This window comes from Leptinotarsa decemlineata, unplaced genomic scaffold, assembly GCF_025532065.1.
Source record: "Leptinotarsa decemlineata unplaced genomic scaffold, Ldec_3_MD MMD2_tig00004433_RagTag_RagTag, whole genome shotgun sequence".
NCBI lineage: Eukaryota > Metazoa > Arthropoda > Insecta > Coleoptera > Chrysomelidae > Leptinotarsa > Leptinotarsa decemlineata.
Window position 1 is genome coordinate 110,028 of NW_027412608.1, and position 60,948 is coordinate 170,975.

Consider the following 60,948-nt stretch of genomic DNA (forward strand, 5'->3'; position numbering starts at 1 on the left):
TAAACAATAATCTGCCGAATCTTATAAATCAAAGAAGGGGTGAAACTATCAAAAGATGTTAATTTTGCCACAGAAGGATCAAATCGGCTATCTATACAACCGGTTTCGGGTTGTAACAACCACATCATCAGGTGAATTACCGTTGCACATCATCATTAATCAGTGTTGTGTAGTTTGCTGATTCGATTATTCTGTGACAAAATTTAGGTCATTTTAGCTCTCCGCATAATTTCTTCAAGTTAGAACCCTCACTTGACTCAAACAGACATTTTAATGAATCAGACTTTGTTTCCTACTTTGCAATTTCAATGAATTAGACTTTGTTTCCTACTTTGCAATTGTTATGAAAGTAATCATGTCATGTGTTAAGAATCACACGTTAAAAGGTAAGACCTCGTTAATCTTTAGCTCGCACTAGTTTCGACTTTTGAGGGTTGTGTTTGTAGGGGTGCGACAGCTGGTTAATGGAAAAACAGATTTTTTAAAACAGATGTCACCAAAATTTTTAATACAAAAATTTTTTCTGTCTCCCAAATTTTGAATTCGATTTGATCATATTTTATACTGGGTAAAAAGCATTAGCCTAGTATACTTTCGTTTTACTTATTAAAAATGTGGCATCTGTAGAAAAATTCAATTTACTACAATTTAATGCAACATTCTAAAATATGAGGGTGTTTTTTGAATAGACAAACAGCAGAAATCCTGGGTTTTTTCAATTTGAATTCAAACTTTCGACTCGACTTTCAAAGCTAGTAAAACCATTGTCAACTGAAGAGGTATTTTCTTGAATACAAGCTCAAAAACGTCTAGGTTTTTTTAACACTCTGAACATTTCTTTTTGATTGCACTCAAAAGTTTCTTATCAGTGTTAGGAATCACACGTTAAAAGGTAAGACGTCGTTAGTCCTTAGCTCGCATAAGTTTCTCAACTTCTAAGAGTTGTCGTTCGTATGGGAGCGACAGCTGATTAACGGAAAAATAGTTTTTTAAAACGGAAGTCAGTGGGCTATGCTTGAAGACTGGCAGTAAACAAATCTAAAGAAATGAACTTTGAACGTTCAAACCAGTCTCGAATATACCTACACAGTAGGTTGAATGGACTGACGCCTATCAGAAAACAACTACTCCCCTGGCTAATACCACGAAGGGCGTTGGATTATATCCGACAGGTGTCAGTGCAGGAATCTTCACAAAAAATTTCCTGCATATGCAATTGGCAATACAACTGAAAGTGTGCCCGTTCCAAAAATGAAGGTCGACTCTTTCAGTTGTATTGCCAATTGCATATGCAGAAAATGTTCTGTGAAGATTCCTGCACTGACGCCTGTCGGATATAATCCAACGACCTTCGTGGTATTAGTTAGGGAATTATTTGTTTTCTGATAGGCGTCAATCCATTCAACCTACTGTGTAGGTATGTTCGAGACTGGCTTGAACGTTTAAAGTTCATTTCTTTAGATTTTAAGTTAAAAGGTCACATATACATATGTATCTGTTTTTCCAGGAACAAGAATCGCCAAATGCATCGTTGATCTCACCTTCAAAATCTTATGTTAATTCAAGGACCGAAGATTCTATTGCTAAGTCATTTAATGGAAATGAAGCGCGCCCTTGTTCTTCCATTAATGTTTATCTTGGTATCTTGGATTCCAATGAGATTAATGCAGATATTGTAATTGCAGCAGATAATGTTGGCAAAAAGAAAAATGTTCGAAAGTTACAGCGAAAAGTTGACTTCTGTTATTACTGCGAAGAAGATGTAAAAACTTTTGGCAGGCACATTTTGAGAAATCATTCCCTAGAAACTGATGTTTTAAGGGTTACTTCACTTGCAGTCAATTCCAAAGAAAGAAAACATTAATAAGCCAAATTAGAAAAAAGGGTGATTATTTAAAAAACGTTAATGGATATTTCAAGCCGGTGAGAAGTCCGATTAAAAATAAAGACAGTCTTTTACCATGTTCTAACTGTTTTGGTTTTTATTCGTCTAAACTTTTGTATAGGCATAGAAAAAATGTCTCGAAAATTCTAACGAAAATAATGCTCAAGCTGAAGCTCAAAGTTTGCTATCTAACACTAGGAAATGGAGTATTGACAGACAACTCCAAGATCAAGTATTTCCTAGAATGAGGCCAGATAAAATCAGTTTAGAAGCAAAAATGGATAACCTCATATGTGCTTTCGGAACAAGATATCTGAAGATTCACAGAGAAAAACACTTTATTCAAGTTACGTCAAGAAAAATGAGAGAACTAGCAAAAGTTTTAATCATCATAAAACGGTTGGAACCTTCAGTCAGCAACCTGTTTGAAGCGCTTCAACCTAGGTTTTTTCATTTATTTTTTGAATCCGCTAATGAAATTGCAGGGTATGATTCTGACTAAAACCTTTATAAAGCACCGACTTTTGCTATGAATATTTCTACTTCATTAAAACAGTGTTGTGAAATAGCACTTACACTTTATTTGACCACTCAAATTCCATCAACAACAACTGCTAATAAAGAAGTTGATCTTAAAAATATGATCCACCTCTTTAACAGCAATTGGAGGTTCGAAGTCTCCAGTCAAGCAGGTAACGATCTCAACACTAAAAAATGGAATAAAGTCACCATAGTTCCACTTACAAGTGATTTTAAAAAATTTAAATTATTTCTGATCGAAAAAGCGAAGTCAGCAACGGCGACCTTAAAAACAAACCCAAATAGTAAGGAGGGGTATATGACTTTACTTGAAACAATTTATTGCACAGAAAAACAGAAAAAGGCCTGGAGAACTTCAACGAATTCCTTTACATACTTATTTAAATTTTGGTACAAATAATACAAACAACTATGCTGAGTTTGACTCTATTATATCAGATGCTGAAAAAAAATTACTGAAAAGTTTTAAAAGGGTAGTGATTAGAGGAAAAAGGGAAAGGAGAGTTGCCGTTTTATTTAGTGAAGATGTCCAAGACAACATAAAAAGCCTTCTGGAAGTGAGATGCAATTTAGTTTGCAAAAAAAATCCCTATTTGTTTGGAACACCTGGTTTATTAGGACCTATTACGGGTTACAAAGTTTTGGAAAAATATGCTCGTTTAAGTGGATAAAAAAACCCCTCTGCAATAACTTGTACCAAATTATGAAAGCATTTGGCCACATTATCCCAACTATTTTCACTGAAGGATTCTGAAGTTGACCAACTAGCAACTTTTATGGGCCATACACTTGGAGTACACAAAAATAATTATCGACTGCCAGATGATATATATCAAACGGCAGAATTGTCTAAACTGCTTTTATTAATGGAAGGGAGAAATCTTCGTGAATATAAAGGAAAAACTCTGGACGAAATTGATGTCGGACTTGAAGAGGATTTATTGAAAAACGAGGATGAGAATGATCAAATAGATGACAAAGAAGGTGAAGATAGTTATATAAACACTGACATTTCAACAAGTGAAATAATAGTCCCGGTTGATGCTGACGAAATACAAAATGGGGGCAATAAACTAGAATATAGCCAAATTGAAAAAATTGAAAAAGGGAAAAAAAGAACACTCGTACCATGGACAGCAGAACAAAAGAGCATAGTAAAAAAATTTTTTGCAGTACATATTAAAAACGAAAAACCACCAAAACAGTCAGAATGTCAATACTTGATTCAACAAAATGGCGATTTATTAGCGAACAAAGATTGGAAAAAAATCAAGGTTTTTATTCAAAATATTTATTATAAAAACAAATCTGAATAGCTCTCGCGTTTTATTTACAAAATGAATTTAAAATTGTTTATTTTGGCAATTCAAAGCAATTCCTTTCGATTAAAAGTATTTTTTAAATATTAGTAACTTTGTTATTACAGAAAAATTTTATGTCTTATATTTTATATACTGAATTTTATTCAATGTTATCTACCCTGAAGAGATATTTATTTTAATTATTACTCAAAAACCTTTTTTGTTCCTTTGTTGGAAAGGATTGGATTTTATTTTTATATGCATTATCAAATACTTTTTTCCTATATTCCGTTTAGTATTTACCATCAATCTTCAACTATCATTGTTCCTGTCGAAATAGCAGAGTAACTTTATTTTTCAAACATTTGAATGTATTTTAGTGATTGTTTGTTATGATAAATTGCTTGATTTTATTTATCTGTCACAGAATTTAATAGGAAATAAATATATATGTATATATATCTAAGTACGTCTAATATTTATTTAACGGTTCCATTTCCTACAAACCATATTCCTGAAAACCCTTCTGTTCAATAATTGTTTTCAAATGTTTTCAATATTTCAAATGATGTTTCACAAAGTAAAATAACCGACAAAAAGTCGAAAAATAACTGACAAGGTAAAAAGCTAACCGGCAACACTGTTTGACGCATCATCGTATAAATCTCAGGAAAATATACGCCCTACCCACATAGCAATAGATATTCCAGGTATATTTCATGAATATACACTTAGGGATATTGTATTATGCTATGAATATGCTATGGATATATATATCTTCTGGAGAATATTCCCTGGAAGTGCTCCTGGCGAACCTTTGATATATTTCAAAAATATTTCTTGGGAATATTCTTGGAATATCTTATAATATTCTTAGAATATCTAAGGTATATTCTATTAAGAATATTCCAGGAATAGAACCCGAAGAATATTCATAAAATATTCAGGATATTCTTAGTTTATTGTAGGAATATACAATAGAGAAACACCATAGAATATTCTTTAAATATATTTTATGAATATTCTAGGAATATTTGGAATATTCCGAAAATGTGACGAGTAACCGCTATTAGGCATGTATATATTGCATTTTGATACAAGATTCACACAAGTAATAAAACACATAATATTCATAAACAAATATATTTTAAAAACAATATACACTGAAATATTTGACGTTTCAACCAATATTAAAAATAAAAAATCTAATTCAAAATATTTATTCACCGAATAAAATATTCCTGAATACTGTCATATTACAAATATTAGAAATGTATTCAAATTAGGATGTTCCTACTCTCAAACAAATGTATACTAAAAAATATACTAAAATAACAACTCTGTGAATTCATCAGCACTAATTAAAAAATAATAAATATATCATTTCATTGAAAAAGAAAAAGTGTATTACATCAAGAAATAGGTTAGGTTAGGTTTCTCACTTAGAAAAATAAACCCACAAATGAAGTATTTAAAATGAGTGGTATGATGGGTTCTTCAATGAATTTCACTTACCTACTTAAAGTTATTTAAACTTTGCTCACCAGAATAGTTTTCCTTATATTTGTCCAACAATGCATCAAATAGATATTTTTCGCATAGGTTACTCATGAACATTTACAACATTTTATGACTTGGAGAGCAACTTGCACTGTCTTGTTGAAAAGTAATCATTACGTTTTCAGTTCCTTGGCGCACCTGCCTGTACCAGGTACCACTCTGTTTCCTTTTGGGCAAATTGATACTATCTTGAAAACGAGTGATAAAAATTATGAAAACAAATGATACAAAAGAATGTGTCATTCACTTACTTTTCTCTATTGAAGATACACAACTGAAATCACTCTAGTTCAAACATGTACTTAGGCAAACCAACAAATCCCACACACCAACTCTCCTCGAACCTAAAATGAGGTATAGTAGGTTAATCACCATGACTTCACTATCGATACTATTGCATTTTACTCACTTTTCTTGAAGACTGAATAGATGCAACTCTCCTGTTTGAAGATCCAAAATCGAACTATTCGCTGTACTGCAAATTGGACAACCCCAAATTATAAATGGTACACTGAACGTGACAGAATTATACTTTGATAATAACACCAACACATCATGCATTACACACGCGAACCTGCCACGTCAACCGCCATGTTGAATCAAATGTCGAATTTAACGCAAACGCAAATGTTCCATGCATTAAGGGACAGCCGCTTTCACAGAGCTTATTCGACTGTCGCGCGCTACATTTCAATTGACCAATGAGAAACGTTTACTCCAATTATTCACTTCCCCATTTCTCTGTTTCCAGGATTTTCCGCTTTGTAATTAAATAATTTCAAATACAAAAAGACAAATAGGATGAGAATTAACCAATTTATTGATGCAATTGGTTCATTTATTGGCCCATTCAAATTTTTTTGTCGTTTCCAACAGTTGCTGTTGGAGCAATTCATCCAGAATCTTTGCGTTGAGTTCAAAAACTGGTTAACACTATCAGGGTTATATACATTAGGTTATGCATTCGATTAAGATCTTCAAATATTTTTGTTTTTAATAATATTGAATTATTTGAATACGTTATTATAAGATATTTCAAAATTCCATTGTATAGAATATTCCAAAATATACCGTGGGGATATATTCTAAGAATATACCATATGGTATATTCGATCGACAATATTCTTAGAATATTCAAGGGAGAATAATCCATTTATAGACATTCTATGCACATTCTTTCGTGAATAATCCTGCCATATTCATTCAAGCATATTCTATGAATATTCTAAAGGCATGTATATATTCCAAGAATATTCTATGAATATTTGGAATATATACGTTCGTTTTATGATATACAGGGAATATTCCATGAATATCTAGTGCTGTGTGGGTAAGGACGCAACATTACTGCACTTTCTGAGCTAATATACGCAGTGCAAAATCGTGCTATTATTAAAAGGACGCTGTAACATGCGTATATTGTAACTTTTTCATCCAATAGAACAACTCTGATTACACCAATGGGCTTGAAATGTCATGCTGATCCAACATACTAGTTTAGATCTTCCCTAAGTAGCGTATTTCTAGGAGACGCAAAAAGGTTGTTTCTTGAAAGGATGTAGCATTGGTAGCAGGATGTATATATATATATATATATATATATATATATATATATATATATATATATATATATATATATATATATATATATAAATAGATAAGTACTCTTTGATCATTCCACATGTGGATTCGTTTTCCGATGGCATTTCAGATTAGCTTCCCAAATTTCTGCCACCGCGGTTGTCGGTTGATTGGTCAAACCACCAACACTGACAAAAAAAACTTGGCAAGTTGACTTGGGTGTCACACCAATAGGTGGTTCCACTTACGTTTCGCTTGCGTTTACGCAGCTATTTTTATCAAGTACTTTCTTGGTTTTTCTCATTTTGTCTTCAATCGAGGACCGCCTGCCCGGTACTGACGATGCCCAATAGGCTGAAACAGCTGTATACCGGTGGCTCTTAAAATGAAATCAATATGGGAATATATCCCTTTCAAATCAAATAAGATTCCTCATGGCTGGGATTAAATCAAATAGGTGAATGAATGTCATTACGATGTCATCGATGACATAAGCAGATCAAGCGTATTCCGTGACATTCAAAAATCGTAATTCATGAATGAAAAGTGTGTATTTTCTTTAATGTTATCCAATTTGGTACTGAAGAGCCTTAGGGCAAGTGTCTCAAGGCGAAACACGTGTATACCAGTTAGGGTGACAGTGTTCCATGTGAGTACAATTTATTACCATTCATTCAAAGTAGAACTCATGTGAATGATATCTGATTCTTATTCCTCAAAAAATGTTCGATATACAAACTGAATAGAGAACAGTATCTTCTGTATAATTCAGTGTTCATATAGAAGTATTTGTTTCGAAAGAATTTTTTTCTTTCGTGTAATTCAATGTTTATATGAAAGTAGCTGTTTCAGGAGGACTTTCTTTCAGTTTGTGTCTGAAAGTAACTTCTTTGCATGATCTACACATCTATGTATAGAGTTACTTATTTTCAAATTGATTACTTCCTTCCTTTCTTTGGAAGATTCTCCCATCCATTTTTTTGTATCAGATGGAGTAGTAGAAAGCCAAAAACTTTTTTTCCCAAAAATTAATCACTTCTAAAAATATATCCCTTTCAAATCATCAAAGAGTACTTATCTATTCATGTTCTGAATTTCATGGAATTATTTTCATATATATAAATATATATATATATATATATATATATATATATATATATATATATATATATATATATATATATACAAATGCACATAATGCTGCGTCATGTACGGACGCAGCATTATGTGCGGGATGCATATATATATATATATATATATATATATATATATATATATATATATATATATATATATATATATATATGAAACAATTGCGAAATTGCGAACACAAATCTTTAATTAATAACAATGTAAATAATATAACTTGATAAATCATTTCATAAGAATGGTAGGTACCTAGAAATAAGTCATAAAAATTGTTCAAAGTGATGCCCATTAGATATTATACAGGCTTCGAAACGTCGAATCACTTCTCTCGTACAAGTCGCTCTTATAATATCAGGCGTAATATCACTGCACGCTAGTCGAATTTTCATTTTCAGATCATCCACATTCAAAGGGGGAGTAGTGAAAACAATATCTTTTAAATTACCCCATAGGAAAAAATCAAGCGGTGATAAATCTGGGGAACGAGCCGGCCACCGAATTGGACCCTTATTACCAATCCATCTATTTGGGTACGTTCTATCCAGATATTCAGTAACAACCTGTGAATTGTGAGGAGAAGCACCATCTTGTTGCCACCAAATTCCTTGTCGTTCTGCTATGGGAATATCTTCCATCAACTGGATCAAATCATTTTCTAGAAAATGTAAATATCGCGATCCATTGAGATTTTCATTGAAAAAGTAAGGTCCTATGATGCGGCCATTGAACAATCCACACCATACATTAATACCCCAAGTAGTTTGAAAATTACTTTCGCGGACCCAGTGGGATTTTCTTGAGACCAATAGTGACTGTTATGTCGATTCACAACCCCATTATTGTGGAATCGCGATTCATCGCTCCACAAAATTTGACTGAATATGTTAGGACTTTCATGTAATATTACCTGAATTCAAGCAATGAATTCAAGTCGTCGTTCAAAGTCCGTAAGTTTCAAACCTTGTACCAACTGAATTTTGAATGGGTGGTATTTATTTTCTTTCAGAATTCTCTGTACATTAGATTTACTCACACCTACTTCTTCTGCAAGAGTAGGGATAGAAACATGTGGATGAATAATAATATAAGCCAACACATTGATCTCTAAATCTTCAGTTCTAACAGATCTCGTATGACGACGATGCTTTATAGTAGAAGGAAATGACCCAGTTCGCAATTTTTCTACAACTCTCGAAAAAGCCATTCGTGACGGAATGGGTCTGTCTGGAAAACGTTCTTGGTATAGACGTTGTGCTTGACGGCAGTTTTTCTGACATTCCCCAAAAATTAATAACATATCAATGCAATCACTTGGACTAAACGCGAAAGGCATACTGGAGTTTTCGCACAAAGAACACAGTTACTGTTTTGCAATGAATCACTGAATCGAACTGACAAGTAGATACAATTCAACAATATTTGTTACTATGGCATCAACAAGCATAAGCTACTTGATGAAATTGTGCAATATAAAGCAATTCACCCTCAAGTTAGTCACATTCTCAAGAATTTCAATATTATATTCAACTGATATCGATATCGTATCGTAGAGGTGAGAATAATGGTTTGTATTCAGTAGTAGTCTAGTTCAATTTAATAAAAGATATAGACTGGATTCGTGTACGAGTAAATAAGTTTTTTTGAAACTTTATATTTAAGGAAAAGTGCAATAACTCAAAAACGCCGTAACCGAATTTCAAAAACCAAACATGAAATGATATCAGAATTTAACGTAGCATCTGAATATGTAATAATATACAGGGCGTTCTATTTTAAAAAATGGAATTTTGGTCTGTAGCATCTACACCAAACACCCTGTATATTTAAACATTTTTGTGTATCTCCTTCAACAAACCAGATATATATATATATATATATATATATATATATATATATATATATATATATATATATATATATATATATATATATATATATATATATATATATATATATATATATATCGTGAGGGTATCAAGTTTTTTTAAAATCCTGGCAAATCCAGTTTTTCAGAGGTAAACTATGTGTTAGTTTACCGGAAAAAATATATTAGGAAAAGAAAAAGATGCCGCTACTATTGACTATTTATGTTTCATATAGTTTCTGTATTATGTATGATTGATTACTTGTTTATTTTGTGGTAATTCATGATCACTTTAATGAAATGAATAAAAACACTTTTGTCTAAGTACCACTAGTTGATTTTATGTATACGACCAGTTTCGGGTTTGACCCCGCATTATTAAGTATTTTTTCAATACTTCAAATCAAATAAAAAATCTTTATTTCCGTAGACCTAGGGACGGCATGGAAAAAGTCACATAACTCAGTACAATTACAATGAGGTCACAATCATAAAACAACATAATTATATGATATATTACATAACATTCAGACCATAAAAGGGGTACAAAAATTGAAATTTAAAATTCCAAATCAGACTGAAAAAATTCATCAAGCGAATAAAATACCTTTTCACATAATACTTTCCGAACTTTTTGTTTAGAGAGCTTTACACTAGTTATTTTTTAATGGATATTGGGAGCTTGTTGTACAGTTTTTTTGACATGATATGAGGTCCATAAGTCACCTTGGCTAACTTATGACTAGGAATTAAAATGTTATAGTTTTTTCTCAGGGTGAAGCCCGAAAGAAGACATGTATCATCTCTGTTCTAAAACTTGGAGCAATTTGATTTAACGTAGATTACGCAATTAAAAATATACATGCAAGTAACAGTTAATATATTCAACTTTGCAAATAGTGGTTTACAGGAATCGAGTTTTTTTTTAAAACAAATTGTTCTGATATTTTTTTTCTGGAAAATTAATAAGACACTGATTCTATTGCAGTTGCCAAAACAAATAATACAGTAATTGAGGGCAGAGTAAATATATGCATAATAGTAACTTTTAAGAATTTCAACAGACACAAAATTACGCAGATTCCATATAACGAAACAATGTGTCGCTAATTTCTTCAGTATGAAATCAACATGATGATTCCAATTGAGTTGGGAATCAATAGAAACTCCTAAAAATTTTTTATAGTTTACCTGTTCAATATTTTTAATCTCAGACCTAACCAATACACTACAATCAGTTTCCTGAATTGTAAAGAAAATGGTGTTGGTTTTAAGATTATTTAGAATCAAGCCATTCTTAGAACAATAATTTTGCATGTTGAATACAGCATCATTTGCTCTTACTGACAATGTTTCACATTCCGAACCACTGACAGTAAAAGATGTGTCATCAGCAAATTGTATAGAGCACTGTGGATGATTAATTTCTGAAAGGTCATTAACAAATAAAATAAATAGTGTAGGCCCCAAAACACTACCTTGGGGCACACCTGTAACAACGTTTCGAAATTCAGAGAAAAATGACCCAGTCTGAAGCCTAACTTTAACAACCTGTATACGACCAGTTGAATAGGTTTCAATCCATTTCAGACTTGGACCACGAACGCCCATGCCAAACAGTTCATCAAGAAGAAGACCATGATGACTGATATCAAACGCTCGTGTCAAGTCGAAAAGAACACTAAGTGATTTTTCATCGTTGTCGAAGTTTGATAATACATGATTATGTAGAGAAAGGATGGCATCCTGGGTTGACAAGCCCACTTGAAACCCATATTGATTGTCAGATACGATATTGTATTTATTTAAAAAGGACACAAGTTTTGATATGATTCTTCAAATATTTTCGAAAATGGAGATAGTAAAGCAATACCTCTGTAGTTCGACATTACATGCTTATCACTTTTTTTATAGACTGGGACGATCATTGCTTGCTTAAGTCGGGAAGGAAAAATACCTTCAGAGAAAGATAAATTGGTTAGATAAATCAGAGGTTCCATTATTTTCAAAGCAGCCTTCATTAAAACATTGCCTGGCAATTCATCAACCCCACTGGAATTTTTCGAACATGCGAATTTAATTATTTCCACGAGTTCAGTTTCATCTATTGGATAGAGGAGAAGACTCTCAGTTTTTACACAACGATTTTCAATGCCACCAGGTGCAGTATTTTTTACTAATGACTCCACTGAATCGACAAAATAACTACTAAATGCTTGAGATATACCGGGACCATCGTCAACAAGTACACCATCGCCAATGTCTTAGATGAATCGTTTATAATAGTATTTTTCCTGATGATAGACCAGGCAGCTTCAGATTTATGTTGAGCCTTGAGGAATTGATTATTAAAGTATTGACTTTTTGAGAGCACAATTTTTTGTCTATGATTTTTTAAGAGTTGCTTATATTGACCCAATAAATGTACATTGGTTTGGCTCTTGTTCAAATTATAAATATCTCTGAGTAATAACCTTCTTCAACGATATCCTTAGTAATCCATGGTTTGTGTCTACTTGAATTTTGATTTTGTTTAATTTTTTGAAACTGTTTAGGAAAGGATATATCAAAAGCTTGAAGAAAAACATCATGAAAATGGGAAAATTTAGTATCGAAGTCAAATTCAGTGAAGTATAGAAAATTGCACTTTTCATCCGATAATAAATTTATGAAATGGAGGATATTATGATCATCAAAATTTCTCTTCAAAAAATAATGATATATATCAGCGGCGACGAAATTTATAGGTAAGGTAATACTTGGTAATGGGGTCAAACCCGAAAACGGTCATATAAATAAAATCAAATATAGGTAATTAGACAAAAGTGTTTTTATTCATTTCATTAAAGTTTCAGTATTCCTACGAAATCTGCAATTGTTTGACACGCGTTAACTATTTTGGCGCGAAAATCTTTGAGAACCGTTACGATCTTTGCAATTGTCCTAATGCTATTCTGTTAATTGGCTTGCCAATATTTTGGTATACTTAGAGAATGATTAGAGAATATATAGGTATATGACGATTACAAATAAATATCATAGAATCTACTTCATTTTAAGTAATTCACTGTTTTCCAATTCCTAACTCAAATGAAATATTATTTTCCTGTGTTTTCATTTTTAGTTAGAATGGATGTTCCAAATTTGGTATATTGATTTGATGTGAATGTGTGTAGAAAGTAGCAAGTATTAGAATAAATATGATACTTCACGGAAGCTCATCAATTTTTTTTTATCAAATAGACGTTACAGTTTGTTCAGGACTGTTGTATTAAATATTCATTATGCATGTATTTCTTCAAGCATTACGATATCCATTTATCATTAGTGAATAATGAAATCATTACAGAAAAGCAAGTAGTTCGTTAAATATGTCAATTCCATCCACCCGTCAATAAAATTTACCACTGAGAGGAAGGTAAATAATTCATTAAATCACCTTGACTCAACCATTACGAAAAATAACAATGAACATGAATTTGCAATTTTCCACAAACCATCTTACACGGATATTATCATACATAATTCCTCTACGCACTCTTACCAGCATAAAGTTGCTGCATTCAATAATATTCTTCATAGACCATTGAATAATTTCCAGAGAGTTTGATCAAACAAAAACTACAAAAGCAAGCCATGGACCATATCTACCCAAATTCAAGATGCGATAACGTCAGTTATGAGACATTGTCATTTTTGGCTGAACCAACCAATAATATTTTTTTAATAAAGACTGCGTAAACTTAGCTCAAAGAAATAGTAATACTCCGAATAATAGTGTAAGTGCATTTATTAAAAACAATAAAGACAAAACTTCGGTATCGGATAGATCAGGAGTATATCAGCTGAGTTGTGGCTCTTGCCCAAAACTATATAATGGCCAAACAGGGAGATTATTTTCCAAAGAATTGAAAGCTTAGATGTAATTTTGTGAATAGAAAGACCAATTTCACATTTGCAAACCACCTTTTAGCAGAAGTATATACATGAGTTCAGTCATGAATATGACATGTTATATTTAGAAGAGAAGAGTTTGAAATTCAATCTTCTAAAATGTCAAGCAATCAATAGATTCAAGAATTCGGGTAACTAACTAAATGATCAATTAGAATTGAATAACCGTTACTGAATATTTTTCAAATGTGGCGAAGCTCAGGTCATTTAATCCATTACAAACTCAAGTACTTGAAATGTAGGTACTTTAAATTTTAAAATTAGGTATACCAAGCATTAAATTTGTAAAATTTAGTAGATAAAGATACGCCCGAAGAAGCCATTGTATGGCGAAACACGTGTCGCGTTTTTATAAAACTGTTTAGTGGAACATTTTTGGCTGTGAGTTTTAGAAAGTATTTTGAAGTGTTTTGTGTGAGAAACTTTGCCAAAAATCCGACAGATATAATTCAACGCGACAAAAGTTGTTTTCTGTTAGGAACTTGACAATAGAAATAATTATTGTATGCGTTTTTGTGAGAGATTGTATCAATTAATCTAAAAAGTCGTTCACTTATACTTCAAGGTCCTTCTTCACAGTAAATTAGAAATCAACCCTGAAAAATCATCGTTGAATTCCTGATAAAATCACTTATCCAATAGATGGCATATATGGGGTTATTTTGTTTGATATTTTGAAGAGGAGTGTGTACGCATCTTAGCGATACCTTATATTATTTCACAAAAATTAGGTGTTTCGGGAAATTTACATTACTGTCTTATATATGGAGATATTGAACGTGGCTCCTTTTGAAAAAAATTCCCTATATGCAATCAATTATTTATATTTTGAGCTGTTTTGGAATCATCCGTATCTCTGAGTATAGGTTGGAAATGAGTCAAATCACTTTTCAGTATCGTCCTTCCATTTTTTATTTTTATCATTCATTTTTGGATCCATTTTCAACCCGTTTGATATCTTGATAGAGTTTTTCAACACACTGATCTCATTTCAGATCATCAGACACGCACAGTTTTGAAAACAATAAAACCTTCTCAAAAACAAACTTGGTCTAAGGAGCAAAACGAAATATAGTCAAAAAGTTTTTCGCTCCGAAAAAAAAAAGAAGTGCTAGAATTGAATTAGTTCTTGTTTGTATCTAAAATATAAGGAAAAGAAATATTCATTATTATTAAAAAATATAAAATGGGCTGCAATCAAAGAATACGTTTACTGTTGTTATAGAAAGAAGAAATAATATTAATAATTTTCATTTGATATTTTTTTACCCATGTTGTAGTTTCATTTCATTAGAAATTATGTTATTTTTTCATACTACGTGTTTATTAGTTTACCGAACAATTTTTGTCAGCAGTTCTCAAATTGAAGAATAATACTCCATTCAAATAAATGTTTATTCAACCTGATCAAATTTTTTCTGTGCTGAAATATTCCAAGTCTTTTTTATTTTGATTGAAATGTCTGCTGCAGGTTATAATCGATGATGATATGACGTATTCATCGTCATGAACAGTCAACATAATAAAAAAACATTGGTTTAATCTCCACTTCATTATGTTCAACCTGAACAACATCATACCTCCAAAAACTGAAAGGGAGTTTTCGAAAAAACTATTGCTAAGAAAAAGAGAATTGAAACTTATTACTAATATCTGTTTCACAAATTATATCTTACCTTATGCTAGTCACTCAGAATTTCGTTTCGTCATAGAAAACATACTTAGTGCGATTTTTACCTAATTTTTGAACTAAATTATATATCAGAAATCCGTAGTGCTGCTGCGGATTTTTATATAGAATTTATTGAAACTGTAGACATTCTGGATATTCACTATTCATTTCTCAATAAATTCATTACCAGATCATTCATCACATTTTAGATTTTTCGTTTGTGAAAAAAATGTCATTTTTCATCTACTCATTTCTACTCAGTCACACTTCGATTATTTTTGTGCAGTCAGGTTTTCAAATCTACAATTTCAAAGTCAAATCCGAAGTTTCCTGCTTAATGTCTAAAATTGATTTACACAACGCGATTTCTGTTGAGGCGTCCATGCCAAATAATAAGAATTTGAAAATCTACATTTGAAAATACAAACAGGAAACTGTTTAAAATATGTCTGTCGCACCCCTACGAACGACAACCCTCAGAAGTATAAACTTGTACTAGCTATAGATTAACGAGGTCTTACATTTTAACGTGTGATTCCGAACACTATATTGATATTTTCAACCTATAACATATTCAAATTTTTGTATCTAAGATAGTGCAGAGGTTAAAATTGCTTCGACAAGCTAAATGGAATAACGCACTGTTAGTAATTATATTATTATTATCCTAACTAGAACGGAAACAGTACATTTCCGTACTCGACACCGTTATCCGAAAAAGCTGATTTCGGGTAAGTAGTCGAATGTGGGAAAGTATGAGTTCAGATCAAGCATTTTTCTACAAGTGAATATGTTACGAAGCTCTGATAAAACTTTTATATGCGAAACAATTCCTGATCTAAATTGCTTGTATAGATATAGGGTGATGCACGCACACGAACGCTTGTACAAAAAACATACAAAACAGGAACTTTTTCATAAAATTCTACATCTCTCAAAAAATTTTTCATTTCTATTATCAAATTTCTGCACCACGACAATCTAGTTAGAATCATGAAATGCAAGTGTAGCGTTGCCCGATTGTGGGTTGACCAACATGCTATCCATTGAAAGTGTCCGTATAAACCTGGGCTCACAAAGACACTATTCACATCAGGTGTATACAATTACACAGCCACGCCTCCTGGCGAAGTTTTGTGAAAGTAGGTGGTGTATCAGCTATGTGTATATGGTGTAATGGTCGGCCCAACCGAAAATTTGCTAAACGTCATTTCACATGATAACATGTCCAAAAAACACTATATACAGTGGGAAACGTTGGTGAGCCCGAAACCGGGACGACTGACGTTTCCGAGGGCTGACCAGAGTTCACATCGTATATTCTACGGGCTGACAAATGACCGTTTACATATATATATATATATATATATATATATATATATATATATATATATATATGAAATCTGAAGTTTTCACGGATAGGACTATGCTGAACTGGTTTTCCGGGTATTTGATCCGTGTATGTGATATTATCTCTAATTTCACCAACGTTTCGACAAAATCTCATTTGTCATTATCTAGGTGTGCTGTTACGTGTTCAGAAGTTTGTTGACCCTGTTGACCCGAAAATATCTGAAAGAACATCCCGAGATTATTATCATGAATAGTGACAAAGGTAACGTTACAGTCGCCATGTGTAGAGACCAATACATCAATGAAAATCACATATTATTAGAAAACTATAAATACTATAAAATTTTAAAATCAGACCCAACTTCTACACTACAACAGAAAGCAAATAAAATTGTTACAAAATTAAAAAATTGTCACAAAATAGATAATATTACAGCTAAATCATCAACGATATACAATTCCATAGCACCACGTTTTTATTCGTTACCTAAAGTTCATAAACCTACCTTATCCATGCGACCAATTGTATCTTCCATTGATGCACCTAACTCAAAACTTTGTAAATTTCTAACGAATATTTTAACAACTTCCTATAAAACAGACAATCCTTATTATATTGAAGATTCTTTTTCATTTAGTGAAATTATAAATAATTTTCAGCTTCCTCAAAATTATGTTTTGATAAGCCTAGATGTTTTTTCACTTTTCACAAACCTACCGTTGAAAGTAGTGAAACAAACTTTGAACAAAAATTGGTCTAACATTGAAGAACATTGTGAATTAGACAAAATTACATTCATGAATATTTTAGATTTTATTTTTGATTCAACATATTTCATATTTGAAGACAAATTTTATAAACAAATATTTGGCACACCTATGGGTTCCACCATTTCACCAATTTTATCGAGTTTTGTTTTAGATGAGCTTATTGATGAATGTATTCAAAAATTATCTTTCCGTATTCCATTCATCAAACGTTTTGTAGATGATTTGATTCTGACCATACCTGCAGATGGAAAAGAAGAAATTTTGAATGTATTTAATTCATATAATGTCAATATCCAATTCACTATTGAAGAGGAAATAAACACTTCAATTCCTTTCCTCGATATGAAGTTATTGGGATCAGAACAAAATATTATAATCACTGAATGGTAGAGAAAGCCAACATCAGGTACCTAATAGATTTATTAATTACCATTCCTATCATCCAAATAAAATGAAAATCAATTTAATGAAATCATTAAAAAACAGAATCATCAAAATTACCCATCCTGATTTACGAAACCAAAGTTTGTCTAATTTCAGTAAAATTCTTATCCAAAATTCTTATCCTAAATCTTTAGTAAACAGAATTTTATTTTGTGAAAGAACAAACTTTCAAAATAATAATGAAGAAGTTGAACATAACAACGTTATACCTTCATTCATATAGAAATCACTCCCATATATTCAAGAATTGACACCAAAATTAATTAATGTATTCCGAAATAATAACCTCAAAATATTTAAAACAAATGTCACTTCTATATCTAAATTATACAGTAAACTAAAAGCTCCAATTTCAAATAAACAAAAATCCAATTTAGTATACAAAATTTCTTGTATGGATTGTTCTAAAACATATATAGGACAAACATCTAGACCTCTAAGTAGTCGCATCACTTTCCATAAGAGCGACTGTAGACGAAATGTTAATTCTTGTGCATTAACAGAGCATGTTAATTCGGAGGATCATAAAATGAATTTTGAAAATCCAAATATTTTAGATAGAGAAACCAATACAACTAAAAGGATATTTTTGGAAATGATACATATTAATAACGAAGAACATTCAATGAATTAACGAACTGATATTGATAGTCTTAGCAAAATTTACACGTACCTACTGAAATATGATAAAGAAAATAAAAGATCCAGTAATTCGAGTATCATTCAGAATTTTCCCACTTGACATTGTCAGCCAAAATTTTTATCAACTGTCATTTATTGATGTTTTTCTATTTGTTTTTGAACCATTTTATATTTTATTCTCACGTTAGTAAGTTCTCCATATTTATATATTTTTTACAAGATTTATAATCTTATTATTGTAGTTGTCCTGACGAAGGTGTGAAATATACCGAAAGCTTGACATATAACAAAGAGTTTTCTTTGTAACAGCCCAGCTATTGACTGCACGAAATAAATCGATTTATAGTTAATCCAGTCACTAATTCAGTCAACTAATTTTCCTTTATTTTCAGTATTTCAATATTAAATTTCACAAAAAGGATTTGAAGCTTTATATCTTCTATTAATTATCTGCGAGCGCTTTCGACAGTTGGTAGTACTGTCATCTTCTAGGCACTCCTCAAACTGAACTTGTCATCCTGTCGTCTGCCTCTTTATACGGTCAAAGCGTCTCAACTCAGGTATTTCAGGTGTTCTAGGTAAATTTGCCTGTATTTGTACTGCTTCAGGTACTCTTCTTTGTGTTAGATCTTCTCTAGAAATGTGTATGGTTTTGTTCGAGAATGTGAGGTCTTGTGTTTTGATTTGTACTTGTTCCTCGATAAGTGATTTATGACTGTTAAATTTATGGGTGTTCAAGTTTTTCCAAATGTCCATGCGGTTTCCCTCGTTGACTTGTTTTATGAGTTTTATGTTCTTTGATGGGGGGAAATTATGTTTGTTTTGTATGGCGTGTGTTGCGAGGTTTGATTTACATAGGTACTATTGGATTAATGTATGCCTTTTTTGCTCATTGTACCTTTGGATCAGTTTTTTCTTGGTTTGGCCGATATAGAATTTGTTGCAGTCCGAGCATTGTATACTGTATATCCCGTTTTGGTCTTTGTCTTCTTCTTTTTCATAGTTGTTTATTTTTTGTGTTATCTTCGTGTTCGGCTTGTATGTGATGTTGATATTCAGTAGATTGAAGATGTTTGTTAGTTTTTTGGTTTGGTGTCCTACGTACGTAAATGCTGTCCATTGTTGTGTTGTTTTGTCTGTTGGGGTGGCTTGATCCTTGTTCTGTATATTTTGTTTGATTATGTTTTTAAGTTTATCTATTGTCGTTTGTGTGTATCCGTTTTCGTCCGCTATTTGGTGTTCTCACAACTCAACACAACTCAAAACCTAACTACCTGACATAACCATAGAATATAACCACAACAAAACACAATTTCAAATGGCAATATACAGGAAACCTACACAAACAAGCTCCACCATACCTGCAAGTTCAAACCATCCACTATCACACAAAGTGGCTGCCTATAACGCATTCATATATAGAATGTTGAGGATACCACTCAGCAATGAAGCCCGAAACAAAGAACGGAAAGTCATATACCAAATAGTGAACGAAAACGGATACACCCAAATGACAATAGATAAACTAGAAAACAGAATCAAACAAAAAATACAGAACAAGGATCAACCCACCCCAACAGACAAAACAACACAACGATGGACAGCATTTACATACGTAGGACACCAAACCAAAAAACTAACAAACATCTCCAAACCACTGAACATCAACATCACATATAAGCCGAACACGAAGATAACAAAAAAAATAAACAACTATGAAAAAGAAGAAGACAAAGACCAAAACGGGATATATAGTATACAATGCACGGACTGCAACAAATTCCATATCGGCCAAACCAAGAAAAAACTGATCCAAAGGTACAATGAGCACAAAAAGGCATACATTAATCCAATAGTATATAAATCAAACCTCGCAACACACGCCATATAAAACAAACATAATTTCCCCCCACCAGAGAACATAAAACTCATAAAACAAGTCAACAAGCGAAACCGCATGGACATTTGGGAAAACTTGAACATCCATAAATTTAACAGTCATAAATCACTTATCGAGGAACAAGTACAAATCAAAACACAACAAGACCTCACATTCAATATATTAAACAAAACCATACACATTTCTAGAGAAGATCTAGTACAAAGAAGAGTACCTGATGCAGTACAAATACAGGCAAATTTACCTGAAGTACCTGAAATACCTGAGTTGAGACGCTTTGACCGTAAAAAGAGGCAGACGACAGAATGACAAGTTCAGTTTGAGGAGTGCCTAGAAGATGACAGTACTACCAACTGTCGAAAGCGCTCGCAGATAATTAATAGAAGATATAAAGCTTCAAATCCTTTTTGTGAAATTTAATATTGAAATACTGAAAATAAAGGAAAATAAGTTGCATCATTCAAAAGAAATATATATATTTTGGATGATGCAACTAATTTTCCTTTATTTTCAGTATTTTACTATTAATGTAAGTTACAAAAAGGATTTGAAGCTCTATAACTTCTGTTCAATTATCTGCGAGCGCTTTCGACAGATGGTCGTGCTGTCATCCTCTAGGCCCTACTCTATATGCACGACCAGCTGTCGAAAGCGCTCGCAGCGCTGTTTTCTAGTTTATCTATTGTCTTTTGGGTGTATCCGTTTTCGTTCGCTATTTGGTATATATGACTTTCCGTTCTTTGTTTCGGGCTTCATTGTTTCGGGCTTCATTGCTGAGTAGTATCCTCAACATTCTATATATGAATGCGTTATAGGCAGCCATTTTGTGTGGTGGTGGATGGTTTGAACTTGCAGGTATAGTGGAGCTTGTTTGTGTAGGTTTCCTGTATATTGCCATGGTTATGTCCAGGTAGTTAGGTTTTGAGATATGTTGAGTTGTGAGAACACCAAATAGCGAACGAAAACGGATACACACAAAAGACAATAGATAAACTATGTGTGTGTGTGTGTGTGTATACGTATATATGTATAAGTATATGTATAAAGTTACTTATTTTCAAATTGATTACTTCCTTTCTTTGAAAGATTCACACATTTTTTTTATCAAGATGGAGTAGTAGAAAGCCAAAAACTTCCTTTCCAAAAATTGATCACTCCTAAAAATATAACTCCATCAATTCAAATAAGATTCCTTTTGGCTGGGATTTAATCAAATAGGTGAATGAATGTCATTACGATGTTATCGATGACATAAGTAGATCAAACTTATTCCGTGACATGAAAAATCGTAATTCATGAATGAATTGTGTGTATTTTCTATGATGTTATCCAGCTTGGTACTGAAGAGCCCTAAGGCAAGTGTCTCACGGCGAAACATCAGTGTCTACCAGTGAGGATGACAGTGATCCATGTGAGTGCAATTTGTTACCACTCATTTAAAGTAGAACTCCTGTGAATGATATCTGATTTCATTCCATAACGAATGTTTGGAATACAAACTGAGGGGAGAAAAGTTTTTTCTGTATAATTCAGTGTTCATATAAAATTATTTGTTTCGAAAGAATTTGTTTTTTTCGTGCAATTCAATGTTCATATGAAAGTGGCTGTTTCAGCAGGGCTTTCTTTCAGTTTGTGTCTGAAAGTTGCTTCTTTGCATGATCTACACATCCAGGTATAGAGTTACTTATTTTCAAATTGATTACTTCCTTTCTTTGGAAGATTCCCACATTTTTTTGTATCAAGATAGAGTAGTGAAGAACTATGTTCAAAGTTTATACGGTCCTGACTGGTGACCTATAAACGTGCTCATCAGAGACCGCAGAAAGTTGTAATTTTTCAAGCAAAATTCAAATTTCTCAATATTTGTGATAGTGTATACTGCATTATACCATAGCCAACTTCATCAGTACCTGTGAGTTCTATTCTTTTCATAGTATATTTATTTGTCCTCCCGTCGAAATCCTCACTGACAAGATCAAATAGCGGTTCTTATCAGTACATCAAGAACTGATGGACAAGGGCGTACTGAGATAATCAAAACTATGAATGAAGAACAACACCCGGGTACTTCTGTAAAGGAGTACCCAGAACGCTTCAAGACTTTTCTAAACGACACTCATTCAAACGATAGCATCTACTAGCCCACCGAATTTTTCGTCGAAAAAACAAGCAATATTATTCAACGCTCTGGAAAATACAAAACTGGAAGACTACCTTCTAGCCTTAGGAAATCAACCCAAGAAACATTATTTTCTCTTCAATTATTTAAAACAACAGAATCTGTGTTTATCTTTCCAGTGAGACAATCGTAGACGACTTCCTCACTTCCTTGATTCCTCACAAAAAAATTGTGATGAATCAAGAAATTCTTACAGCCAGAAGATTAATCATGCCCAGCGAAAAACTGATCTCATCGAATGTATGTCCCTCGATTCCTAGATTGCTAGAAACCGAACTTCGTAAGTGTAGTAGATTACAGCCGTTTCTGGGCCTCCTCCCACCACTATGACTTATTGATTGCTTCTTTTTGTTGTAAAGTCAAGGCGAGGTGACTTTGAAGTATCTGGTGCATGGATCATTCAGAATGTTTTTTTCATATGAGTTTTTGTGTGTGTGACATAATGACGTAATCACATTTGGTTGGTGTGTGTGTGTGTGAATGCACGGTATAGGGTTTCATCAAGTGCTTGTTCATGTACAAACATACGTATGCATACTTTAAATATCCTCCAAGTAATGAATGTTCCATCGGTGTGAGCCCACCAAGTTAGTAGTGGTGTGACATCACAGCAGCAATCATTTAACGCTAGGAGAGCGAGATGTGCACTCCACGTCGTGTGGCTGAGTAATGCGTATTCATCGGTGTGTCCTTACCTCTCTCGATGCGGCGATGCTGTGACATAACACATCGCTGTACCCTCGCTGTCGATGGTGACGCGCAAGCGGCGAGGACTGTGTTGACGTCTGTCCTCTACAAGAGCGCAACAAGCACTGTTTGTTCGTATTGATATCTGTTAACGCGTCCAGCTGAGAGGTTGAGTTGGCGCATCTAGCTGAGAGGTGGGGTTGACGTAACACATCGCTGTTCCCTCGCTATCAATGGTGGCGCGCAGGCGGCGAGGCCTGTGTTAGCATCTGTCCTCTACGAGGGCGCAATGAGCATTGTCTGTTCGTATCGACTTCTGTTAACGCGTCCAGCTGAGAGGTTGGGTTGGCGCATGTAGCTGAGAGGTGGGGTTGGCTATGACGTCCTGACGGACCCGATCAGTATGTATTTAAGAAACGGACGAGTGTTGGTTGTCAGTTTACATCAAGTGAGTTAGTGAGAACGTATCATAAAAAATGTATCCCTGTGACTGTGGTAAATCTTTCACTCGTAGTGATAATCTTCGTCGGCATCAGTTCCAGAGTTGCCAAGGGCGGCCTTCAGTGAAACGGATGAGAGTGGACAAGGCAACACCTTTGTATACATGCAATTGTTGTGATGTGACAATTCCTATGACTCAAGTGAATTCTCACCAAAAAACCATGAGTCATAAAATTAATGCATGTGTTAAATTGTCTGAAGGTGTTCAAATTATAACGAATGCATTAAATTGCCGCATTGCTACATATAGGGTGGAGAGTTCGATTGTATCCACTGACTACATGTCATTTTCTAATGAGATTAGGAAGAAGGTCATTGAATTAGTGGAATCCACCATTAGGATCCATAAAAGCATCAAGGTGAATATGCACACTTTGGCCAACTTCATTCAGGTCGTAGGTGCATCCTAATCCTTGGAGGATATTGGTATAAGAGGCAAAACTTTGAATTTGTTCAGAAGTTACCTCACTGATAGATTCCAGTGTGTGAGAATTGATGACGTGTTGAGTGACACGCGAAAAACTGTTATTGGGGTTCCCCAAGGCACGGTTTTAGGACCAATCCTTTTCAACATATATGTGAATGGACTGTACTCTATCGAAAGCAAAGGTAAAATATTAGGTTTTGCAGACGATACGGCTATTTTCTACAAGGCGAATGGTTGGGAGGAACTGAAAAGTATTGTTGAAACTGATCTCGGATCAATAAAAAATTGGCTTGAACATCGATTGTTGACAGTAAATTTCGATAAAACTCATTATCTACCCTTCAGTTGCAATAATTTCAGTAATCCTTCTTTTTCACAATTGAAGATTGGACAACATGTAATACTTCCCGAATCAAAAGTGAAATATCTAGGTGTGATAATTGACTCACATCTCAAGTGGAAGGAACATATTCAATATATCTGTAATAAGTTACGTTGTATACTATACAAATTCAAATATTTGTTGAAAATACTGACATACTCTGATCTCAAAATTCTATATCACGCACTCGTGGCGAGTCATCTGAGCTATGGAATCGCTTGCTGGGGTGGAACATTCCATATACACCTTCGTCCACTTGAGGTGCTCCAAAACAGGTTCCTGAAATTGATGCTATCAAAACCACCACAATATTCAACAGAATCATTGTATTCCGAAGCTAAAGTTTTCGATATCCGCCAACTGTTTTACTATAATATTGTCATAGCTTATTACAAGAACAGATGTTTCACTCTTCCGACTCACTTATACAACACCCGTAAAAAAAATAACCACGTTATTCCTCAAACGCAAAAATCAATTTTCCAGCATTCATACAATTACCTTGCTCCTAAGCTGTTCAATACTATTCCCGACGATATGCGCAGTGTCACAATTATTCATTTGTTCAAGAAAAAACTTAAGATTATTCATATTATCTCAACCAAGAAATTTTTTTGCTGAACTTGTTGACAAAAAAATATTTGAAATTTGTGTGTTATGTTTGTTATATACCTGAACCCATATGATGCATATGTTTGCATGTACATCATTAACATCAATTCCTTTAAGTATAAAGCAGTTTCATAATATAATGTATAATGCGCGTTATTATTTTTTGAATTTTTTCACAACAGTACCTATTATGAAATGAAAAATATCACCCTTCTGATCGTTCACCTACTAGGTTTACAATTTGGTCATTTTATAGACCTAACATTATTTTAAAAAAAGTGTCTGTATGTATTTGTGTGTGTATGTGTTAAGTTTTCTTTTTTAGGCGAAACAAGTGCTTCTGCACTTATTGCCATTTTACTTTATTCATCATAGCTATTATTTGTTTGTATGATTATAATTATTCTTTTTTATGAATAAAGTTATTATTATTATTATTATTATTATTATATTATATTATTAATGGTATTTTTCATCATCTGGGAACTTTTAGTCCGGAGGTGAAAATGACCAAAAACATGTACATTTATATTCTATAGTTGAATCAACTTTTGGTAAAGGGCGTAAATTTTTATACAGATATATAATTATACCATGTACGTGTTTCCGATAGCTCCTTGCATTACACGTACTTGTCGACCTCATGACATTGGCACCATCGCCGGAGGCAGTTGATACACTTATACGTATAAACATTTTTCGACACATCGAGCCTCGACTGGAAGTTTGAGGAAGAAGTTATTAAAAAATAGGTGATATAAAAGTTGTAGACACCAATGCAGTAGACTTTTTTAATCATTTTCCAATATACAGGATATCCAGTAGGAGCGTGACATATCAAAGTAATTTTTTTCTGAATACTTTTAATATTCGAACTTCTTCAGAAGAGTACTTTTGAAAAATATAGTATCATATGGGTATATACTGAGTTGAGAAGTTATGCCAAAAATAACGTCAACAAGTTAATCTATTAAACCATCACTATTTTGAGTCAACACTAATTTGATGACTGTATTGTTATGAAGATCTTTGAAAAATATAGTGATTTCTCCTTCAATAACGCTTTTTCAAAATATAGGGTTATATTGGTAAATACCTAGTGGTTCGAAAGTTGTAACAAAAAAAGTTTAGAAGGTTGACAATGTTTCGAGATGCATTTCATTAGTTCGGACTTCCATTGTCTAATATAATATGAATTGATTTGAAATCTCTGCAAGAATCTGTATGAAAATTAAAAAGTTAGCTGAAAAAAAATTATATCAAGCAAGAAAACTGAAATTACAATGAAATAAAAGACAAGCAACAACAAAAAAATCAAAAAATTGAACTATTAACACGAGCTGAAAATAAAAAATTATTAACAAGAAATGAATATTAAAAATTAAAAGATTTCAAACCAAGCTACTTCACGGCGTTCCGATTGTTAATACACATCCACAATCGAAGTGAAGTAACTTGGTTCGGAATGTTTTGATTTTTAATTTTCATTTCTTGTTAACAATTTTTTATTTTCATCTCGTGGTAAGAGTTCAATTTTTTGATTTTGGGTTGTTGCTTATATTTTATTTCATTGTAATTTCAGTTTTTTTTACTTAATATAATTGATTTTTTCAGCTGACTTTTTAATTGTTTACAGATTTTTCCAGGGATTTCAAATCAATTCACTTCAAGGATATCAGGTTTAAATCTGTTTTTTCGTTAACCAGCTGTCGCATTCCTACGAACGACAACCCTCAGAAGTCGAAATTTATGCGAGCTAAGGATTAACTAGGTCTTACCTTTTAATGTGTGATTCCTAACACGGATTGGACGATATCAAGTGAAAATCGATCGTTCAGACTAGAGCTTGAACCACCGACCAACACGGCAGTCAATTCGAGTAAGTGAACAAAGCACCCACGTCGAACCGCCTGGCTACCGACCGACAATATTAGACAATGAAAGTCCAATCTAATGAAATGCAGTTTCAAAGTTCTAGGCGTAAACTTAGGAAACAAAATTTCAGAGTGAAATAAATTTGAGACAAATTATTAGATCTCTAGATCATCAACTCGTTTGGGAATATGAAAAGAGGATATTATCAAAATGACTGTTCTCGAGACTCTTACTAACGTAAAAATTTTAAAAAATATTGAAAATTCTCATAGGAGATACAAAAGAGTTCACTTCATCAACGTCAATGACAGCGTTTATTTCAGAAAACAAGAAAAACATAAAAAGTGAAAAAAATAATCATCCGAAATCTTTGAGATGAATAACTTTGTCAATAAAATTGTGTTTGAAATTTGTTTTGTATGTTTTCGAGGAATGTTTTTGAATCGCTAGGTATAGACTTGTGCCACTCCTTATGTTCAGAAAGCACTTTTCAAAGGTAAATCAAATATAAAATAAGAATGATTTCTCATTGAAAATGATGACGGATAAATAAATACATTTTTCGACATTATTTTTCGAATAACTTCTATTCTGTTGGGTATATATATTTTTTGAAAGTACTTTTCTGACGGAATCCGAATATGAAATATATATCCATCCGATTATAGACACCTAACTCCACGCTTTTACTGGATGCCCTGTATATTCAATATTTCAGAGAAGCCGAATGCATTGAAATTCAGAACTTTTGTATGAAACACTTTTTGATAGCGTTACTCCTTCGTCTCAAACTTTTGATGGAAGCTCGATATGACCCACACTGTATGTTTTTCTATGGGCATTTTTGAATTGCTGCAAATCAAAATGGTTTTCACAAAATTGAGTATGTATTATTCATTTTGCCTTGACCTGAAGAATTTCGAAAAAAATATATAAATTTGATTTTCATTGAATCTCCATTAGATATTACTCAAATTTGACTAGAGCGGAACAGTTCTTGACTGAAGAAAATCAGTATGGTTATTAGTGATATTTTTTCATGGCATAGAAAAAATTTGCAATAATAATGGAAAATGATGTTTCCGTTAGGTATGCCTTGTGTGTACAGGAGAAGGTAGGTTTCCAAATAAACTAAGTAATTTGATACCAACAGTTTTATCAAAATAAAAATAAAACTAGATTAATAGTAAATAGTTGTGGAAATTCAGGATGTGTAATTCACGATACATTTTATTTTTGAGTGTAAGAATTACAAATGAATGTTTTTATTCGAACCCAGTCAAAATATAATAAAACAAATTTTGTCTGTTCCTGAGTTTATTTCACCCTACAATTTTTTAAGGGGTTCAATTCGAAGACTCCTGGTCACTAGCTGACGAATGGCATTCTTCTTCAATAGCATTCTTCTTTAAATGGATTTGCCTCTTTTTCATCTTTATATATTGCGGTAATTACTTACCGTGAAATATTCATCTTAAACAGGCGGAATAACTTGCGAGGAGGTAAACTCGTATTACCTACCACAATGAAAAGGGCACGTGGATGATCGAAAAATAAACCTCCGCATGGAGCCATATAAACATGCAATAAGTTTCAATAAGCAACAGAGGCAACCCTGCTGGAGGTGGAACGTACCGCTGAATATGACTTTTTTTATTGAAGGAGGTGAATAAGGTATAAAAGTGTTAGGAGTTCAATGAGTACTCCTGACATGTTGATATTTTATATGAAAAAAAAACATCATTTCATTACCCCTCTCTATTTGCCTCGTATATTTGTGGTAAAATTAATAATAAACCGTCATTTACACTCAGGTAAATGAATGTCTTCTGGTGGAGGGTTGGAAGCCCTAACTGTATACGGAGTCAAAAAGGTTACAAATGCATATATATATATATATATATATATATATATATATATATATATATATATATATATATATATATATATATATATATATATATATATATATATATATATATATCCCCAATCTGAATCAACATATCCACACAAAATATCAGATGTACAATCAGTATTGAAAACTAATTTCAAATCAAGAGTCTTCTTAACATAACGAAGTACTCTTTTCAAAGCTTTATACACATTTTCATTAGCTTTATCTTGAAATCTACTCAACATTGTTACACTTTCACATAAATCGGGTCGTGTACCCATAACAGCATACATAAGACTACCTATTATTTGTCCTATTATTTGTCGGCATTTTTTAACCAAATTTTCATTGAGTGTGCCGTCTTTCAAAGTTTTAAAATCGAAATTTGAATCTAGCGGTGTTGACATAGGTTTACAGTTTAACATGCCATATTTTTCTAATACTTGTTTTAAATAAACAGTTTGATCCAATTCTGTACAACCCAGCTTTAAATTCTGTTTTACATTGATTCCTAAATATTGTGAAATTTGACCTAAATCGCTCATAGAAAAAGTTTTGGATAAAATATTTTTTGCATTATCAACTTCTACCAAATCTGTTCCTAACAATAATACATCATCTACATAAAGTAAAATATATGTTTTACTCTCACTCAAAATCTTGGAATATAAGCAAAAATCGTTTTCTGATCTAACAAATCCTTCCTTTTTCATTAGATTATCAAATTTTATATTCCAACATTTTGATGATTTTTTAAGGCCATATATAGATTTGTTCAACTTACAAACAGTATCTGAATTAATTTTATTTTTTCCAGGAAGAGACATATATACCTCGTCAGTTATTTCTCCATATAAAAATGCACTCTGTACATCCATTTGGCATACGGGTAGTTTTAAATGATTTGCTAGTACCAATAAAATTCTAAAGGTGCATAATTTTGCCACTGGGGCATAAATATCATATAGATCATCACTGACTTCTTGCTGAAAGCCTCTGGCTACAAGTCTTGCTTTATATTGTCCATCATTTTTAATCTTCAACACCCACTTACTGTCTATCACCTTTTTGTCATCTGGCCATGGTACTTCAGTCCATGTGTTGTTCTTTTTCAACACAATCAACTCTTTTTCCATTGCTTCTTTCCAAAAAATGGAATTTTCTTCTGTTACTATATCCTCTATGTTTATTTTTTCTTCTTGTACACTGTAAAAGCATGTTTCATAATCATCTAGCCATGTAGGTCTTTTAATTGACCTTCCTCTTCTATGTTGTAGTGTGAATTCATTTTCTGGGATCGTACTTCTTGTTTCATTGTGTTCCATTGTTTCTGTGCTTTCATTTTCATCACTTTCTTGGTTCTCACAAATTTCATTATAACTAATTTCTTGCATGTAGGTCTTCATTATTTTCCAACTGATTTTCACAGTCAAGGGTTATTAGTTTTTCATATTTCTTTTGTACTTCTTGTTCTTCTGCCAGTATTACAATATCCCTGTGTATTTCCACTTTGTTTATGTACGGAAAATATATTCTATATCCTTTTACTTCATCGCTATATCCGACTAAGATCCCTCTTTTACTTTTAGGATCTAGTTTTTGACGTTTTTCTTTAGGAATATGTACAGATACCCGAGATCCAAACTCCATTAGAAATGAAATATCAAAATCTTTTCCATTCCATAAATTAAATGGGGTTTTACCACTGTGTTTACTAATAGCAACTCTGTTCAATACAAAAACTGCTGTGTTTATGGCTTCAGCCCAATACTTTTTTCCAAGTTTTTTGCTATATATCATGGTACGTGTGGCTTCCACCAATGTCCTGTTTTCGCGTTCTGCTCTGCCGTTTTGCTCCGGTGTGTAAGTACAGGTTTTTTCATGTTTTATTCCATACTTTTCTGTCAATCCCTGTACCTCTTTGTTTATGAATTCCAGACCATTATCTGTCCTTAAAACTTTCAATTTGTTTCCTGTCTGAGTTTCTACCATCTTTATTAGATGTTCTAATTTTTTTGATGTTTCTGATTTATGTTTCAGGAAGTATATTATTCTGTAACTTGAGTAATCGTCCTTTACAAGTAAAAAATACTTTGATCCTCCTATAGATTCAGTTTCGAAAGGGCCACATAAATCTGCATGCATTAATTGGCCTATTTCCGTTGCCCTCGATTCACTCTTGGTGAAAGATAGTCTATGCTGTTTACCGAGTAAACAATCTTCACAAAAAGGCTTCTTTCGCTTTTCATTGTAACTTATTTGATTTTTCCTTAAAATATCTTTTACTTGTTCAAAATTCAAATGTGACAGTCTTGAGTGCCAATCATTTAGGTTTATAGCAACGTTGGTTTGTGAAATGTTGTTTTCTTTCTGATATCTAAACATCATTTTGAAAAACTTCCCTTGTCTCAGTGCAATGGCTCGTACTTTGCCCTCTCGGTCTATAATTTCACTCTTTTCTTTATTGGATCTCAAAGTGAAACCTTTATCTAATACTTTTACGACAGAGAACAGGTTTATTTAAAATTCTGGAACAAATAATACATTGTTGAGCTCAGTTTTTACCCAATATTCTCCGTTCCATGCTTCAACTTCTACTTTTCCGACTCCAATTGCCTTCACTGTAGAGCCATCACCCATTTCTATCAATTTTTTTATTGTATTGTTCAAAGTTACAAATTTTTCAGGGTTAAAACATATATGGTCACTCGCACCGCTGTCCATACACCAGTCTTGGTTTGAGAAGTTAGATACACCTATTAACGCTAGAGATTTAGCATCCTCACTCGATTCACTTGAAACGATGAACGCATTTGAATTATCGTTGGTATTTTTTTGTTGTGTACTTTCATTGTCTTTCCTTTTCTTGAACCAACATTCTCCAATCAGGTGTCCTTTTTTTTTACAATAATGACATTCTTTCATTCTTCTTCCTTCTTTTCGTTCAGGGCAATGCTTTTTGATATGTCCAGTCTTATTACAACTATAGCATTTCACCTTGTTTTTGACTAATACCTCAGTTCTCTTTCCTGCTGATAAAGCAGTCGCTTGCTCTACCTGTTTTGTTCTTTCCTCTTCAACCAGAAGTCTCGATGTCAGTTCTTTGAGGGTTTGCTTGTCAGCTGCTGTGGACTCCCATGCAGACACGAAATGTTTAAGATTGTCCGGAAGTGACATCAAGATTTTGGTTATCAACATTTTGTCGCTGAGTTCTTCACCTAACTGTTTCAGATTTCCTTTTATTTCTTCTAACTGCGAAACAAAATCGGCTATTTCTCCCTTGTAGTCTAATCCGAAGAACCTTTGTTGTAGTAAATGCACACTGACCTGCGATTTATGTTCATAAATTGATTGCAGTTTTTCCCACATCTGAGCAGCTGTTTGGCAGCTTAAAATGTGTGTGAGGGGCCTCTCGTCAATCCTTGCAGCGATTATTTCTTGCGCTCTGGCATCTTTTCTGTCCCACTCAGTGTTATTTAGTTCGGTCATTGACCTTTGGCATGTTCCCATGGCTATGTCATATAGGCCCTTGGATTTCAGCATAATAATTGTCTGGAACTTCCATGTGGTCCAATTGTCTCCTGAGAACCTGATACTTGCAGCTCCAGTTTCTTTGTCCATTTTTTAATCGACTTCAATTAGTTTTTTTTTTCTTTACGTGTCACGATCCCGCCAACTTCTGGAGGTTATATTGAAAAAAAAACTTTTTTTTTTTACCCAAAATATTTGATTACAGCCTGACTGGGCCCATAACCTATTGTCGATTTCTTTCTTTTGGGTAAAAGAATTATTAAGCAACACTTTGCGGAGCACTATTTTATTTTATAAGAACCAAAGAAAATTACAATACTTTTTAACATGAGACTAAATCAACGACTAACTTTCTATTATTTTCAACAACCTTGACGTTTGACAACTGACTACTTAATGAAATAGTTTCATTGACATTTCAACAATATTCTTTTGCTTGAAATTCTTCAAGCAATCTACGTAATCTTCTAAGCTCAATTTATTTTTAACAACGCCATATTTCACTCCCTTTGCCTTTTTAACAACTTTACCATCCTGCACTTTGTAGGTGTACATTTTTGAACGCAGTCCTGCGAAATGCGTGATGATTTTGCCGTTTGCTTCATCTTTCATGAGTCCGGGTACTTTTTTATTTGCAAGGGGGATGTTGTACTCGTTATCTCTCGAATAATCAGAAGTGTCAAATTTTGAAATGTGTTTTTTGATAATATCTTTATACCCATCGACACACGATAGCTCATAAATGAAACTGTCTGTATCTGTGTACAGTAACTTGCATTTTTCCATGCTCATAATAGGTAACATGAATTCGTAATGAAATTGAAACATACATGTTTTTGACAAATCCAAAATTGCCATGCCCACATACATCGGTTTATTAAATATAAGTTCGGCCTTTTTCAATTCGATAGCCATCAAGTTTGAATCAAAAATTGTACGATTATGAAATCGAGGGCTGGAAATGAGATTTTTGGCGCCAAATCTGCCCTCGTAAGAGGACACTAATTTCACTATTCGGTGCAACCGAACGTTTTCCATCGTTTTCCCAAAGATCGCGTTGTTGGCTAATTTGAATTGATTTTTTTCGAAAGACGTATTGGTTGCAGTCCTCAATTGAGTATTCAACTCAATATAGGGACGCAGCCATGCAGATTGTTTAAATTTCAAAACTTTATGAATTTTAGTTGATTTCAATCCATGCTCGAGGGCCTGTTTCAAATTTCTATAGTGTAACGTATACTCTGTTTTATTATACAGAGTTGGCATCAATTTTGTCAATTTGGAATTTGGTGGAGCGCGGTGCTCGGGGCAAAATGGAAAATCTTTGTGTAAATCGTGAAGTCCCTCAGGGTACTCCAAATCGACTTGTAAAATATATCCTTCTGGATTGTCATCGGGAATTTGAGATACATCAATATTCGTATCGACCCATTCGAAGCCTCCATATGGCAAAAATTGTGACATTGCCCACCCATACAAGTTATTTACATCGAAATACATTATGTATTTGGATAGTTTCGTTGGATCATATGTTGGCATATACTTGTTATTGGCTTCCGAATATCTATTACAGCAAACCGAAATTCCACCCCTATACCCTTTTCCACAAACATAACCATATCGACGTCTTTTAAAATTTGCAATTTACAACCTGTATATTTCAACATACAATCCCACGTGTACCCTTGCATAGTATAATACCATGCAGGGTCCAGCCCATATGTTTTAAGTCAATTTCGCGAAAGTTTTCAAAGACGTCTGCCAACAGCAATATATCAGTTCGCATGTATAAATCGCTGTATTCCCCCAAAGTTTTGATATCGAATAGATGCCAAATGCGTTGAGCATGAGCATACTTTGCATCATCAATGTCACAATCGTTTAATTTATTATAAAAATGTTTTTTCGATGGTAACTCAGTGTCGAGAAATTTTTCCACACTGTCCACATAATCGTATGGGAATACGCCTTTCTTAGTGAGAAGCTCAAACTTCTCATCGTCCAATTCTGCAAATTCCTTCTTCAATATTTTCAAATTCTTAACATCCAGTGTGGAAACTAATTCATCGAGACTGGCTCCCATAAAACGATAAGAATCTATAAATCTGAATTTAATGTTAGTTTCATTATCGTATTGGGTGAAAGGAATATATTTTTCTCTGTTGATGGGAAGTATGCTCACACTTCCTTTTTTTGCTACATCTCTTATAATGAAATGACTATCATATCCACTCAAATTGTGGAATGTAATGGGTACGATAAAGAGCTTCTTGAACGATAAATTGCAAGCTTGATGACTAAATCCCCTAAAGAGACCTGAAAAGTGACAGTGATCTCTGACAATGATGTCTTTTTCGGCAAAAGGTTTCTCACATATATGACATTCCTTGGCAGTGACAATATTAGGAGGGCATATCATCGGTTAGATATTCCTAATTTTTAACTCAACGAATTTTGCAATGCTAGCCATTTCATCGGTAAACTATTGTATGCAATCGTCACCTTGATGGCTATTAAATTTGGACAAACTGTCATCATAAGAACATTTCAAGTAGTAGTCTACACTGAACGCTTTATGTTTTTGAAATTTTCTACATTTGTCCGAAATCTTTTCCTCGCAATTTTCGAGTACTGATTCAAAATCAGCGTATAAAACGAAAGGACATTTTTGTTTATATACATAATTTCGGAATTCAACATGATCAAATTTTGGAAATGAAATTTTACACTCGTTTACATTTTCACACGAAACAATATTTCTGCTGACTTGAAAAATAATTGATACATCGGTCACAAAAAAACTTTCGTACTTTATATTTACTCATTTGTTTTGAAAATAATCTAGACATATTTTTAATATAGCAATAGTGGTATTTGATTTCACAGTCATCTGTATCTTGAGGTAAAGCGTCATACTCATTAAATTTAGGAAAATATACATTTTGAATTAATAGTAAATTTACATGTTTATTCAATTTAGTTTTGGTTAATCGTGCAGGTGCTACTTCATAAAATGTCTTTTCTTTGACAACATTCATTTCTAAACTATATACATTCACAGAAATATCGTTTTGTTTTTCAAATTTTGTGATGCAGCGAATTGGCATAGGAATTTCCAAACCCTTCATATTTAAAACTGAATCATAATTTGGATATGAAGATGCACGTGAAATATTTCCTTTGGGAGGATACAAACCACTTACGATTGCTCTGAAAAAACACGCATCATCTTGATTATCAAGATTCACACATGCATGCTTGTTTGCAATTTCTTTGGGCAATCGTATGAATGATGTGCCGTTGCCCATTTCATATTTATTGATTGCTACCTCAAGCAAAAGAATTTTACTCAATGCCCAATTCAGAGTCTCTTTCCTGAAATTCGTCGAGTTTATTCAAAATAACATCCACAACATGTTCGTTGTACCAAGCAGACAAATCCGTCCCCAAATCAATGATTTCATTACGAGTATTGAAATATTTTCTATCGATAATTTCCCCGTCATTCGATGTTTTGATGAAATCCCCCAAGAATGTCATGTTCACTTTGAGGCATTGCATCTCCTTCAAAATTTTGGAAATTCCACATTTGAAAAGGAAATATGCGTCACTCAAAAATTTTCGCACTTCTTTGTGCGCTAAATTTATAATTACACCTGTGATCTATGTAAAGGAGCGTCATCGTCTTACAATACTCGATCTTCCCAAAACTCGACTCTTATGTTGCCTATACCCAAAAGTCGCCTCGTAAAGGATTCTATTATATATAACGGCTTGAAAATATACAACTACCTTCCAGCAAGAATTAGGGAAATCAAGAATTATAATAGATTCAGAGGTAGTGTGAAGGTTTTACTCTTTGATCATCCCTTCTATAGCTTGGATGAATTTTTTATAGCCAAATTATCTTAATGAACTCATTATCCATATCTGTCATTGCTAAGGCTCAATTATGTGAATATGTATGTATGGATGGTTGTATATATATATATATATATATATATATATATATATATATATATATATATATATATATATGTACCATTATTTACTCTAATTTGATCAGATCCTGTGTTTATTTGTGTTTATACATCTGTAAGTGTTATTTTAACAATATTTTAACATACATCCATGTACGACAACTGACTTTGTCAACAAGAATTGTATTCTTTCGACAATAAAGCATATTCTGATTCTGATTCTGATTCTGTCCTCACTCTACCTCGGAAAATTGCATTTACATTTTCCCATTTAACTCTACTGCTTCGTTTCAAACCTGATCCGATATACTTATCGTTTTTCATAACATTTATTATACATCTAATGCGTTTCAATTCCCTAATTTTACTAATAATTTTCTTTTTTTCTCCCACTGAAAATTTAATTTTTTTCATTGCCAACTCACATTTTCTAATATGCCTACCAATCAAATTCAACGACGTTCGTGCAAGGGAACTTGAATAATTTTGTTTAATTGCTTCAAGCAATTTATCAATTTGCGATAAAGTTTTTGAAAACACCATTTTCAACTTACAAAGAAAAAAAAATGTTTTCCTGCGACGAATACACAAATGAATGCTTGCTGAACGCTGCAGAAGGGAGTTTGAAGTATTACTCTGTAGAAGGACTGTAGGAAACTCGAACCGTGGCCAAATGTGGTGAAGCGATGAACGGAGATGATTCTCAAAGGAGAGCTTGACGAAAAATGTTTCTGTTGTACTGAGGGGGCGGAGGGTATATAACTATCTGGAAAACGAAAAAGAAAAATCAATTTCAAATCACACATCTTACCACTTTCAAAGAAAAACAAATGAAAAACAACAAAACTAACCTCAATTTTCTACAATTTCGAAAGATGTTGCAGGATTGGCTTTCCCCGTATTGATCAGCCCTCTGAACACGATGGTGTACTTTTCTTGTTCGAAATGATTTATGAATCCCTCGTAGGTCTTTGTAACTCTTTGCGGTAGAAACGTTATATGTTTCTCCAACTCGAGCAGTACTGTCCTTCCAAATTTCGTCTGCACGATTCGGGCTGATAAAATTTTCTGCGGCTCTCCTAGCGGAAGATTTTGTAATTTCTCCACAGGTTTCTTATTCTCTGTGTCTACAAAAGAAATTCCATTAATTTTGCTTAGATCCATCTACAACAAAAAATTGAAAAAATTGAAATTTTTTGATTACACGCACAGAATTTTGAGCAAAAATTTTAAAAACTTTTTTACGGAAAAAAAATATTTCGGTTTTGAAATGAAAAACGAAATTTTCTGTTTACACACAGATACACGCAATTTTGAGCAAAAATTTTGAAAGCTTTTTACGGAAAACGAGATATTTCCTATTTTTACAATTGAAAGAAAATGAATTTATTTATTTATTTGCACAAACACATGCAATTTTGAGTGAAAATTTTAAAACATTTTTCGGAAAACGAGGTATTTTGTATTTCAAATTTCAAAACACACAATCTGAAAACAAAATTCTTGAATACTTTTTGAAATAATCACAAGTACAAACACCTTGGAAAACGAAATCTTTCCGTTTTGAAATACATTGTGAATACCTACTAATTAATAAACGTTAATAAATTACGTATTTCCTTTTTCACAATATTCATATTCGATCATACATATGACCCTTAAGGTCAGCTAATCTGGTTTATTATCAGTGAAACACCAAATATTCCAACGAAATGCAACAAAGTATTCATGTTTAATTATACATGTGACCTTAAGGTCAGCTAATCTGGTTTTCTATCAGTAAAATGCAACGAAAATATCCTAATTAAGTGCAACAAAGTATCTATGTTCACTTATACATATGGAAAACGAAATATTTTGGGATTTTGCAATGGAAAATGGAATTTTTTGATTACTCACACACAATTTTGAGCAAAAATTTTCAAAACATTTTACGCAAAACGTCATATTTCGAATTGAGAAAATATGAAATTTTTCGTTTTGAAAAAACATACACAATTTTCACCCAAAGTTTTCAATACTTTTTGAAATAATCACAAGTACGTACAAACACCTTGAAAAACGAAATATTTCGGTTCTGTAATGAAAAATAAAATTTTTCGATTGAATCAACACTGTATAGTACACACATTCAAAAAAAAAGTTTAACGAGGCTCTATTGTTTTGACGTGTGATTCTTCAATTTGTACAGGGTGTCTCATTTAGGAAAAAAAAATGCCAGGTGGGGGTCTCACGTTTTAGCGTGCGATCCCAATGGGATACGTTCAAATACGTCAGCGTGGAAAATAATGATATAATAATAATAATGAACGAAAAATCGGATTAAAGAAAAAAAACATGACGTCAATGTGTACAGGGTGTCTCAAAATACGTCATTTAAAAGATATGACAGTTCAACGAGGCTTTATCGTTTTGAAGAATGACACGTCAAAACCATAGAGCCTCGTTAAACTTTTTTTTTGAATGACGTATTTTGAGACACCCTGTACATAGTGACGTCATGTTTTTTCTTCATTCCGATTTTTCATTCATTATTATTATTATACCATTATTTTTCGCGCCGACGTACACCCTGTACATGTTTTTTTCCTGAACGATGAGACACCCTGTATGGCAGCACCCATGTTTTTTTCTTTAACGCCCCATGGCCATGTTATTTTCTTTAATCCGATTTTTTTGTTAATTATTATTATTATATCATTATTTTCCACGCTGACATATTTGAGACACCCTGTACATGTTTTTTCTCAAACGATGGGACACCCTTTATGACAGACATGTTTTTTTCTTTAATGTCTGTGGCCATGTTATTTCTTCAATCCAATTTTTCGTGCATTATTATTATTATATCATTTTTTTACGCGCTGACGTATTTGAAACACCCCGTACATGTTTTTACTTGAACGATGAGACACCCTGTATGACAAACATGTTAGTTTTGTAATTCCACCGCGTTCTTATCTATCAAATGACTTTACTCGATGCTCATTCCATCCTTCTATGCGTCGATCACGTCGCACACGTCTCTTTCCCACTCACTACCGAAGTACGCTGTGTCCCAGAAGCCCTGTATACTATCTACTCATGTTTTTTATTTGAACGCTACACATCCTGTACACATTGATGTCAGCCATGTTTTTTTTCCTTGATGCTGGACGCCATGTTTTTTTCTTTAACGCTGCACACTCTGTATATCACGATGTTAGTCATTTTTTTTTTCAACGGTGCAAAAATTCATACGTTCCTTATTAGAAAAGCGGCAACGCCTCATAAGTCACATCGAACTGTTTACGCTACTACTATCTTTGAAATAGATCAGTTCGAAGCTACCTCCATCTCTCTCACACTCATATGACTGACCAAACCATCGAAGATATATTATAGTCTTATGTCGTTAAATGATATTTTTCAGTGTCGCTTATCACATTTCCTGTTTGCTACGGCTTTATCAATAATACGTGATAACAATTGTGAATATGCGAAAAAACTGTTTGATATATTTTCACTGAGTTGAAATAAAACAAAAATTTGTTTTTTTCTTCCATGCTGACGAAAGCATCAAAAGTTCCAGTGTTGATGTAAAACTTGAAATCGAAGCATCAAAGGGAATTCCACAAAATACACGAGCCTATTGCATCATTGTGCACGACACTGTCATCGAGCAACTCCCACTCAGCGAAATTATCAAGAAATGGAACTGAAGATGTGATTTTGCTTCAGTATTAATCACAAAGTCAACATGAGAATAGGTGTTGTAGATATTCAAGGTTTCACCATCGAGCAACAATTCCATCCTAAGGAGATAGCCATTAGGATTGTAAATCAGTATAGTAACTTTTTATTGCTGCCAAACAAACCATTTTCCTGTTTGAGTAAAATAGATCATAGTACCGTCTGTTACCTGGAGCGAAACGTTCATGGATTGAGGTATTCCTCCGGCTATGAGGAATTTAATCAATTGGAAGCCATCCTCATGGAAAATCTACGAAATGTCGATATCGTTTATGTGCGAGGACATCAAAAACGTGACTATCTAATTGCGAAATTTCACGAGTTGGATATACCCACACATGCTGTGAATTTGAAAGAGTATGACAATACATCGTGGATGGTTCCCACATTCGGCAACGAAGGTGGTCTCACCCTTTATGCACCACATTCACAGTCGAACCAAATATAATTGCAGCCTCCGAAACGCAGATATTCTATACACATTACCAAAATGAAAATGTATAATAAATATTTAAAATGTTTTTTTCCTTTCTTCAAGTCAACTCTTCACCACATCAGATGATGCACGAAACGTTGCACGAAATCCCTTCAACGCTTCTGACATGTTGGGGATCGCACGTTGAAACGTTATACCCTCCTAACCTTTCATGTTTGCTTGATTTCAAAAACCGGCAACGTCTCATAAGTCACATCGCCAATGCTTCAGCTATACAACCGACAACACCGAACTGTTTACGCTAGTACTATCTTTGGAATTGATCAGTTCGATGCTATCTCCATCTCTCTCACGCTTATATGACTAACCAAACCATCTCAATTACACACACTCTCATGTTGTTAACTGATGTATTTCAGTGTCGCTTATCGCATTTCCTGTTTGCTACGGCTTTATCAATAATACGTGATAACAATGAGAATATGCGAATAAACTGTTTGATATATTTTAATTGAATTGGAATGAAATGAAAATTTGTGTGTGTCAAATCAAGGTCCATGCAGCCACACAGCCTTCAACATCCAATGAAACGTGAGTTTTTTTCAATTCCAAACGATCCCAACTGATTTGTTGTAAGTTTTTTTGATGTGACCACACCTCGTGTGAAATGAATTCGTCGTATTTACCGAGACGCCATGTTTTTTCTTCAACGCTGCACGCTGTATACTTTGATATCAGCAACGTTTTTTTTAACGCTGTACACACTCTGTATTTCATATCTTTTCCTTCTGTTACGTTGGTAGCTGTTTTTTTTTCTTCAACGTCCGTGACTTTGTTTTTTCCTCACGCTGCACTGAATACCCGCCGCCATGTTTTTTCGCTTAACCGCCATGTTTTTTTCTTTAACGCTGTACACACCCTGTATTTGATGTGTTTTGAAACAACACCTTGTATACCCAATTATTATTGTTCTTATGCCTCAATCGAGGACCCAAATCGAGGGCCCAAATCGAGGTCCAAATCGAGGGCCCAAATCGAGGACCCAAATCGAGGTCTAAATCGAGGGACCAAATTGAGGACCCAAATCTAGGTCCAAATCAAAGACCCACCTCCAAATCAAGGACCCATACCGAAAACCTGCACCCCAACCAAACACCTGTCACAGCGCCCATGTCACTTGTCATTCTTTTCCACACCTACACCACCAACGAATACCAACAACCCTCCACACACACACACACACACACACACACACACGCGCAAGGGTTGCTTTTTGCGCCACTGCACTCTAATAAACCTCTCTGGGGTTGTTCTTGCTCTTCCTACCACCACCGACCCTCCATCCAACTGACCATCGCCATCCGACTCACCATCCGACTACACCGGAAGTGAATGACGCGGAACGAACATAGTATTCCTACTTTAGAAACATGGTAGTGTGGAGTGTTCTGACGCGTCATAACACCACCATCGTTCTGACGCCGATCGGAAATCGACCGATCGCCGTCACGACAGATCGCGTCCCGAAACACTGCACTTTAGTTATATAATTCTAAACATTTCCAATGTTTGGATACGATATACTTGTGGCGCGTCACGACACACCACGACACAATAATATATTTCCGGCGTAAGGCAGTCGGGCCACAAGGTCGTTTGGGGGCTCTTAACCGGGGTGGTTGGCCACTTTGGGAAGATTGTTTGGAAAGCTATTGAAGGGACTGGGGTGCTAGGTGTTTTAAGACACTGGGTCGTGAGGGGATTTCAGTAGTGATGAATATTCGCGGTTTATTTGGCTAGCTGACTTGTGGTAAAAAGTCAGTAGTGTACGAACTCAGAGTAGGTAGGTTAGACTTCCTACGGAGTTCTGGGGAAATCCGTAATTCGAATGAAATACGGTAAGTGATCTTGATATTTGGGAGTTATTCGCGGTTTATTTGGCTTGCTTACTCGAGGTAAAAAGTCGGGAGCGTACGAACTCAGAAGTAGGTCGGTTGGACTTTCTACGAAGTTCTGAGTGAATTCTGGGGGTACTGAAATACGACGTAGTTCAGGTCACCGTTTTGCGAGGTGTTTCGGGATTGATAAATATTCGCGGTTTAGTAGAATTCAGGTAAAGGGAGTCGTGCGCGGAGAATTGGCTCGTTCAATTGAATTTCCTTCAAAGTTTGGAAATTCTTGAGGAAGTTTTGAGTGAGTTAAAATATTGAGATATTTCAAGTCACTGTTTCGAGAAGTGATATTGGTATTTGAGAGTTTGTCGCGTTTTATTTGGCTAGCTGACTGGAGGTAAAAAGTCAGGAGCGTACGAACTCAGAAGTAGGTCGGTTGGACTTCCTACAAAGTTTGTGAAATTATTGAGAGAATTCGCGAAATGATTGAGTTTTGATAAATATTCGCGGGTTGATTCAGTTTAGTCGATTTAGAGAACATATTCGAGTTCCTTCCCTGGCTAACCAACTGTGTAGGTATATCCGAGACTGGCTTGAACGTTTAAATTTCATTTCTTTATATTTGTTTACTGTTCGTCGTCAAGCATAGCCCACTGATTAATGAGAAAGTTTTGCTTCCTTATTCAGAGGAATCGAACAAATTTCGGATATGCAGTTGGTTAGTACCTCGTCCACTAGATGGAGTGACACTTTGTTGTTCGCTCCAACTTTGGAAGATAAATGAAATACCCTGAAAGAATTCCGATTTTCAATTATGGAATATCATTGACTATAGGTCGATGATGACCACTATCTTGCACTGATGAGTGTCTAATGAGCCCGAAACCGGTCTGCAAGTGTGCCCGTTCCAAAATTGAAGGTCGACTCTTTCAGATGTATTACCAATTGCATATGCAGAAAATTTTCTGTGAAGATTCCTGCACTGACGCCTGTCGGATTTTAATCCAACGCTCTTCGTGGTTTTAGCCAGGGGAGTAGTTGTTTTTTGATAGGCGTCAGTCACTCTCAACTGACGTAAGTGATTTTCGATAGAATCAGCACTGCGCCCAGACCCAAAACTACCTGTTGCTTGGGGGAACTGAAGGAACTAGCTCCAATTTTAAAATGCAATTGTAAATATTGCTGATGACAGCACTAAACACACATTAAACTACATTCTGCGAGTGCACAGGTGGTTTTCTTTGTGCCGTTAAGCGCCCAGATAAATGTCTAGATATTTGTCCAATAGTTTGCCACATGTATGACAAGGAATTTCAAATACTACATTCGACTTTTCTGAAGTTTTCAAAGGAGTTTCAGTTTTGGAAAACAGACTATTAGTAGTGGTAACGATGCGTTGGGCAAATTTAATTTTCACTCTTGAACACGTTAAGGAGCTTATTAGTGACTGAAAATATGGTAGTGAGCTGAAAAACAAATTGGCGGTGAATTATTCGTTCTATTTTCTTTGATTTTAAATAATTTAACATTTTTTTATGTAAAAAGTTACACTTTGTTTTTTTTTATTTGTCTATGGAGTCGTTGTTTTACTTATTATACTTCATATTTGGAACCTTGGACTTTCATTTCCTCTTGGACTGTGAAACCATCCTCGTAGAGTAAGATGAAGTTAAGAGAACAAAAACAAATAAGAGACTTTTTGTCAATCTATCGAGAAGAGAATAGTGAGTGGAAAGCATTTTAACTAAAATTAAAATTCAGTTATGGAACCATATAATGAGAGAGAATTTGTAGGTATACCAAATGATCAGATTTCAAAAAGACCGGCCTTCGTGCGATCGGCACGAACCCTACAGCCTTTTTGGAATTGCCTGACATTCAAATTTTGATGTGGAGAAATCTGATGTGACAGCAGCTGTCAAATTTTATTTAAATAAGATAAACACGGCAATAGAGAGAAGGTTACCAAGGATTGATAGACAGTTAAGTATTATTTAGTGAAATATATTACATATATTTGTCACCAGTGGGTGGCAAATATATGTAAAAAACCGTAGATGTTACACTGGTGACAGCTATGTGAGATTACACGAGGATTTTTCGGTTAGGAAATCTAATGATTCCATCATTCAGACCTTCTTAATTTTTGTACGTTATTAAACTGTTGACAGGATAGGATCTACCTGTAGTTATAACAACTAATTTCATCAGCATACAGTCAATTGAAAATAAAAAAAAGAAGATTGACTATAGAATAGAATGACAGACGTAAATGTACCAATACCTGACACCTGACTAAGGATCAGATGAATTTGGTTTCCCCTATATAAAAATTAAATGTAAAACACTCAGGCAACTCGTCTCATGAATGACTTGTTAATATAATGAATTTATTTTGTAGTGAAGACATTGAAGAAATTTGAATTTTGAGTTGTTTTTTAATTTTGTCTCATGACCATCCAGTAGCTGACAAGCAAGTTTTGTGTCTAGCCCAAAGCCTGACTATATTTGCACCAGTGCCTGATTTTTTATTTGATTCGAAGGAATACAAAATAATTAGATATGAAATAAACGAAAGATTTTCATTCGAGATGAATAAATGTTGAACTGACTGTTCGTTATGGGAAGTGTTCTCATCTTCATCTTCGAATTCGCCAATTTCTCGTTCGTCATTTGGAATCGTTCCATCACCAACTTCGATTTGTCGATTCTCTAATTCTATTCTTTCTGTTTCTCTAATTGTTTTTGTAACGTTATCTGCGGTAGTGTTGGATTCAAACTTGCAGTTTGTTTTAATTCTTTTCCACAAAAGGTATAAGAATTGATCGATCATTGTTTTCTTCAAATTTATTTATTTTCTCATCGCCAATTTCAGACTGCAAACATTTCAAGTGAATACATAACATTTCTACGGGAACAGCCAAAGCAACTTGAATATTTCTATTTACAGTTTCCTTCAAATATTTGCTATAGTCTACAGCATTTTCAATAAATATTACTGAAGTTTTTTTCCAACACCAAATCGTTATTTTCAACACCTCGACACGTGTTTCGATCACCAAGTGATCATCTTAAAGCAGAAATAACATCTGATTTAAATTCAGATTTAGAAAAAGAATTAGGAACAAAAGTACACATTTATCTTCCTCAGACTCGGATTCAGAAGACAATATGAATTGCGTCAAACAACCAAATGCTAGTCAAAATATGAAAGGTAACTACTCTCCCATTTTCAGCCACATACAAATCGTGTTAATAGTTCAAAGAATGAAAGCACATGTGGATTATCATTTCACAGAAGAGTAGGTACAAGTTTATCCACTGAAGAGGTCCACCCCTATTTTTTTATTTTTTGAAAAGTCTCAATCACGGCATTCAACTTCGTCATATTGTTTATTTATTTTTACTCAAAAGCAATGAGAGTTTAGACGTAGACCTTTTCAAAATCCCCTGTATATATTGTACATCTATGAATGAGTGATTTCCTGATTTCTCCTGTTGATATAACTATTATTGTGTTCTTCTAAAATATATCCTTTCAGATGTGGAGTCAAGAACACAACCTTGAGATGTTGAAAGATTATTTTTTAAAAGGTAACATTTTTCTCAAATCAATTCTGATACTGAATTTCGAAATTTTTCAGTATCTCTTCCTACTGAAGTGTCATCCCAAAAATCTCAATTGAAATCTGTTAACGAACGTGGTAGAAGTGAAGTCGGTATCTCACAAACTTCAAAAAGTTTTTCCGAATCCAACCTATTTCATGGTGAATATGGTATGATTATTTTTATAAACATTACTATTATCTATTGTTTTTGTAGATGAAAATTTCTAAAGGGAAATATTGATAGAGCACAATATTTTGAACATCAAGATGTACCAGCTTTCACAAGACATATCTAATATGAACTTGATTAAGAGCAGGCAAGATGAAGATCCTGTTCAACAGGAATCAATATTGGATCAATTCCAATTACCTCTGAGAACTGAAGAAGATCTCAGTCTGTTTGAAGATTTTCTTTAGGATAAGGAGAATGTAGCTAAAAGGGTTAGTATATTTCCCTTGTATTTATATAATATAATCTATGTTTTCATTACAACACAGATGACCAAAGAGTGCAGAATTCTCACCCCATTGTTGTGAGCTTGGAGACCTGTCAAACTTCTGTTTCTCAGGGATCTTTTTTCAATAGAACAGCTGAACTTTGGAACTCCTCAACGAGAGAGGTTTTTCCTAATGCTTATAAACTTCAAAAATTTAAAATGAATGTTAGTTAATTCGTATCTCCTGTTTCCCAAATGTTTTCCAGTTCTATTCACTCAACATGTTTTTATTTCAGATATATATATATATATATATATATATATATATATATATAGGTTTATATATTTATTATATATTTTTTATACATTTCAAGAATGTTTTTATTTATTGTTTTTTTTTTAATAATTAGAAGAAAAAAATAATAATAAATTTATTTTGTATTCAAGGATTTTTTATTATTGCAGTATCCAAAAATACTTCATGTTCATTCTGATGATTCCCCTAAATATGTCAGTATATTTAAAATATTATTGATTTTGAATGTACAAGTAAAATATACATGGAATATTCTGAGAATATTCAAATATTCTCACATAATATTCTGTGATCCTTTTCAGAACATCCTATGAATATTCTCAGAATATTGATAAATTTGAATGTGCACATAGAACATACCTAAAATGATTTGAAAGGGTTATATTTTTAGGAGTGATTAATTTTTGGGAAAGAAAGTTTTTGGCTTTCTACTACTTCATATTATTACATAATATTCGTTTCATATTGTGAGAACATTCTGAGAATATTCAAATATTCCCAGCCTATATTCTATAGATATTCTATGAATGATATTGTGCTATATGGGAAGTTTGTCAAAGGCGTTAGATTCCAAAATGCAAGTGAGACATTCTTTGTCATCATTACTAGTAAATGAATATAATGACTCATCTCCTCTTCTAACCAAAGCCTTTTCTCCATTTGGAGCGAAAAATATGGCAGTGTCATCAGTACTGAATATTCTTGTGTCATTTCCTAAGACATCAGAATTATTACTTAAGTCAGCTTTTACTTCTTGAAACAATTTTCTCAAATGTTCTTCTGTTACAGAGGACCAGCTCTACTCTACATAAATAGTTTGAACCAATTCCAGGTTTTCTATCTTTGAAGGGGGTTTCGCAGGATACCTTTTTCAAGTACATCTGAATTGAATCTATCAACAGCGATTTGGTAACAGGAAACCCTTCATTAGCACTTTTGAATATTCGGTATACTATATTTCGCTCCTCTTCTACAGAAAGATTTATTTTCGGACCAGGGTTCCCAAATTGTGATGATACTGTGCTGTGCTGTGCTTTCTTCATTTAAAAGCAACAATATAATAAGACACTTGGGAATATCCTCTCCTTGACTGATAAAGTCAGACAGGCTGTACATATTACACGCTGGTGCGGCGTGGCGTGGGCAAACAGATGATTAGTCAAATAATTTGTGTTTAAAATTAGTTTTATCAAATAAATTTGTCCCTTCAGCAAAATACGGGACTTTTGCCGTCCCTTATCAAAGTTTACCGGGACGCGGCACAAAAGTATAAATTAATGTACTGTCCCTTAAAATCCGGGACGTTTGACAACCTTGTTTCGGACCCATTCGACGCTTTTCAGGATACTTTCCCTCAACTTTGTAGAACAAAGTACCCCATTTCAAAATGTTTGAGGCAGCCTTAATTGACATGTTATCTTTAACTGCTGACAGGGCTCGCTGCATTTGCTCAATATCTTTGACATGATAATCTGCAAAATAAAGTAAAAAGTTACCAGTACCTGACCCTAAATATTCCAATAGCTGAACCATTCTGCAGCTATTCGTCTAGTGCCAAGTAGTCTAGCCACATTGTTGACAGGCTGAAAAATACTTAAATGATGTTTCACCATTTCATTAGTTATGATTGATAAAGTAGCTTATTATTTATAATATAATTATAAGGTGATTGTCGACCAATACTAAAGAATGCAGCTGAACTTCATTAAAGGTCGGCCGGTGGTCTAGCGGTCTACGGCGTTGTCATATAACCCATTAGACTATTTCATTGCTGGTTCGAACCGCGAAACGAAACGAATTGGGGGAATATGAGTTTATTATTATAGTACGGTAGTATAGTAGTAAAAAAAAATTAAAAACCTGTAAATTCGTTAAATGATTTAAAAAAAACCAATATATTTCTTGTATGATTTCGCTCCTACCGAGCAACATCTAAATTGATAGCAAATTGCTAAAAACAACTCTCCTCGACAGGAAGACTTAACAGATTGTCTCTGGTCTGGATTCCTGGCCATATTGGCCTGGAAGGCAATGAGGCTGCTGACTCCCTTCCAAAGGAGGGTGCTGCAAGCAGCTTCATCGGACCAGAACATGTGGTTGGCATCGTTTTAGGCTTTGCCAAACAAGATTGAACACACGGATGGCGAGAAGATTTATGGACTTCTGGCAAAATCTTCCAGGATTGGCTCACTCCAAGGCGTTCATTCACCCATCGAAGCTTGATACCAAACAATTATTGGATTACAGGATGGATATGAACTAGGATGTCTAACAGGCCTTCTTACAAGTCACTGTCATTTGAATCATCATATGCAGAGACTTGGACTGTCGGAAAACAGTGTGTGTCGCCTCTGTTTGGAATATGATGAAACAGCAGAGCACATACTCAAACTATGAACTAGGATATCTATCAGGCCTTCTTACAAGTCACTGTCATTTGAATCATCATATGCAGAGACTTGGACTGTCGGAAAACAGTGTGTGTCACCTCTGTTTGGAATATGATGAAACAGCAGAGCACATACTTGGTGTCTGCCCTGCTGGGGACCGAATCAGGTTTTTAGAGTTCGGCAGAGCCGAACACCATACAAACAAACCGGCTTTGTTAAGAAGCTGGGTTTATTTCGACTATTTATCGAAAATTATACAGTATGTTTTCTCCACCAAACTGAGTGAACAAGTCAGAATCCCTTTATCAAAGGTTGTCCAAAATACCTATCAAATTTTACAGGTGCTTTTGTAAATGACATAACACCACGCCATGAGAATATATGTACGCTTAGAGCTTTCCTAATTAACATACATAACATATTCACATACATAACATATTCACATACATAACGAAAAGCATTTTGAGTAATAAGTCAGTTGACTGTATACACAATTTTAGTACAATATATACGTTGACTACATTATTTTAGTATGAACCTGTTACATATACAATTTTTATCTCAAGAATTTTGGCTCAGATAATATCTGGTAGAATAATCAATTCACAGTAAATGCCAGAAATCAATCAAGAATTGGCAACCCTGCGATACATTCTTGAACAGGAAGTATAGATTGACATTTACAGAAATACTAATTATTTGACGCATGCGCACTGAAAATTTATATCCTGAAAAATTCTCTTTTTTGCCTCTTGGTAGTTGGTGTACTCTGTGAAAATATTCTGTCAAAAATATTCATCGAGTAAAACCCTCAACTCTAGTATAACCTAACCTCAATTGGTATAACCAATCTGAGGGTATAGAAACTCGATAGATAACATTCGTACCAACCAAAATAATTGAATATACTCAGAACAATGAACATATTATTGCCTAATTTTTTATGAACAATGAAACGTGTCAGGCTTAAGAAGGTGTCAGGCATTGGTATATTTACGTTAAACAGAAAAAAACAAATATTCAGTGACATTGTTTTTCGAGTTTACCAGAGGTTTAACTATCATGGCTTGCTGTCCGATGACTAACTTTTAGGCTTCGTAAAGCGTTAGGTTATTGAAACTGCTCAGAAGTTAAATCGTACAGGCTTCATGATTGACGAGACTTGGGTTGGTTCTCTTCTGTTAGCGAGACTTCCAGAAAAATTCATGCCTATGATTCTAGCCATCGAACATTCAGGAATCGACATAAAGACAGATGAAATTAAGTCGAAGTTGCTCGATATGAACATAGATGGCGGAGGTGATAAAGGTGATAAAGGTTGGAGCGGTCGCAGTAAAACCCCACATCAGAAAGTCGCGATGGAAACCGACAGATGGCAGCAATAGTTCCAATACCAAAAATCGGATTGACAGAAGTAATGTCACTTGTTATAAGTGCAAGCAGAAAGGCCACTTTATGAATAAATGCCCAGGTGATGCTGAAACTCGTTCTGACAAAGATGCCAAAAACTTGTTCTGACAAAGCTGCCGAAAGCTGCCAACAATGCTTTTAGTGCAGTATTTTTAAGCAGAAGTTTCAAAACTACAGATTTCTTTATTGATTCTGGTTGTAGCATACATCTCACAACTAGGAAAGATTGGCACAAAAATATACACGAAAACCAAGAATTGACAGAAATAGTTGTGGCCAACAAAAGTACAATGATGTTTGAGTGTGCAGGTGATATGGAATTAACTACTTCAGTGGCTGGAAGTAATCATGATATAACCATCAATGATATCAGATATGCTCATGATTTGACAACAAATATGTTGTCTGTGTCACAACTCATGATGGAAATGATGTAGTTTTTGATGTGAGTGGTTGTAAGATTTATAACAGAGCAGGTACACTCATTGCTACAGCTAATCTAGTTGAAAATGTGTATCAGCTGAATTTCAAACCACCTTCACAATGCTCTTTACTGGCAGCAAACCAGATTATCGATGAAGTATGGTATCGCAGGTTTGACCATTTGAACTATAAGGATTTGAAGTTGATGAAAAATGGCATAGTCAGTGGCATGGAATGCACAGAATTTTAATATTTTAGGTGGATGATCCAAAATTAAACTTTAGCTTTACCTTTTTTTGTGTTTTTATTCACCATACTCAAATACATATATATATATAACATAACCTTACATATTCTAAAAGACAGTTTTTCTTTAACTAGAGAACTTTTAATATAGAACTTAAAACTATGACTGACTTATGTCAAGAGACATTGTGACCAACACAATGTTTGGCTTTAGGGACTTTTTGGCGTCACCTTTAACACCCCTCCTCGCTAAAATCCCTAATGCCAATGAGGAACTTAAAATTTTTAAACAAATCATAACTTAAACCTTTTGTTAAAATATCAGCTTGTTGATATTTTGACTCTATATATTTAATGTCTATATAACCCTTATCTAAATTTTCACATACAAAATGATACTTCAATTCTACATGTTTTACTCTCCTATTATTGCCGGGATTGTTCACTATAGATATACACCCTTGGTTGTCTTCATAAAATATTACCTTTCCTGGATCAAAATTAAAATCAAGTAAAAGTTTTCTTAACCATAGGCCCTCACATACTGAGTTACTTAGAGCCACCAACTCAGCTTCTGTGGTAGAAAGTGTGACACAATTTTGCTTTCTAGTTGTCCAGCTTATTGTGTTTGAAAACAATTTAAATAGAAATCCACTAACAGATTTTCTGTCTTGTAAGTTACTACCCCAATCGGCATCAACATAACATATAAAATTCAATGTATCTACTCTTTTATATTCTAAACCTTCATACATAGTGTTTTTTAAATATCTTAACATTCGTTTCAAGTGTTTCCATGATTCATCAGTTGCCTTGTCTTGAAGGCTGCTAAAATAATTTAGTGCGAAACATATGTCTGGACGTGAACCCACCATTAGGTACATTAAACAACCTACTAACTGCCTGAATGGTTTATTTGTTAAATTATTATTTTCAGGACAAATATTTAATTTTAATTTTTTATCTATTGGTGTGTTCACTCCCTTACAATTTACCATATCAAACTTAGCTAAAATTGTTTTTATATATTTTGATTGAGAAATATTTAAAATTCCTTCTTTCCTATCATATTTAATTTCTAGACCAAGGAAATGTTTAAGTTGCCCTTTGTTCTTCATTTCAAAACGATTCATTAACTTAGAAATAATTTCATTTAAAATTATTAAATTAGGCCCTGCCAATATTATGTCGTCTACATAAAGCAAAAGATACATTCTTTCACTGCTTGAATCCTTAAAATATAAACAAAAATCATTTTCAGATCTGATAAAACCTATTTCCAACAAAAAACTATTAATTTCATTATTCCAACACCTGGATGATTCCTTCAGGCCATAAAGGGACTTCTTTAATTTTAATATTTTACCTGCATGTGATGACATACCCTCTGGGTAATGAATATACACTGGAGACTTTAAAATCCCATTTAAAAACGCACATTTTACATCTAATTGCAAAAAATAATAAGCTAATTGATTACCTAAACTTAAAAGTGCCCTTATGGTAGTCATTTTTGCCACTGGTGAATAAATATTTCCATAATCTACATTATTTTGAGCAAATCCCCTAACTACTATTCTAGCCTTAAATTTATCATTTTCATTTTTCTCCAATGGTTTTTTAGAAAATACCCACTTTGTATCTAAAATATTACTAATTCCTTTATTTTCAACTATTTCCCACGTTTCATTTTTGTGTATTGCTTCTAACTCTCTATTTACAGCTGATAACCAAGAATATTCATCTTTATGACCTTTTATTTCCTCATAAGTCTTAGGTACGTACGTCTTCTATGTAATTTATGGCATTGAAAGCCATATATAATTCATAATCATTATACCTGTCTGGTAATTTTATCTCTCTTCCCCTCCTATTTATCATTTCAATTTCATTTTGTTCTAAATTTCTGACTTCTGTATTTCTTACTTCCTCTATATCTCTGACTTTCTCTATATCAATGGTATCATTTACTTTAATCTCATTTTCTGTATCTATTTCCTCTGACTTAATTTCTATATGATTTTGTTTAAGGTAACAATGATTCTCGTCAAATTTAACGTCCCGAGCATAAACTATTTTTTTCTTTTTTAATATCCCATAACCTATAGCCATTTTCAACATACCCAATCATAATTCCCTTTTCAGCTTTTTCATCAAATTTTCCCCTTTTCTCCTTAGGTATGTGATAATATGCTGTGCTACCGAAAACTCTCAAATTACTCACATTTGGCCTTTTATTATACCAAAGTTCAGCAGGTGTGATCTTATTTTCTAAAGCCTGGGTAGGACTTCTATTTATAATATACGTTGCAGTTTGCACTGCTTCCCCCAAAATTTCTTGGGCAACCCTGAATCGAATATCATTGCGCGGCCCCTTTCTACTAATGACCTATTCATTCTTTCAGCCTTACCATTTTGCTGAGGTGTAAAAGGGATTGTATAATCTACTCTTATACCATTTTCTCTACAGAAAAACTTTAAATCATTAGAAACATACTCGCCCCCATTATCACATCTTAGTTTTGAAATTTGACTGTTAAACATTGATTTTGTCATATTAAAATATTCTTTAAAGACTTCCCCTTTATGTTTTATTAAATATACTATTGTAAAATTAGTGAAATCATCAATAAATGTTAAGAAATAATTGTATCCCTCATTTGAAACTGGACTTATTGGTCCACAAACATCTGAATGAACTATTTCCAAGACTCTATTACTTTTACTTCGGGTTCCAAAAGGCAACCTAGACATTTTTCCTGTTATGCAAGGCTCACAAAAATCAACTTTCAATATAGGTATATTTTTATCAACTCCTTCTATTAAATCACCTTTTATTAATTTTTCTAAGCTATTAAAATTTATATGGCCAAAGCGCCTGTGCCATTTCATAAAATCATTATCATTGCTTATTACATTCAAACATTCAGTTTTGTTTACATTAAATTTTATTTCATACAAATTTTCTCTTTTTCCTAAACCTATCAAAATACCATTTTTATCATAAAGTTTTACTTGTCCACTTTCAAAAACCACCTTTATCCCTGCCTGCTCTAACCTTTTTACTGAAAGTAGATTTTTTCTTGAATTAGGTACATAAAATACATTTTTTATTTCACATTCAAAATTTTTTCTGTTTACATTACTAAAACCTACTATATTCCCTACTGCAACTGCAGCTAAATAATTATTTTGTTTTGCAACTGCTATCTGTATAGGGTGATCTAAGGTAACTAATTGAGAAAAAATTGTCTTTTCATTCACTAAGTGATCTGTACATCCAGAATCTATATAAAATGTTATTTCATTTTTACTTAAAACATTTTGCATTGCATTTATTTCATTATTAAAACAAATTCTGGGTTCATTTTTATTTTCAAAATTAGAAGGTTCATCTTGGTTTTGATTATTTTCATTTTGCACATAATTTGTGTTGTGTTGAAAACCCATACCTGTGTTTTGATATCCATTTTGATATCTACCTCTCATCTGGCCTCGAAAATGCCCTCTTCCATAATTTCTTCTATAGTTTGTAGTACCTCTATAACTTGTATTTCCTCCTCTATAGCTTGTATTTCCTCCTCTATAGCTTGTATTTCCTCTGTTTGTAGTTCTTACTCCGCAATCTCGTTTGAAGTGTCCTATTTTACCACATACTTGATCTGTACTTCCACTGTCTTTGTATTTTTCTGTCATCATTTGCCTCTTTTCTGCCTCACCCTTTAGTTTTGCTTTTACTTTATCGTAAGTTAATGTATCAGAATTTTCAATTATTGTCACAACTGTTTCATAGGACTTTGGTAACGCTATTAATAAATTACATATTATGTCTTGTTCTTCTAGTTTTAGCCCACTAGCCTTTATTTTTCTCAGTACCTCTTCGAACTCTGCAAGGAAATTATCTAGAGATTCACCTTCTTTCATTTTCATAGATAGTAATTTCTTTTTCAAAAATAGTTGTCCTTGAATTCCTTTCTTCTCATATATCTCTTCTAATGTTGCCCACATTTTATGTGCTGTATTCTTTTCCCTTAAATTTTCTAGCTGTGAATCATCCACACTCTGTATTATTAGTGACTTTGCTTTTGAATCCTTTTTTAGTAATGCTTCTCTTTCTTGTGCTGTTCCCTCGATAACTATTTCAGCCTGGACCACATCCAATACTCTGTTTTCATCTAGTATTCTTTCTAATCAAAACTTTTTAATGGCTCAATTTGGAAACTTCTTACATGTGCCATTTTCACTTACGACTTATTGAACTTTTATTCCCGTTTGTCCAAAACTATTATTTCCTTATTATATCTCCTTTATTTACCAGTATCCTGGGCCCATAACCTTTTAATATTTTAGGTGGATGATCCAAAATTAAACTTTAGCTTTACCTTTTTTTGTGTTTTTATTCACCATACTCAAATACATATATATATATATATATATATATATATATATATATATATATATATATATATATATATATATATATATATATATATATATATATATATATACAGTGTGGTCCAACGAAAACTTAACACCTCGAGTTTCCGGCGTTAACATGAAAATGTGGAAAATCGCTCGAACCCGTCAATTTCTGATTCGAGGGGGAACAACTGTTCCACTGTTTTCATCCCCGTGACTTCAACCCCCTAACGGGGGTGAGCACAACCCCTTGATTTTGAATAGGGATGAGGGGTGTTGAGATACCTCATTTTGAAGATCTTATCGTGTACTATCTGCCCGTAAAATTTCACTTCAAAATATCCATCGATAACGACATGACAGGTAAAAGAGTGGAAGAGTACGTACTTTTGTGATTACTTTATTAAATGTTCGAAATGGGCACCATCCACTTCCATGCAGTAATATAAGTTTTGCTGAAAACGTTCACGTACATTACTCAAGATGTCTGGTGTAATTTGACGGCATTCATTAATGATCCGAGTTCGCAAATCATCCAGTGACTCAGGCTGGGTAGCGTAAATCTTGGATTTCAGGTGACCCCATAGAAAAAAGTCCAGTGGAGCCAGATCCGGTGATCTGGGTGGCCACTCAATATGTCCCCTTCTTCCAATCCAGGCGTGAGGAAAATTGTCATCTAAAAACTGACGCACCGGTTGAACAAAGTGAGGTGGTGCGCCATCTTGTTGGAAAATGATCGTTTGATGGTCTTCTGCATTCTCCAATACTTGCACGAGGGCTGGATAAATAGCGTTCTCCAATAGATCGAGATAAAGTTGGCCTGTGAGATTACCGGGTAGAAAAAAAGGGCCGATTATGTGATTTCCATAAATACCCGCCCAAACATTTAATTTTTGGGGGCGCTGTGTATACACCTCACGAAATAATCGTGGATTTTCATCTGACCAATACCGACAGTTATGCCGGTTTACAATGCCGTTAAGGTAAAATGAACACTCGTCCGAAAAACAGATATCGAACATGTAGTTTTGATTGCAGTTAATTATTTCACTGATCACTTCACAGAACTGGAGTCGGCGATCGGGATCATCCTCATTCAGTTCCTGAACCAATCGTATCTTATACGGATGGAATTTATGTTGTTTCAGGATTCTCATGATTGTTGTGCGTGAAACACCAGATACCTCGGACAATTTCCTAGTACTAACGGTCGGATCCATTGCTATATGACCTAAGACAGCCACGTCCCTCGCTTCGTCTCTTTCATGCACCCTCTTTTTGTTTCCAACTGACCCAGTAGCGTCAAATTTGGCAACCAGTTGCACAACGTAAGCAGCGGATACATTTTTTCCAGGATGTCGTTCGTTAAATAAAGCCGCTGTTGTGCGCGCAGAGTCGTTATTTCGGAAAAATAATTTTATCATTTCCACCCTTTCTTCTACGGAATACACCATTTTAATTCCACTACAAATTTACAATCGCTTGTACACACTTGTACCGTTCTTAACAATTCACGATAGACTAAGGTACAAAAACAAGGTCCGTCTACTTTTTTGGACAAAAAATTAACCACTCAATACCTTTGAAATGCGTCGGATACGAATAATATTCTCGAGATAAATTCCATATTGCCTCTTTCACTATTTTCGCTGTTATTTCATTATCGATGGATATTTTGAAGTGAAATTTTACGGGCAGATAGTACACGATAAGATCTTCAAAATGAGGTATCTCAACACCCCTCATCCCTATTCAAAATCAAGGGGTTGTGCTCACCCCCGTTAGGGGGTTGAAGTCACGGGGATGAAAACAGCGGAAAAGTTGTTCCCCCTCGAATCAGCAATTGACGGGTTCGAGCGATTTTCCACATTTTCATGTTAACGCCGGAAAATCGAGGTGTTAAGTTTTCGTTGGACCACACTGTATAACATAACCTTACATACTCTAAAAGACAGTTTTTCTTTAACTAGAGAACTTTTAATATAGAACTTAAAACTATGACTGACTTATGTCAAGAGACATTGTGACTAACACAATGTTTGACTAACACAAGTGGCCTAACAGTTGTCACTGTTAGGCCACTTGTAATACATATGAGATACTACAAGTTGGCAACACGGGACAGTCGTGGTTAACGCAGGTTATGTTGACAGAGCATGACTACATACAAACGTGCTCATGAGTTTCGTTTCTGACATGTTGGTGGGCGGACATGCCGATAGCGACCGATCACAAAGAAGGTACGCGGACGCCATTGTTGGAGGTGGAACTCATGTTGTGTATATCCGCCATTTTCTAACGTGCATGCAAAAGTTGAAAAAGTGATTATAAACATGGTTTTAGTGTATTTGAATAAATAGTGCTCCCATTCACGCCAATTGGAGGCCGGGGTGGACCGGATGTCCACGTGGGAGTGCTAAAGTGAAATAATTATATAATACCTACTCTCATCCACGCCGGTTGGAGGCCGGGGTGGACCGGATGTCCACGTGGGAGTAGGATTGCATTTAATAATCTTTTATTAAAAAGTCGTAAAATGTATATCACGAGAAGAGATAAATCTAATTGAGAAAGCAGCATGATTACAGCATGATTCATAATCGGACCAAGCTGTAACCATCCGAATCGAGCTGGCTAAATGGGCCTATCTGGAAGCAAAGGCCAAGAACTTTGAGTGAAGTGAAGTGAACGTGCTCATGCTCGTGCTCGTGCATCTAATATATGTTTATACAATAAACTACTAACGTTGCACGCTGGTTGTGTTATTTATAATCCTTGGGCCAGATTATATATGGTGTCAGGTAGTGCTTTTGGTAGTGTGGGCCCGCTAGATTAGAATCAGTTGAATAAAATGGAAAACTTGTTTCGTCCACCAGAGCCGCTTGTGCTACATGGCTGCATTGCAGAGAATTGGAGAAAATGTTCGCACAAATTTGACCTGTTGTTAACGGCCTCAAACTTGGTATCGAAGCCTGAAGAAACCAAAATTGCTGTCTTCCTAAATCTTGTAGGGGATGACGGCCTTGAACTGCACAAACGTCCATACAACTCAAGAAAAAGCAGACCCTAGAGGTTATAAAGAAGAAATTTGAAGAATACTGTTCCACGACTGCTAATGTTATCTTTGAGCACTACAAATTTAACAGTATTACACAGAAAGAAAATCAGCCCTTCGATAGTTTTTTAACTGAACTCAGAAAAGCAGTTAAAACCACTGAATATAAAGATCAAGATGACATGATCAGTGATCGAGTAGTTATGGGTATTTGGTATAAGAACACGCAGGAGAGACTGCTTCGAGAAAGCAGATTAACCCTGAATAAAGCCATAGAGTTTTGCCGAGCTACAGAAGTAAGTAAATCAAAAGCTAGAGTACTGCAAAGTGAATTGCAAGTAGATACAGTTAGATAGAAACGTGTGGAACTTGAGAGAGAAAAAAATTTCTTGTAAGTACTGTGGATATAAACATTTGAGAAGTAACAAGTGTCCGGCATTAGGCAAAACTTGTGCAAAATGCCAGGGTAGAAACCATTTTGTAGCAGTTTGTCATAAGAATTTCAAGGTGAAGAATGAAAATCAGAGACATAGCGTGGTGAAACAAAAAGTGTGTGAGATTAAAAGAAGCAAGAATGAAAACAATTCAGATTCGGGCAGTGACAGTGGAGAGTTTTTTTATTGATTCATTGAGCTTGATTAGCACTGTAACTAAGAAGATAGAGAAAAATCATGACACTTACCTCAGCACACAGGTGCTGAGGTAAGTGTTTTACCTTTGCATGTAATGAGAAAGTGTAAACTTGATAAACAGATAAAACCAACAAATGTCACTTTAGTTTCATATGGAAGTAATAGTTTTAAACTTAAGCCCCTTGGTGAGGTTAGTCTGTCATGTGTGGCAAATGGAAATAAAGCTCTTGTACATTTTATTATTGTTGATGCTGAAGGACAACTACCCTTACTCAGGCTACCAGGTTGTATATCGTTAAGGATAATTAAACGATTAGCAAGTATTAGTTCAAACTCAAATTTAGTATTCAGTTGTTTAAATGATGTTACTAAAGTGTACAAGCGTGCTTTTGATGGCCTGGGATCATTTCCCAAGGAACATAAAATCTGTTTAAAAAGTGATGCTATACCACATATTCAGCCACCCAGGAGAGTGCCAAGATCTTAAGTTAAAACTGGAGCAATTAGAAACTCAGGGTGTAATTAAAAAACTTGATGAACCTACTGAGTAACTGAATCCGTTAGTCAGAGTTGAGAAACCCAACGGTGACCTACGGTTATGTTTAGACCCTAAACAGTTAAACGAAGCTATACAACGAGAACATTATTTAATTCCTACAGCAGAGGAGATTGCTGTTAAATTATGTGATAAAGAATATTTCGCAGTTCTTGATTTGAAAGATGGTTATTTCCAAATAAAAATTGATGACCAGAGCTCAAATTATACTGCTTTTGGTACACCATTTGGTCGGTATAACTTTCTAAGATTGCTCTTTGGCATCAGTTCAGCCCAGAAGTCTTCCAAAAAAAGAACTTTGAAATATTTGGTGATTTGGAAAATGTCGGTGTGTGCTTTGATGATTTAATTATTACAGGTAAAAATGAACAAGAACATGATTATAACTTACAACTTGTACTAGAGCGCGCCTTGAAACATTAAATTAAACAGTTCCAAAATTCAATTCAAGTCTTAAGTCAGTTGAGTTTATGGGACAAATATATTAAAAGAATGGAGTTGAGCCAAATAAAACCTATGTTAAAGCAATTCTGGATTTACCCAGTCCAAGCAATAAAAGTGATTTACTAAGAATTCTTGGCATGGCTAAATACTTGAGTAAATTTGTCCCAAACATGTCTAAAGTAACAGCTCCCTAAAGAAATCTAACTAAGCAAGATGTTCAGTGGGAGTGGAATAATTGCCATCAGCAATCTCTCGCTGAACTTAAACA

The 60,948-nt window shown here is 34.0% G+C and overlaps 1 protein-coding gene and 1 long non-coding RNA gene across 3 annotated transcripts; one reads left to right on the forward strand and one right to left on the reverse strand.

Annotated features, from left to right (window-relative positions):
- Positions 1-33,097: 33,097 nt before the first annotated feature.
- LOC141484104 (uncharacterized) lies at positions 33,098-35,123 on the reverse strand. Its single transcript, XM_074179163.1, has 3 exons — positions 34,382-35,123; positions 33,535-34,302; positions 33,098-33,363 (listed from the first exon to the last, which is right to left on the reverse strand). The coding sequence occupies exons 1-3, from the start codon at positions 35,121-35,123 to the stop codon at positions 33,098-33,100; spliced, it is 1,776 nt and encodes a 591-aa protein (XP_074035264.1).
- A 10,698-nt stretch (positions 35,124-45,821) lies between these two features.
- On the forward strand, positions 45,822-47,088 carry LOC111515313 (uncharacterized). Of its 2 annotated transcripts, XR_002723517.2 has the most exons (4): positions 45,822-45,958; positions 46,287-46,338; positions 46,389-46,793; positions 46,851-47,088. It is a non-coding gene; the product is annotated as an uncharacterized lncRNA (long non-coding RNA). The 2 variants fall into 2 exon arrangements; XR_012466474.1 differs by having other exon boundaries at positions 46,287-46,793.
- Positions 47,089-60,948: the final 13,860 nt, after the last annotated feature.

What these genes read in the sequence shown, in the direction of transcription:
- LOC141484104 (XM_074179163.1), bottom strand. Translation starts at nt 35,123, where the DNA reads ATGATATGCCCTCCTAATATTGTCACTGCCAAGGAATGTCATATATGT. An exon ending in TATACTATGCAAGGGTACAC is followed by an intron (nt 34,303 to 34,381) that starts GTGGGATTGTAT and finishes TTTGTGGAAAAG; the next exon opens with GGTATAGGGGTGGAATTTCG. An exon ending in TTTGGATTTGTCAAAAACAT is followed by an intron (nt 33,364 to 33,534) that starts GTATGTTTCAAT and finishes ATTATTCGAGAG; the next exon opens with ATAACGAGTACAACATCCCC.